We start from the raw sequence: 67,296 nt of genomic DNA on the forward strand, positions 1-67,296 counted from the left end.
TCCACTCCCCCTCCCCTCGATCGTGGGCTTCCTTCTCGCGTCCCCAGGCTCGGGGAGGGGGCGGAGGCCCGGCGCGCTGAGCGGCCCCCAGGCGGGTGGGCGCAGCGCACCTGTTGTTTGCAGGAACCCGCGACCCTTCGTCCCGCCCTCGGCGGGCGGCGACGGCAGCGGCCGCCGCGGAGCCGACCCGGCAGGTGGCCGAGCGCGGGGGCCGCACCACCGCGGCGCGGGGACGCGATGGCGGCGGCCGAGCCCGCGGGCTCCGGGCAGCCGGCGCCGCAGGGCCAGGGGCAGGGCCAGCGGCCGCAGCCGCCGCAGTCCCAGGCGCAGCCCCCGCCGCCGCCGCCTCTTGGGGGCGGCGGGGGCGGCAGCAGCAGGCACGAGAAGAGCCTGGGACTGCTCACCACCAAGTTCGTGTCGCTGCTTCAGGAGGCCAAGGACGGCGTCCTGGATCTCAAAGCGGTGAGTGCGGGAGGCGGGTAGGGGGCGGACTTCCGAGCCCGCGGTCCTGAGAGAAGACCACCCCCTTGTCGCGTGGGTTGGGCGGCGCGGCGTGGACGCGCATCCCGAGGACCGGGAAACCCGCGAGCAGGGGCCACGTGGCCGGCGCCCAGGCCCTGGACGCCGGGATGGGGGAGGGACGCGGGACCAGGATGGCCCGGACCGACCGCGTTAACCAATGGGGCCCGGCGTTGCGCCGGGCTCTCGACAAAGAGCCCAGGAGCTCGGGCACGCCCGCGTGGCTTCAGGCTCTGGGCGTAGGGACCCGAGGGCGACCGAGTGTCCTTGTTGCTCCGCGTCCACCTGTGGCAGAGGCGCAAGGGGTACCCGGGCGCTTTGCCCCGAGGCACCCTTGGGATTGATTTTGCTGTTGGGAATTGATGGTTTTAATAGGCGATGCTTGCTGAGACCGTGTTTCGGTTGTTTAACACGAGCAAGCAAACAAAATCCAATTTTGCCACCTCTTCTGGATGACACACACACAAAAAGGTGAACTCTTAAGTCCTCCCCGTTAAAACAATAATAGTAATTTAAAAAACCTCTTCCTTGTGCACTTCTTTTCATCATCCTGATGATTAAGAGGGATATTTGACTTGTGACTTAATTTGGTATCTGATATAAATTTCTAAAAGCGAGATTTGCCATCACACGAAAAGGGGGTGTTTTATAATTTTCACCCCAAAAGATGTAAGCGCTCAGTAAACTCTTTCCTGTTTCACGAGACCGTGTGCTTCGTCTTTTACTACAGTTTGGAATTTTCAAACAGCAACATGCATCAAAAGCTGTTCCGTTAAACAAAATGACTTAACCGTTCAAGGCAGGACTTGGAAGGATTCCACAGCGCTGAGGAACAGCGCTGTGATCACACTTGAATTAAAATTCAGCCAGCACACGCAGTTTAAGTAAGAAGTAAAGCATTAAGAACAAACAAAAATTACTAACGAGTCAGTAATCACTGCAGAGGATTGGTCCCAGCACCTAGGGTAGGGTCAGGACCACCTTTCGTAGCTTGAGAGTGTGACTGCAATCATCAGGGCTGTGCCTAGAGCAACAGAAGCAGCGTCTGAGCAGGAGAGCATCTTTTAGTTCTCCCTGACTTGAACTCACAAAGGCCAACTTGATGGCCTCTGCTAGGGGCCCTCCTCTCAGTGCAGTGCAGGGGGGGAGGTATTTCTTTGAATGCCATCTCCTTTCCCTGGGTGTTCAGTATGTGATTGTTGAATTATCTGAATTGTTTTAGTTTATACAAACGAGGCACGATGCACATATTTTGCATTTCCGGAAGTAGTTTCTACTCCCTTCTTTTTGAAGTGTTACTTCAAAAAGTGTTACTCCTAGAATTTTCCCACACCCTTGGAAATTCTTGTTCTCTTTTTTTCCCCAACCAGCTCTTTCCTCCCTACCTCCCTCCCTGAAAGTGCTTTACGGCATATATAGTATTTAAATTGTTGTGAACTAAATTGGATTCTGTTTAAAGAATTTCACAGGAAGTCATGAGGTCATCAGTGAAAGCCAGGGATGTTCCAAAGCATAGCTTGCAGACTACTAATTCAAAATCTAGAAGTTCAGTTGTAGCCTGTGACTTCAGTAAGGAATCAGGAAAGTTTGGGATTTTCCAGATGAAACTGAACTCTGAGGGCTGACTGTGAGGGCTTCTGCAACTTGCCTTGGAATATGGTGGAACTTTGCCCTTGCTTTCCCCTAAGTCCTTTGGCTTCTTCCTGCTTCATCTGTGGCCACATTTTGCTGTCCAGAAGTTACAGAGGCAATGAGTGGGAAATGGAGTTTAATATATCATAACAACATTGTTTCATCCATCCTTTCTTAAAAGTTCAAAGGTTTCTGCAGTGACATTAGGTCTCATTATATTAATGACATTTTAGTTTTAGAGAACAGTTTGAGTATCATTCTTTTTCACATATATATGGATATATATCATTTACATATGTTTACTTATATATATGTGTAAAATCTTATATTGTAAAAATCTTATATTGAAATCTTTCCAGTGATGTTTCTTATTGTACACCGTAGTAAAAGATCATAAAGACTTTTTCTGACATGTTGAAGATGGATTAACACTGACAATTATAAAGTTTCTCTAATTTGAAATTATAAAATCACATTTTTTTCTTATATTCTTACTTGGGGGTGGTGTATTCAGCATAAGTTATTGGTACTTTTGCATTATACACTTGATAATTTTTAAGAGGCAATTAATGAAACATCATTTTTGTGAATATCATGAATATAAAAAATAGCAACCATCACATCCAAATATCTTAGATATCCATAAAATATCCAAACCACTTAGATGCTGTTTCTTTTCTAACTTGTGACATGTACTACTGAAGAATAAGAACATAATGCTGTGTCTTAGTGATGCATTTCTTCTTAGTAATTTAACTAATTGAGGACATAGCTTAACAAAACAAATTCTAATAAAGCTGTTCTATTATAATTTAACAGTTAGGAGGGAATGGAAACACCTTGGAGCTGGTTTGAGAAATTTTTATTCAATATCTTTCTCTTACACCGCCATGATATAGCCTCATTTACAACGGTGGAAGTGGGTAGTCACTCTCTCTTTATTCTAGTGAGATGACAAGTTATGTCATGGTCCTTTCCAGTTATGTGGTTTGCCAATTTATGCTGTTAGTAGCTGACATTTATTAAGAGCTTAGTATGTGCCAGGCATTTAACATATATTAACTAATTTTATCAATTTTAACATATATTAACTAATTTTACCATCCCCATTTCACAGATGAGAAAATGATAGGTTAAGTAACTTGCCCAATGTCACACAGTAGAAAGTCACAGCTATGACTTGAAACTAGACCATATTTTCTTATTCTCTGTGCTATACTGACTTTCAGTATTCCTAAAAAAAAATTAATTTCTTAAATTTTTCATCTGTGTAAGGACATGGAATCTTTCTTGTAAAGAAAAATGCATGATTATTTTTATACTTCTACTCATGGTAGAAGAGAAGGTATTGAGCTTCTGCATTGAAAATGAGGATATTGATGACAAATTCATATTGCTTCACAAATTAAGCTAGGGTTCTATTTTTATAGAACTAAAAATTTAAGTAAGTTAGGATAGTCATGACTGTCTATATATGTTGTTTTGAAAATTCCTATTAATTTATAACTGAGTTTCTAGATTTGCCATTTTGATTCCATCTTCAAGTTTTTAAAGTATGCTCAAGATTCCTTATCTTGTTTATTATAATTGTTCAAGTTATCAATTGCCTGAACGATACCTGGATTAAATGATAAAATATTTATGGTGTTTCCTATGTCACAGGTCCCTGACTCATACCCATTTATGATTAGCTGATTAATACACACAGTGGAATAAATAAATAATCTAAGGTCTTAGTTTGTGATGTCACAGAATAAAGCAAGGATTATCCTAAGGAGAGAGATATGGGTAGGAGAACTTTAGTGCATGCTTAAAAATTCTCAGGACAATTTCAGTTCTGAGTATATACTCCAAAGAGTTGAAAACAGGGTCTTGAACAGTTATTTGTATACCTATGTTCATAGCAGCATTATTCACAATAGCTAAAATGTGGACACAACCCAAGGGTCCATCAACAAATGAGTAGATAAGCAAAATGTGATATATACATATAATGGAAGATTATGCAGCCTTAAAAAGGAAGGAATTTCTGATACATACATAGATGAACCTTGAATACATTAAGCTAGTCACAAAAAGACAAATGCTGTATGATTCCACTTTATGAAGTAACTGGAGCAGTCAAGTTCATAGAGACAGAAGGTAGAGGAGTGGTTGCTGGGGGAGGAGGGAATGGGAAGTTGTTGCTTCTTGGACGTTTGGGGCTGAATTGTGTTCCCTCAAAATCCATGTTGAAGTCTTAACCCCCAGTAGTCAGAGTGTGATTGTATTTGGAGATAGAGCCTTCAAAGAGATGATTAAGTTAAAATGAGGCCACTAGGGTAAGCACTAAGCCGATCTGACTGGTGTCCTTGTAAGAAGAGGAAATTCGGACCCACAGACACTAGGGATGCCTGTGCACAGAGGGGAGCCCATGTGAGGACACAATGAGGGAGACCATCTGCAAGCCAAGGAGAGAGGCTTCAGAGGAAATCAAAGTCGCCAACACCTTGATCTTGGACTTCAGGCCTCCAAAACTGTGACAGAATAAATTTCTGTTGTTTGAACCACCCAGTCTGTGGTATTTTTATTATGCAGCCCTAGCAAACTAATATTGTGTGTATAGAGTTTCAGTTTTGCAAGATTAGAAGAGTTCTGGAGATTGGTTGCACAACAATGTGAAGGTACTTAAAACTACTGAATTGTACACTTAGAAAATGGTTATGATGCCAATTTTATATTATGTGTATTTTACTGCAATTAAAATAATAGGTAAAACAATAGTGCAGTACCACTACATACCTAATAGAATGGCAAAAATCCAAAACACTAACAACACCAAATGTTGGCAAGAATGTGGAGCAACAGGAACTGTCTGTCATTCACTATTGGTGGGAATGCAGCATGTTGCAGAAGTTTCTTAAAAAACTGAACATACTTTTACTGTATGATCCAGCTGTCACACTAGTGACTTGGTATTTACCCAAAGGAGTTGAAAACTTATGTTCAGACAAAAACCTGCACATGGATATTTATAGCAGCTTGATTCATAATTGCCAAAACTTGGAAGCAACCAAGATGTCCCTCCGTAGGTGAATGAATGAATAAACTATGGTACATCCAGACAATGGAATAGTATTCAGTGCTGAAAAAAATGAGTCATTACCATGAAAAGACACGGAGGAACCTTAAATGCATATTACTAAGTGAGAGAAGCCAGTCTGAAAAGGCTACATCCTATATAACTCCTACTATATAACATTCTGGAAAACACAAAACAATGGAGACAGTAAAACATCAGGGGTTAGGGGAGTAAGTTGAACAAGTGGAACACTGGATTTTTTAGGGCAGTGAAACTACTCTGTACAATACTATAATGGTGGATACATGTCATAGTACATTTATTAAAACCCACAGAATGTACAACACTAACAGTGAACCCTAATGTAATCTATGGACTTCGGGTGGTTATGATGTGTCAGTGTAGGTTCATCAGTTGTAATGAATGTATCACTCTGATGAGGGATGTTGATAGTGGGGGAGGCTGTGCATGTGTGGGGGCAGGAGATTTATGGAAAATCTCTATTTTTTACTCAGTTTTGCTGTGAACCTCAAGCTACTCTAAAAAATAAAATTTATTAAAGATGCATATATAAAGCTTCTCTGGATACATCTATTCCAGGGTCTAATTATTAAACATCTGTTAAATACAAGATGCATGACCAAATGGGAAAAGAAAATTCTTAGGAGACTAAAGCTCTAAAACACTAATAAAAATGATTACTAGTAGCTAATACTAAGTGACTGGCACTATGCCAGATGCTTTACTTGTATTAGCGCATTTAATCCTTGTAACAAAACACTAAGGGAGATATTACATCTCCATTTTGCTGATTAGGAAATTGAGGCTTAATGAGGTTATCTGGTTATAGCCAATATCCACAGTAAAGGAGATAAGAGCCCAGATAGTCTGATGTCAGAATTGATGCTATGCTAAGCAAAGTGTACCTACCTCTGAAGTTCTGGTATGATGTGAAGAACAACTTTTCTAGAGAACAAGAAAGTAAAAAAAAAAAAAAAAAAAAAAGCCAGCCATCTCGTTTTCCAGTTCTGGACAGGATAAATGGGCATATAGCTAAGACAGTACTAGTGAGTTCTTGGTCTTGATTCTGCCACTTAGCAGCAGTGTGTCTTGGGCCTGTTCCACATCCTTTATATCTTATCATTAAAGTGGAAGGAAGAAGAAGGGGTGAGCCACCGTAAGTGGTGGCAGTAGTTGTGAACCGAGAAGCCCCAGGCAGATTTTATTTTTGTGCTAAGCTGTACAGTCTCTCCACCCTCACACTTCAAGAAAGGTGGTGGCCTGAAAGGGATTCCATCAGCTTTCTCAAAGTGTAAACCAATGGTCAAATATGTCAGCATCTTCTGGATCTTAAAAAAAGAAAAAAAAAAGATTCTAATGTCAGACCTGGGAAATCAGGTTCTGTAGGGCCAGGGAGGAGCCTAGGAATCTGCATTTTAAATACATACCCCGGGTGGTTTTGATACCTACTGACATCTGAGAACCATGGAATGAGCTCTACTGCCTCTTCTTTTTCAATCATATTATTCACGCATCAAAAAGAACTGTTCTGGTAGTAGAAGGAATTAATGTCAAACAGAGTTGACCCTTTAGGAGTTCACTAAGATTGATGAGAGCTACTCTTGGGAAAATGTTGGAGGCTAGGGATGGAAGAAATTCCCCATTTAACTGCTCTGGAATAGTCTCTGCTCATGTTTGAATGGCAGCATTCAAATCTTACATTACTAATTAAGGGACCTAATTTCTAGTGGAAATTAGCTTTGAGAGTCATTTCTATAATGGAATAAAGTAAAATCCACTTTTACAGTAAAATTCTGTTTTACTTACAGAAGAATAGGAAAATTTTTAAATTTTGGTTTTAATTTTTAAAAAAGAGCAAGATCAGTGCAACTGTAGCTGATCTTCATCATTTGTGTTCCAGTGGACTGAGCAGTGAATGAGATGATGCTCAAAATGATGCAAGGGCCTCCATCACTGGGAAAGATTCTTTCCTTGAATGGAGAGTATGTGTAGGCAGGACTGTAGACATTTTAGGAAGATTCTCACAAGGCTAAGAATAAGGAGTGTCTAGTTGAGACCCTCAGGTAACTGAGAGATTTCATTAGTAGAGTGCCCAAGTATTTTAGTTGAGCTTTTGCTGATTTTATGCATCATTTTCTTTTTATAAATATGTTATTAAAATTTTAAAGGTAACTTAATAGACTAGAAATACACTTTGAATTGCTGTCTTACAAAGGGAAAAAAATAACACAGAAAGCGTAACAAATCCATAAAAAAGGATGAAAAGATAAAAGCATTAAAGCATAATATACGGAAAACATCAAATGAGTAATAATTGAAACCTGCTGGTTTCTCCAGTATGTGAATGTATCCGATTCCTTTTTCTTTTTAATAAAGTTGTTTAGATGAAAAAAATTCAGGCATCCATTGTGTACAAGAAAAGCACCAAGAAAGAAGAGGACTCAAAAATTTTAAATTGAGGTATATCAGGCAAAGGGGAAGAGAAAGAAATCAGGAGTGAAAGTACTAATTTCCAGAGAATGTCTACCTTAATATCAAGTGCACTCAATGGTATAAACTGATATTTTTAAGAATGAGATCATAATCTAGGGTTGAATCATAAAAGTTGGTGTTTAAATAGTGCCTCTCAGTGTGAATCACACGTACATTTGTCTGGATGTGTGTATTATGTTATGCCATTTCTTTAGTATGGTATGTATTGACATGGTAAATATTTCTTATAAATACATTTCTTTTAGATTTTGCCATTTAAGACTAACTTTCCCCAATTATTAGTCCATGAGTCTCCCTTTATGTCTTAAACTTAATATGTTTGTACAAGGGAGGGTATTTTTTTCTGATTTACCTTTTATTTTTTGCGGTACGCGGGCCTCTCACTGTTGTGGTCTCTCCCGTTGCGGAGCACAGGCTCCGGACGTGCAGGCTCAGTGGCCATGGCTCACGGGCCCAGCCGCTCCACGGCATGTGGGGTCCCTCCGGACTGAGGCACGAACCCGCATCCCCTGCATCGGCAGGCGGACTCTCAACCACTGCGCCACCAGGGAAGCCCCTGATTTACCTTTTTAAACTTAAAATATATCTGTTGAAATAGCATACAAATAGTAGAAAACTTGGAAAAAATATAGTCCAGAATAAAAAATACCCAGTATGCCACCACCCCAAGAGAGCCACTATTTTCAATTTTCAGTATTTCCCCAATTTGTTACACCTTTTCATAGCTGAGGTCAAACTTTTATTTTCCTAAATTATAAACATAAATTGTGAGGGCCTCAACTTAGATGTATCATATTATCCAGAATTCACCATTCTTTTAGGTTGGTACTGTATTAGTTGTTTCTAGGTTTTGTTCTATCTCATTCAATAAATATAACTTAACCAATGTGTGCCCTAGCCCCTTCCTTTAGTAGCTTACAGCTTATGGTTGTGGGGAAAAGTGAGAAAATGGGAGTTGGACACTTTCACACTGTAAGGGGCTATGGAAGCACCTGCCGAGCCCTGGTGACCGGTGATGTGGGAGCCATTGACGACTCCAGGGAGCAGTGAGAGTGGAGCTGGGACTAAGGGACTCAAAAAGTCAGGTGACATTGATATATGTAAAATTTAAGAATTTAAGGTCGTGTTGCTCCTCTACTTAGAACAACATCCAGTGCCTACAGCACCCTGTCTCTTCTGGGAGTCCCTCCTTCTTCTAGCACACTCGCCCCTTCCATGGCTCCAGTTCTTCTAATGCTTCACACACCCTCTGCTCTCCACCTTATGGCTGCTGCACAGGCCTTTCCTTCTGCCTGGAGCACATTTACACACACACACACACACACACACACACACGCACGCACACACACTCACACACTCTCCCTTACTTGACTGGCCATTTCTCTAAACCCTCTGGTCTCAGTTTAAATGTTTCCTTGTCTTAGATGCTTCGTAGGTAGAATATGACTCCTGAAAGATACCCATGTCCTAATTCCTGGGACCTATGAATCTGTTCAGTTAAGGGGAATTAAGGTTAAAGTTGCTAATCAGCTGACGTTAAGATGGGGAGGTTTTTCTTTTTTGCTTTTTTTTTTTTTTTTTGCGGTACGCGGGCCTCTCACAGCTGTGGTCTCTCCCGTTGCGGAGCACAGGCTCCGGACGCGCAGGCTCAGCGGCCCTGGCTCACGGGCCCAGCCGCTCCGCGGCATGTGGGATCTTCCCGGACCGGGGCACGAACCCGTGTCCCCTGCATCGGCAGGCAGACTCTCAACCACTGCGCCACCAGGGAAGCCCGGGGAGGTTTTTCTGAATTATGAATCTGAGCCCATTGGTAATTATAAGGGTCTTTAAAAGTGGCAGAGGGAAGCAGAAGAGAGAGAGCCAGAGAGATGGCAGTATGGAGGGACTTGGCCCGATCATTGCTGGAGGAACGGAAACACTAGCCAAGGAATGCTGCAGACTCTAGAAGCTGGGGCATCCAGAAGGAACACAGCCTTACCTTGATCCAAACTCAGTGAGACTCGTTTTGGACTTCTGATTTACCGAACTATAAGATAATAAATTTGTGTTGTTTTAAGTCACTACATTTGTGGTAATTTTGACAGCAGCCGTAGGAAACTGATGCAGATGCATCTCCTGACTCTTCCTCTTAATCTAAAGTGGCTGAAGTTGATTCCCATTGATTCTGTTTCTCCGTTACCTGTTCTTTTCCTTAATACCCCTTATCACAAGATGGGATTGTTTCTTCATTTATTTATTTGCCTGTGTTCCCTTCTAGATCAAGTGCTCTGTGAGGTGAGGGACTGTGTCTTGTGTGTTACCAGTACTGATCCAGCCAGTCTGTTGTAAGCTTTCAACAAATAGAGTGGATGTGATCATATTTGAATTAGGTGAAAAGGCATTCCCAGCAAGACAGCAAGTGCCAGAGCCACGAGGCCAGAGAAAGAAATGGTACATTTGCAAAGCTATAAATTAGATGACTGTTGAATTTAGAGAATATGGTTGTAATTTAGGCAAGATTACAGGCTTGAACTAAGGTAGAGCAGTGGAAATATAAAGAAGTGGGGAGATAAGATGTTTCATTGTAGAAGTGACAGAACTTGGATGCTGAGTCTATAGGAAGAGGAATCGTGGATGACTGCCAGGCCATGGCGTGGTCAGCTGAGTGGATGGTGGTGGTTTTCACTTAGAAATTATGAAAAGAGGAAAGGAATTTGGAGGAAAGGGAAGTTCAGTTCTGGGCATGCATGAGATGCCTATAGGCCATCCTTGAGTAGATATTTGGCAACCTGTGGGAATTATGAATCTGGAGCCCAAGAAGAAGACCAGGGCTACCAGTTTAATCTGGAAATGATTGGTTTATTAGGTATGTAAGGGAGAAGGTTTAGAGTGGAAAGAGGACTAAGAATGGAAGTTGGGCAAACACTCATAGTTCAGGAACAGCAGAGAAAAAGGAGACTTGAGAAGAAACAGCCCGAGACTGAGGAGGAAAAACCTATGGGTTTTGGTGACAGCAAGGCCAGGGAACAGTGCTTTAGGAAGGAGAGAACCAGAGTCAAGTGCTGCAGAGGATACAAGACTTTGTAGTGTCCACTGGATTTAGCAACAGAGGTCCGGGAAACATTTTTGGCATTTAGACATTTTTGAGTTATTTCTGCTTCTGATAATCTATACTAAAGAATTACTAGATCAAAGGCTAATAAAAATGTAAAACCTTTGATGGATGTTGCCAAATTGCTTTACAAAAAGATGGTACTTATACTCCACTAGCAGCATATAATCATGACCAGCTACCTCACCACATCAGAAATATCATTTTGCAATGGCTAAAAGTATACAGGGCTTCCCTGGTGGCGCAGTGGTTGAGAGTCCGCCTGCTGATGCAGGGAACACGGGTTCGTGCCCCAGTCCGGGAGGATCCCGCATGCCGCGGAGCGGCTGGGCCCGTGAGCCATGGCCGCTGAGCCTGCGCGTCCGGAGCCTGTGCTCCGCAACGGGAGAGGCCACAACGGTGAGAGGCCCGCGTACCGCAAAACAAAAAGAAAAAAAAAAGTATACACCTTGTGTTCACATCCTGACTTTACCATACCATTTCGGTGGCCTTGGGCAAGTTACTGAGCTTCACTTTCCTCTTTTGCAAAAATGGTGACAATAATAATATCTATCTCATGTGATTATCATTATAGGAATGGCTGAAGTTAGTTTTTACTTTTAAAACACTTAAACAGTACCCGGCACATAGTAAGTGCTGTTTCCAGGTGTTTGTTAGATAAGTGATGGACAGATAGAATGAATCAATATTGGGTATTCTGATGTTTTCATATTCTACAAATTTGAAAGGTGATGAATAATAGTATCTCTGTTTTTTAAGTCAACTTTGTAAAGGTATAATTTCCACCCATTAAATGCTCCCATTTTAAGTGTACAGTTCGGTGAGTTTTGACAAATGCTTGTACCTGTAACCACCACCACAACCAGATGTGTAACATTTCCATCACCCAAAACAGCTCCCTTTTGCCTTCTCCCAGCCAAACTCCAACCTCCCCACCCCGCCAAACAAGCAATGCTCTGTTTTCTTTTCCATGGATTAAAACGACCTTTGCTAAAGTTTCATGGTAACGCACTCATAGAGTATGTGCTCTGGGTTTAGCTTCTTTCACTCAGCATGATGTTTTGGAGATTCACGCCCATTGTTACCTGTACCAATAGTTCATTCCTTTCTGTCCCTGATTGGTATTTCGTTTTGTGGATATAGTACACTTTGCTTATCCATTCACCTGCTGCTCCCAATTTTGGGCTTTTATGAATATTCAGGTACAATTCTCTGTGTAGACGTATATTTTCATTGTTTCAATTTGCATTTCTTATTCTTTTGCTAACTCATTAAAAGTTTGAAAACTTTTTCAAGAATGTTAACAAATTTTTGGTGTGAAATTTATCTTTTGTCCATGTTTTAATTTGTGGTCTTCATGCTTCCTTTTATGTGAGTTTTAATTATTGAGACAGTCAAATCTTTATCTTTCCATTTTTATTTCTTCTATAGATTTGACATTTAGAAGTTCTTGGTGAAGGAAATTTTTGACATTTTGATGTATATACATATGCGTGTCTGTGTGGGTGTGTGTATGTGTGTTTGAGACAGAGATGCCCCAGTTATTTGGGGGGTTTAATCAGTTTTCAGAATAGGCTGCTGGTCACAGTTATGAAGAAGGTTGACATGAAAATTGAGTTTAATTCAGTCATTGGTCACATTCACCGTAATCCCTTTGAGATTTTTGGATTTATTTTAAAATCCACATCTGACTAGTATATTCTTCTTGATAATGACAAGTCCAGGTATTCTGAAACCATTGTTTATCCTTTAGATAATGAGATTTTGTCCATAGCTGAGTTTTCTGATTACCTAAGGGTTTATGTCTATTAATAACATTATTTCTTATAAAAGAACATTTAACCATTTTGGTTTGAAAAATTTTCAAAATGCATTACACATGTCTTTGTGCTTGATTTTATTCTTTTGGTAACTTGGGATAGTCACGATGAATATTATTTTTTGTATCCTTTGGAGGTGATAACCTCAAAGCTTTTCTAAGTTTGTTGGATTACTGCCATGTCCAGTGACCTCAGCTTTGTCTGCTTAGTGAGTTTTTTATCCTTTCTATAATTTCTGCCACATCCCTTGATTGCTGCTTAGGTACCTCGCCAGTGTCCCAGATGGTACTTCCAGTTTTCTTGTGGACATTGAAATTAAATAGCCCCACTGTTAGGAATCATAGAAAAGAAGGAATAAATAGGATCCAAATGGCGTGAACTATTTGAGTAATAAAACATACCTTTTTATATCTATTTTTGCTTCTGCAGAAGCCCTTTTTCCTACTTCATTGTGCTTGACTATGTTCTGAAGTGTTACAGTTAGTGAGTTACACCAGATAAGTAAGTAAATGTGGTCTGTTACGTTCCATGATACACGTTTCAAAGAACAATGTTTTCTTACTATAGGTGATAAATTGGATCTATAATAGTGATAATGGCTAACACGAATGTAATACTCGTGATGTACGAGGCACTCTCCTAAGTGTTTCAAATATACTCATTTAATCTTCACAACAACAATATCTTGACTGTTATCTTACAGGCTAGCCCATGTTCCTAACTTCTATGTCACTTCTTTGGTTCCTAACTTCTAACCATCAGGATGATAGAAAATGTGCAGATACAAATCCCAGTGGTAGAATAGCAGATGCATGCTTAATTTTGCTCCTGTTTTAGAAACTTAACACATATGAGAATTACAAAGCACGTAGTTGGGGACTTAGGCAAGCAATCTCTAGAGCTGAGTTTCAGCAGGCTTTTCCTACTTCAATAGATATTTTATCAAGTATCTTCTTTTTTCTTTGGAGAAATCTTTGGTGATTTGAGTCAGGCAGTACAAATGAAGTTTCTTTTCAAAAGCTTATGCAGAGTTTATTTAAAAAAATTAAGAATTAGAACAAATTTAAAGCTTATGCACTTAAAAATATCATATAGAGTAGTAGTTAGTTTGAGGTAGTGAAAGCACTGCGGATTTTTTTAGGAGAGATATCTTCGGGGGAGGTTTACTCATTAAAACACTTGTGTGCTTAGCGCTGCTTCTGGAGGAAGCCCTTTGTAGCCTTAAAGTAAGTTATTTACTTTTTGGGTATTTAATTTCCTTCCTGATGTAACATCCTCTACAGATGCATTGAAAGCACGCAGCAGCCTCCGGGAACTCTTTCCTTTCTTGCCCCCACCTCCAGTAATCTCTCTTTTTTCAGTCTCTTGTAACACTTTGTCTCTACTTTACAGGACTGTTTCATTTTTTCATCCTCATTCTTCCAGGTGTTAGCCATGGTCCCGAAGACTTAGATATGCTTACAGTTTTTTTGTTACTGGTTGTTATTATTATTATTATTATTATTATTTTTTTTTTTTTTTTGCGGTACGCGGGCCTCTCACTGTTGTGGCCTCTCCCGTTGCGGAGCACAGGCTCCGGACGCGCAGGCTAAGCGGCCATGACTCACGGGCCCAGCAGCTCCGCGGCATGTGGGATCTTCCCGGACCGGGGCACGAACCCGTGTCCCCTGCATCGGCAGGCGGACTCTCAACCACTGCGCCACCAGGGAAGCCCTGGTTATTATTTTTGAATAAATAAATAAGTGGAAATGAAGATCTCTGCCTTTTCAGACCATTTTATACACTCTAGATGGAACCACCTGCAGACTAGTGGTACTCAAATTGCTACTCAGTGCATTTGTATAGCTTGGGAACTTATGACGGTCCACCAGTCTTTTAAAATAATAGAAGCCCCTTTGAAAATGTTTTGCCACAAATTTATTTCATGAATATATAATTAACGCCAGATTCCACCTGATTATCCATTAGCCTTCTGAGTCTGTTTCCTATAAAACAGGGAGAATGATACCTACTTTACAAAGCAGTTGTGAGCATTAAGTTAGATAACATCAGTGAAAGATCCTATTACACAATTATCCAATTACTGGCTTATAAATGGTTCTTCTTAACTGTGGGTTGAAATCAAACATTCTACATCTCAATTCTCTTTAACAGTGTTTGAAATTAGCTAATAATCTTACCATGAGATAAAGCAACATACCATCGAGCACAGTTTTTTTTTAAATTCTCATTAAAATATTTCATAGGCAATCTTGGTGTATTACCTGGGGTCCTTCCACCTTATATTCAGGCTCCCATCACTTGGGCATGTCTGTATGCATGTGTATATAACTAAGTGATGTTTTGTAGTGTTTTGTTTTTTTTTTTTTTGACCGTGCCGTGCAGCATGTGGGATCTTAGTTCCCCGACCAGGGATCAAACCTGTGCCCCCTGCAGTGGAAGCGCAGAGTGTTAACCACTGGACCACCAGGAAAGTCCCTTATAGTGTTTGTATTGCACAGTTTTGATTTTTGGATGTGGCCCTCCTCACTGTAATGTTAGTCTCTGTAGCACAGTAGCTAAGACATTGAGTGCACGTGTGTCAACAGTTGTTGTCCTGGAAGAGAGTAAAGTAACTGCTTTACAGATGGAGAACCTGAAAGACAGGATGTTTCCAGAGTTACTGTGTTTATGTCAGCCCCTTTGAATGAAGCATCAGGCTGCATCGAAGAACATCCTTGAGCAAATGAGCCGCCCAAATAAAGCTACCACATAATCCTAATCCTAACCCAAATAAAGCTACCACATAATCCCTCTCCCTCCCAGAATTAACACTGGTCTTAGTGGACTCATTTGTTCAAGTGAAGGGGTGGGGCCAGAAAATTCTTAAAGCCCTTTTTAGCACTTATATGTGATCCCTCTCAGCTCTTAGGTTTTATTTGACTTGTCCACCTCTTCAAAGCATCACAAGTTTTAATTTTGTTCCACCTGTGGATATCAGTTTGTTCACCACTGGTGACATATTTTTAGAAAAGAGTTTAATATTTGGAGGGGAGATCTGTGTCTTTCAGAGGGTTATGTTTGTTTTTCCTGAAAAAATGAGCATCTAATAGATGCTTCCCTATGGCTCTATAGGTCAGGTCCTAGAATAATAAATGTAAACTTTTAAAGTAAATTTGATGCATACTTATGTGCATTCAACAGCCACAGTGCCAGCATGGGACGAGGATGCACCCATTTTGTTCTCTGCCTGCCCTTGACAACACCCCAGCCTTTCTGCAGGGCCGCAGGAAAACGCACAGTGATTCTGATGGCTCTCACTTTAAATTCAGGACCACTAACTTGAACAGGACCATAGTGGGGTCCAGCACTCCTTCTACACGACTTATTCTCTGGCTTTCCTAGATGAGGATTTCACACGTCTCCTCTCTCAACCACTAAACCCCCCCTTCACTCCTCCACTCTCACCTCCAGTGATGAGAAAAAAAAAGCAACGAGAAGGAAGTGTCTAACCTCTCCCCTTACCTTATCTACTATCGTACCCACAGCTGCACTTGGGCACTCTGAGCTTCAGTTATTAATATGCCCTCTATTATGTAAGGCTGATCCCCAGCTAGTCTGATTCACATCCCCCCTTGCCTACTTACTGCTATTTCTTTAGTGGTTGCCCCTTCTCTCTCCTGCATCATGAATTATCCCTCTTCCCCCTTTACTGGCTCATTCCTATCAGCATACTCGCATGTTGAAATTGCTCCATCTTTAAAAGAAAAGGGAAATGAAGGGGAAAAAAAAGCTTCCTGGGGAAACCCCACAATTCCCTATAGCTACTGCCGCATTTCTGTTCCTCTTTGCAGCAGAAATCTTGAGAAGAGCTGTCCACTCCAGCTTCCCTTCCACTCTTGTCCTGGAATCTCTCCATGAAGGCTTTCTACTCCACCACTCTGTCAAGACGGCGCCGACCAAGGTCACTCGTGATCTTTCCAAAGTCTAATCCATGGATCAGGTCTCAGTGAGTCAGGTCTCCCTGCCAGCGATACTTAACATGGTCACTCTTTCTTACACTCTTCCCTTGGCTTCCAAGACCCCACTCTTCCTACTTCTCTTACTTCAGTGGCAGGTTGCCCCTCATTTCTCAGGTCTTAAATACTGGCAAACCCCAGGGTTGGCCCTTAGACATCTTCTTCTTCTATGCTCACGTCCTAGGTGAATCCAGTAGGTTCCATCCAGTGTCCTAAAATGTCTTCTTTACTGATGGCTTCTGAATCTGTATCTCTAGCTTGGTCTTCTCCCCTAACCCACACACTCCCAATGTCCAGTGGCCTTCTTGATTTCTACCCCCCTGGAAGTCAACATGTCCAAAGCCGAGTTCCTGATTTTCAGTGCCCCAAACCTATTCCTCCTGCAACCTTCCTCATCTCCAGTTGCTCATGTCAAAAACTGAAGAGTTACTCTTGATTCCTTTCTCAGGATCACCTGCTTGCTGTACCTTCAAAATAGATCCTAAATACCGTATATTAACGCATATATATGGAATCTAGAAAAATGGTACTTATGAACCTAGTGGCAGGGCAGGAATAGAGACACTGACGTAGAGAACCGACTTGTGGACACAGTGGGGGAAGGGGAGGCTGGGATGAATTGAGGGAGTAGCATTGACATATTTACACTATCACGTGTAAAACAGGTAGCTAGTGGGAAGCTGCTGTATAGCACAGAGAGATTAGCTCGGTGCTTTGAGACGACCTAGAGGGGTGGGATGGGGGGGAGGGTGGGAGAGAGGCTCAAGAGTGGGGGGGTATGTGTGTACACATAGCTGATTCACTTTGTTGTACAGCAGAAACTAACACAACGTAGTAAAGCAATTATAATCCAATAAAGCTGTAAAAAAATTAAAAAAATTCAGAAAGCTCTAAAAAATATAGATCCTGAATCTCACCGTTTCTCACAATCTCCACAGCTACCCCCTCACCCGAGCCATGGCCATCTCTTGAATGGATTATTGCCGTTGCTTTCTCATTGGCTTCTTTTCTTTCACCCAGAGCAGCCCAAGAGAACCTTTGAAAGTGTGGAGCCAAATCACTGTGTGCTCAAAGCCTTCCAGTGACTTTCTGTTTCACTGGGGGTAAAAGCTGAAGTCCTTACAGTGGCCTGCAAGACCCCAGTGATCTGGCCCCTTGCTACCTCTTCCACGTTATCATCTTCGTCTCCCTGTCTCTGTGTGTCTCTCTTCCCCTTCCCCTTTCTTCCTCCTCTCATTACACACCCCCTTCCCATTCTCCCTCTCAATCTCTATTCTGGCCACACTGGCCTGCCCGCCTTTCCTTGAAGGACCTAAGCATCTCCCACTTCAGAGCCTTTGCACTTACTGCCAGGTGTTCCCAGGGGTCACTTCATTCAGTTCAAATGTCGCCTTATCAGGGAGCTCTTCTCTGAAAATCCTGTTAAATATAGCACCTTCCTACATGCATTCCTCCTAACATAATTATTTGTACATTATTAACTCCCCTCCCTCTTTTGAGGTCAGGGACTTCGTTCTGTCACCACTATATCCTTAAGACCCAGACGAGCCTGGCACCCCGTGGGTGCTGAATGAATGAATGAAGGTGGTGGTGATTCATTGTATGATTTTATTAAGTACAAAGGTCTTGGATTACTTAATAAAACTTTAAGAATTCACACGCAACTTTTAAAAACACTACATAAAATATGATAGGTTCGTATACATGCAAAGTCTAACGTACTCATGATCTCTTGTTTCAACCTGTATTTGATGATGAGGCAGTTACTTACCAATATTTAAATTATGCAGCAGACACTGTGCTGAGATTATCCAGTTTAATCCCCACAATTCAGCATGTGTTGTTATCCCATTTTCCAAAAAGGAAGTGAGGTTTAATGAGTTTGAGGCCAACTGAAGACAGGAAGTGGCAGGGCTGGGGTTGGATCGTGGTGTGCCTAGCTCCAGAACCTGACTTCAGAAGTATGATACGGCTGCTAAAATAAAAGCTTCCTGGAGATCCTTTTTAATGTTGGTCACGTATATGTTTATATATTTAAATAGCAAGATATTTAAGAAATAATGCTTAGTTTTGGAAATCAAGTATTTAATTTTATAATTGTTAAGCAGTAATAAATTATAAATGAGATACTTTTTTACAAATTTTGAGCTAAAAGTGAGATCTCATGGCTCTTTGCCCAGTGACCTAGAATAGCTGTGTGATCTGGTTCATACAAACATGTTAATACCCTACCTGGTGAGCTGTTGCTATGGTTGTGACGGCTTTTGTGTGTGAGTCCGTAGCTACGGATAACACAGAGCTGGCTTGGAGTGCTGTGGGCTACTTCTCAAGAAGGAAGTGAGACATGAATTCACAACTTAAGATTTTACAGTTAGCTTTTCAGTAGATGATTGCTCTTCAGAAAGACAGCCTCACACTCAAGGACAGAAACTCTGCGATGGTAGGTGAAACAGAGAGGAAATTGCTAAGTACAAGGAAGAGGATATCAATGAAACAATGCCTAGTCCTCTTTTTCATTTTCTCGTTTTCTAGAAGAGATGGAGCCAAACTCTAGTCAGAGTTGGGGGTTCAAACAGCCTCACGCTCTGGTTTTTCCTTCTCTCTACCACTTCCTACTTACCCTCCTGGTCCACCGTTTGAGGCATGAATCCCCTTCCCGAAGGCCTGCGTGATTGGACAACAGTAACCTGGTATTTTTGGTAACACAACGACTAGATTGATAGAACCGACATTTCACTTATAGGTTCCACATGTCTGTGAAGCAAGCAGTTGCTGTTGGTTGCACATGCTCCCTGTGGAAGGAAACAAAATGCTGTCCTGGGTTTTTGTAGGAGGTACCTTTTTACAGAATCAAGAAGGTAGTGATGCCCTGGGGTAGTTGGTAACTAACTATATGAAATGAAATCTTGTACATATGTACAGAATGTTGTCAGTAAGGACATAAATGTGTTTTTTCGTTACTACCATGAATCTTAAAATGTGACTCCACATTCAAGATAGTCTGTTGTCTAATCCACTCTGAAAAAAAGAGCTGTAAGGTAACCTCATCTTAGAGGTTCTGTTTGTACTATTGGGGAACAAATGTCAGACATGTGAGTGAGAACTAGTTAGAAGAACTGCCCAGCATTCCTCAATTCATTCATGACATGATAGCATTAATTATTTTCATTGGTCTTACCTAATGTGAGTGAAACTACCAAGCTTTTGTGTTTGCTTGTACCACAACCTGTGCTATAGATTTTGATTTCTTGTAGATTTTATGCTTTGTGTTGGGATGGCATGATCATTCCTCTCTTTTCACTGTGAGTTTACAAAATGCAGATTGTGTATTTCAAGGTGTTACAATGTGTGTATAATTCAGAATTTTCCCCCAAGTATCTTGACTTCATTATTTAAAAGCTGCTGACATATAATTTTTCAAAGTTTTAAAAAGTAATTAAGGCTGATTTTAGACAAGACTGTTTATGAACGGAGAAGTAAGATAGGAAGTGACAATTAGCAGTGCCTTTTCAGGATTAGCCCATAAGGTGATATGAAGTATTCTTATTATGTTCTTTAATTTCTGTGGGCTTCGTGTCACGACCTCTTCAATTTTTTTTTTTTTCCATTCCAACATCTGCTGGCTTTTAAATGGAATAATTTCTTTGGTATTTTCAGTGTTTGAGGGTTGATTTGCACATGCCCAAGCAGCTGACTGGGTCAGATTTAGGATTGGGCTCTCATGCTGTGACCTTAATAACCAAAGCCTTTTTGGCCTTAAAATACGAAATGTAATTTATTTCATTGTTCTTTCCTTTTTTTTTTTCTTTTTTTAAACAGGCTGCAGATACTTTGGCAGTGAGGCAAAAGAGAAGAATTTATGATATCACCAATGTCTTGGAGGGAATTGACCTAATTGAAAAAAAGTCAAAAAATAGTATACAATGGAAGTAAGTTACAAACCAGTACTCTGTTCTAAAACCTTTGTTTTTCTTCTCAGTGCTCTGTAAGATCTGACCTTTCTACCATTTGCCTCTCTGAAGGCCTCTATTTCAGCCATCTACTCTAGTCACACCAGCCCCACCTGTGTCCCTGGACACACCTCTTTGGACTTCTGTATGTGTCACTTCTATGTTGGGATGTCTGCTTGCTCACTCCACTGTTTAATTTACACTCTTAAAATTCAAATCTTAACTTTCTCCCTCAAGCTACTCATTTGGTACACACTGCATACTGCTTTGTATTATTAATTCCTCTCTGCTTAGGTATTTATCTGCCCACCTAATATAAACTCCTTGAAAACAGGAACTGTGTCTTATACACAGGATTATGTACTTTGTAAATAATGGTTAGTTGAAATGCATGTTGTCATTTGTTAACTGTTGTATGTTTGAGTGTGATAAACACTTTCTGTTCCACAGATTTGTCCCCTTTAGCCTTAATTTTTTGGTTTATCTTAGCCAAAAATCCCACCAAAATATATTAAAAGGCTATAATGTGTATTACCAGCATCTCAGTCTATATAGTGAGACTTCCAGTGTGACAATTTGACTTTGGCATCCTCTGGTGCCTCAGTCACCAGCCTGACCTTCTAGAAGACAAAAAGCACACTAGAACATGTTGAGAATTTTGTACTTTGGTTGTTCTTGGCAATAAATTGTCTAAGCAAGCATGTTCAGAGGTATATGGTGCTTAAATTTTCCAAGGATTTTACTGCTTGATTTTTAGAAGAGTGTAAAGATTTTTGTCTTGAATATATTCAGTGAGTTTTACTACTACAAAAATTAAGTGATGTTTACCTGGGTCTGATACTGGGGATATTAATTCTCATATGTTTTTAAGAGGTGTAGGTGCTGGCTGTAATACTAAAGAAGTCATAGATAGATTAAGATACCTTAAAGCTGAAATTGAAGATCTAGAACTGAAAGAAAGAGAACTTGATCAGCAGAAGTTGTGGCTACAGCAAAGCATCAAAAATGTGATGGACGACTCCATTAATAATAGATATCCTTTTAAATAAGCTATACGTATACATAATATCTATATATTCTTTCAGTCTGAAGATCAGTTACTTTATTCTAGTGTTTTTAGAGAGTTCAGTTTTGCAAGTGAATATAACATTTTAATTTTATAATTCTTCTAATGATTTATACTAATATTTTAAAATTTTTACCTTTTTAAGTTATACAGTGCATCAGTTAGCACCATTACTGTGTTGCATTGAGAAAACAAATTCACCTACATTCAGTCTACCCGCTGATAGGATGTAACATGCTAGCTAAAGTGTGCTTAGGGGGTCTACGAATTTGGAAGTCATTGTTAAGTGCATAGACTCACTTAAATCATTGTTCTGTACTTAAATCATTCAGTGTTCTGAAGTAGTAAAAATTCAGCAACTCTCAAAGTTTTGAAAAATTAATTTTGGTTTGAAAATGAAATATTACAGGCCTGCAATCAGTCCAGGATACATTCTGCCTAATATTAACCCAAAGACAGTATTTACTGGAGGGTGGGGTTCCAAGGCTGGAGTGTCTATTGTACTGGGGGGAAACATCATTATTGATATACTCCATGTGTTTCTTACAGTCATTGTGTTCTCTTAGATATCTGTGACTCTCTTGATTTGTGAACTTACCTGTAGTCATATGGAACATTTTAACTACAGTTATCTTGTACCACCTCTTACGAACTTTTGACTAATGTCTACAATTTATTGTTCGTGTTGTCTTATCTTTGGTGAACAAGTCCATGATCTCATTTGTTATTTCCTTTCTATGATCAGAACTCCTTAACAGTTTGATAATAATGGGGTCTTCAACTGTGCCTTGTGGAACCCCAAGATTCAAAAAGCATTGAACTAGTTGATCATGCACTTTGCTGCACTGCTTTCCAAGATTGTGGCCACTCCCAATTCCCCAAACTATGACCCAAGAAGATTCTCGATGCAGAGGCTTGTATAGTTGCTCTTCACTCCCACTGAGAGCATCCTTTTTCCCATCAATATCCTTCCCCCTGAAGCTCCAGTCTCCATGAGGAATGTGTTTTCCATCTCTCTCCCAAGCATTCTCAATGACAGAGAAATCAAAAGTGGCTTCTTCTTAGAGCAAAGGATGGACACTTCTCTTATGGACCTTTATGTGATTGTCTTTGCCTTTTCAGACTAAAGACTTGTGTTCTTTTTCATCTGACCATATGTGACAGTCCCTTCATGCATTTGGTCATTTTATTTTGGTCTTCAGATTTATTATCTTAATTTAAATGTCTAGACCTTGATATAAATGTTTCCTTAACTCTATGACAGTACATTTTCCTATGTAACTCATGAAGACATCTGTAATTGCTTTAATGGTAAGTACTGTTAGTAAATTTTTTCTTACATTCTTCCTTTGATCAACCTATTTAGTGTAAGGTGATTCAAAATTCTCCATGCACTCACCCTAAGTCACTATTTTCAGGACTTGTGGACATTTTTGGGTCTCACTCTACAGTGCCATGTGTTGATAGGCTGCTTTCATTTCTGTTCCCATGACAATAACTGCTTTTCCCGGCTTTCACTTCATTGCCCACATCGGTAGGTATAAACTGTGTGTGGGAGAGGCGCCTAAGTCAGAGAGTGATTAAGCAACAGCCTCAAGGTCACAGAATCACAGAGTCAATGACTAAACTTGAACTAGAACACGGTTCTCATTGGCACTGTTTATGAAAATATATGTAGCAAGTGTGCTGGTCACAAATGGAACCCAAAGAAAGCATGAGGACAGAGTAAGGTTTATCCATTTTATAATCAGGAAAGTTATTCCTCACCCTATTCCATCCCTAGCCTCCATGTTTTCCCCTTAAGATGACAATATATTAGTAACTAAAATGGGGGGTGGGGGCTCATTTCCATAATATATATAAGTAAAATGAAATTTTGCATACAGATTTGTATTTAATTGTGCATGACCTATTAAAAAAGGACAGTCTTGTATCATGCACATACAAAAAATAATCTGCCGAACACCTTGCCAAGTGGAATCTTTCATCTAAGACTACGTTGGTAATATATGTGGGCTTATTGCTCTACTTTGCCACCATATTTCCCAAGTTTTCAAAGAAAGTTTGGGGAAGTATTTTTAATCTTCAACTCAGCAGAGACTGCTGTAGAATTTGGCTTCAAAAGTAAGTTCACTTAAGCTTAAGATTTCACTGTATCATACCTAATCTCTAGTCTAATCTCCAGTCATTTAAGTAGTATAAATACTTCAACTAAACAGTGTTATTTAACTAAGGCTAAAAGGTTTCAGGAATCTCAGACTTGACATAAGATTGGGTGAAAGCAATTTGTTTATGAGAATGGAGCTAACACATTTAACCTGTTCTAAGGTCTAACACATATATTGCCTCATTTAATCCTCAAAAAAAACCCTATGCAGTAAGTTATATTGCCTCCATTTTACAGAATTAAGAACCAAAGCCCAAGGTTACCTAGCTTGGGATTCAAATCCAAGCATTCTGACTCTACAGCCCACATTCTTGGCCACCCCACACTCTTGGCCACTGTATTACAGGATCAGTAGTCGTTTCTAAAATGTAAAAATCTTTATTTCTTAATTTTTTTGACTAGGTGATACACTTTTGGCCATTCAAGCACCTTCTGGTACACAGTTGGAAGTACCTATTCCAGAAATGGTATGTATGTAGGATAACCTTTGTTAAAATGGATCTACTGTTCCAAGAGGGACAAATATATTTTCTTTAGCTGAACATGAGCTAATTGCAAACACTCAAGTTACTGCTTTTAAGGTGTCTGTTTGAAAGTACTGATATCTGAATTTAGATGTCTTCAGTACTTTGGTAAAATTATGGAAGTGACTGAATGAATCACTTAACATTTTACTTTTTTTAAAATTTGATTTTATTTGAGCTAGCAGACATCAAGGAATGAGTAATGATATAGTCAATAATCTTAAAAGATCAGTTTGACTATATCTATAACCAATATAACAATCCTGAGGAAGAAGTTCACTTTAAATATCAACAATAATATATTGCTTTAAATTAGGTCTTTTAAAAAACATTTTCTGGCTTATTGAGTCAGAGATATTTATTGACTCTATGCTAATATAAATTTCATGATTTTAGTTTTCAGATTCAAATTTCCTGAAACAAACTGATTTGAAAACTATAACAATCAAAAAAGAGGTAGAAAAAATTACTGTTATCACCTCCCTCTCTTCTCCCAGCTATTCTAGAACTTTGTATTTAGGCATTTACATTACTGGTTTCTGAAGCCTTGGGATACAAATTACCTTTCTGAAATGGAGGGACTTTACATTTATATCTCTGTAGGAAAACTCAGTTGTCTTTGTGCTTTGCTGAATGAAAAAATGTTTCGACCTGTGAAATAGCTGCCATTTAAGACCGCACACTGAGATGACCACATCCATGGTGGCCGATGCCAGGGGATGGAGTTCCATACATGTGGAGAATGCTTGGAGCGCTGCTGCACACTGACATGTATAATTACACACAAATAGATGGTTTCCAGAATTCTACAACTTGGAGTTTTTGATGCCCAGTATTTAAGAAAAGCTTACTTTTAGGGGCAAGTGGTTTATAGCACTCAATATCCCATTCTACTCTTGGTCTCTATGTTTTGACTTAGCAACTTAATTTTGTCGTAGTTAGTCCCTATAGCTTTGCCTGTCTTATTTTTAATGTTTCATCTTACCTAGAAATGTTGACCTTTATTCATTTGTTTATGCCCACTAACTTCAAAGGGTCAGAATGGACAAAAGAAATACCAGATCAATCTAAAGAGTCATTCAGGACCTATCCACGTGCTGCTTATAAATAAAGAGTCCAGCTCCTCTAAGCCCGTGGTTTTTCCTGTTCCCCCACCTGATGACCTCACACAGCCTTCCTCTCAGCCCTTGACTCCAGTGCCTCCACAGAAATCCAACATGGCAACTCAGAACCTGCCTGAGCAACATGTCTCCGAAAGAAGCCAGAATCTTCAGCAGACTCCAGCCACAGACTTATCCTCAGGTGGGTTCAGAGCCTTTATTTTAAAAAGTAGAGGGGAAAATATGAATACTGTGTTGAACAAGTTGGAGAGCTTTTCTGAATTTCTCAATTGTGATGTTATTCTGTTATCTAGTATAGGAGGCAAAATAGTAAACCTGATCAACAAGTATTAATTTTGTGTCTTCTGTGTGCCCAGCACTGGAATATGTATTATGAGGAAAATTTAAAAAACAGATCCTGTCTTTAATTATACTACTACTAGTTGTTTCATAGACTATGTAAATATATGTATTTGCAGTTTTCCTTAGGATTCCATTTTTGGAATTAAACCAAATTTGTTCCCCCACCCCCCTTTTACTATTTACATCTCAGCTTTTTATCTGAGATTTACTTTGTAAGGTTCTTTTATCTCTTAGTAACTCTAGTATATATAATTGAAATTTGTTCTACATTTAATAAAAATCATACTAGGGACGACTATAGTGACTTATGTCTCCTGTTTCTCTGTATTCTCTATTGTTACACTTTTTATTTGGAAAGCTTAGTTTTATAGAGTTGATAAGTGGTCTCAACTCCAATTATTTAGGACATCTTGCCTTCCTAAGTTGTTTGATCTGTGAAATGATAAATAGCTAAAAACTGGGCATCAGGAATAGGGGCCACATTTCTTAAATTTATAAAATTTCCTCAGCATCCAGTCCTTTCCCTTGGTTATTACATGGCTAGGTATTTACCAACTCCTTAGTGGTTGCAAATAAAGGGCCCATGGTTGCTGAATGAATGACTGCCATGCAATCTAGACGTAGTATTGCAGATAATTTAAAAACTATATTGTATATATTCCAAGTTGTTTATTTTTACCTTTATCCTTTTGGGGTGTGGTCTACTCTTTGAGTTCACAATAGGTAAGAGTGAGATTAAAAAGATCTAACTGGACACAGAATATTTTTCAGCTTCTTGTTGCCCATATCCTTCCCCTATAAGTATTTCCACACCATAGGCGATAGGGATGCACAACAGAAAAGTGTCATCTTTCGAAAGCTTATAATCTAATTGGGAAGAATAAAGTAGGCAGGCTTATGGTTTAGCTCAGACACAATTAGTACATTGGCTTTCACAAAGCATTAAAGAAACTTTTGAGCATTTCATTTCTGTACATGATTTTGTATTTGGAAATAGTAAAGAAAACAATTTGGGGCCAGATTAGAGAGGGCCTTGAATATCAGACTGAGTTAGGACTTTGACCTATAAACCAATGAAGATTTGTGACCACGGAAGTGCCATGTTTAGAACTGTATATTAGTGAACACAGAAGTAACGTCATTAGGAAAGAACAGGCTTTTGGCCCTGGGAAGAAGAGATTAGAGGCAATGAAGACAGAAGGTAAGATGTTTGCAGTTATGCAACTGTGAGAGAACACTGAGGCTAAAATGGGGTGATGACAATGGGACTGGAAAGAGACATAAGGAAGATTTGAGAAATACTCTTTAGGCAAAGTAAGTAACCTTTGATAGCTGAGATCTGAAGATAAAGTTAACAGAACTGTAAAGTGATGTTGCACTTTTAAGGTTGGGTCATAGGGAGAATTATGGTAACACTGACTTTAAAAACTGAGGAGTCAGTTTTGGGAAAACAATGATGAGTTTTTGGGACCACATCTTGAGTTCAGAAGTTTAAAAGTAATGCGAAGTACAGATTAGGTGTCCTGAAAATTCTCTGTTTCCATAAAGTTCTAGTACTTTAATTTCATACTTTTTTTTTTTTTTTTTTTTTTTTTGCGGTAAACGGGCCTCTCACTGGTGTGGCCTCTCTGGTTGCGCAGCACAGGCTCCGGATGCACAGGCCCAGCGGCCATGGCTCACGGGCCCAGCCGCTCCGCGGCATGTGGGATCCTCCCGGACTGGGGCACAAACCCGTGTCCCCTGCATCAGCAGGCGGACTCTCAACCACTGCGCCACCAGGGAAGCCCTAATTTCATACTTTTAATCAAGATGCTGATGTTAAATATAACTGTGCTTAATATCTACTGTGTTTAAATATATGCTGTTTAAATATAACTGCCTTTTTGCTGCTAAAATGTACAAAGAGAAGTGTAAAAAACTCTATATCACATTTCTCTTTCCAGCGGGATCTATTAGTGGAGATATCATTGATGAGTTAATGTCTTCTGATGGTAAGTAGTTAAAAAATTTAATATAACCTTATACATCAATAAGGCTTTTCTAGAATTTATGAGTGGCACATGATTTAAAAGAAATGAAGAACCTATATTTTTTAACTGCTTAATGTACTATGCTGATTCATAGTAAGTTATAGGCATCCTTCAGAATTTTTTGCCTGCATTTTGAGGAAAAAGAATTCATAAGGGGATACTTATCACCTTTACTGAATAAACTTCTGAATTGTTGGCATACTAGCTCTTTTTACACCTGAAGAATTTGGCCAAGAAAAGTAAAACAGTGTATCTGAGTCAAGAGGAAATGTGAAAACATAGTTTTGTAAATACTCCTCCCATGGCCAATTTCAAGCTGCCAATGTGAAGTCAGTATTACTAAGATTAGCCACATCATCGTCTAATCTGAAATAATTCTTAAAAATCAAGTAGCTCTAATATGGTAGTTACTTTAGCAGTTACTCTCTGGGCCTCACCTTTCTAAAAGTTCTTGGATTCAGAGTCCTGGTTCCTAACAAATATGTATAGCTGAGACCTAGGAAGTAGCAGCTGTTAAATTAGTCAATGGCACAGTAACCACTTAGACATTTATCAGACACTTCCGTAAAAGCAGAGAATTTCAGCATAGTTATTAATTTATGTCTAGTTCCTTTCTCTGTTTTCAAAGTGGTAGCTTATTTAGCAGATCAGGGAAAATACTTTGACCAGTGTTTCTGAATCATAAATTTTAGTGACAAGTTCAACCAATAAAAATTAACTTGTTTCTCAAGCTAACACCTATAATCAATGCATAAAATGTCTTTAAAGAAGAATCTATCAAAATATACACAAAATACAAGTCATTAATTTGATCATTACATTTCCTATTACGTATTTTTAAAAAATTGCTGTATAACATGGGAAACATAATTTGGCTTGATTTTTTTTTTTTTTTTTGCGGTACTCGGGCCTCTCACTGTTGTGGCCTCCCCCAGTGTGGAGCACAGGCTCCGGACATGCAGGCCCAGCGGCCATGGCTCACGGGCCCAGCCGCTCCGCGGCATGTGGGATCCTCCCGGACCAGGGCACGAACCCGTGTCCCCTGCATTGGCAGCCGGACTCCCAAGTACTGCGCCACCAGGGAAGCCCTGGCTTGATGTTTTTGATAGTATTTTATGTTAGACATCATTACCTGTATGTAGAAACCATCTTTAACACTGAATTTATTTTTTGCTTGCAGTGTTTCCGCTTTTACGGCTTTCTCCGACCCCGGCAGATGACTACAACTTTAATTTAGATGATAATGAAGGAGTTTGTGATCTGTTTGATGTCCAGATACTAAATTATTAGATTCCATGGAAACTTGGGACTGTTATCTACCTCTAACTGTGTAACATTTTAGACGTCTTAATAACCTAAGTATTTAAAATAATGAATGCAACACCTTTTTAGTTCACTGATTCTGAAATGTTCTTCCCTAATACTTTCTTTTTTACTTCACAAAACTTCAACCATAAGAACAAAGGATTCTGATTGCTTCAGGGGAAAAAGTGATTTCATATCCACCGACTCCCTACCCTCAAGTAATTACATTCTGGAATTTCAACTTTTCCTCCCATTCTGAATCCTTCTGGTTTTTTTTCCTTATACGAGAGGAAAGTTAAAGTAGACTTAAGGTCATCAAAAACAAAAGAAGTTGGCCAAGGGCTCATCATTTGTTTGTCTGACATTTTTACTGCCACGAGACTGTCCATATTTCTGTGTACCCTCTGATCCAGACATTCACTGCCACTTATAAAGTGAAGGGTGTAAACTAGGATATGTTAACTGTTTCAGTGAACAGATTTTGTGAAGTGCCTTCTGTTTTAGCACTTTAAGTTTATCACATTTTGTTGACTTCTGACATTCCACTTTCCTAGGTTATAGGAAAGATCTGTTTATGTAGTTTGTTTTTAAAATGTGCCAATGCCTGTACATTAACAAGATTTTTTAAAATAAAATTGTATAAAGCATTTAATTTATTGGCCTTTTTGGAGAATCTGATGCATCACCAGTGTATTACAACTGAGCCATTAATCTTGTAGCTTCATCAACATCAACTGGTTCGTTTTCATGACACTGCTGAGGAATCTGGAGAGAAAATTACATTTAAAAATTTAGGTAACAATAGCAAACAAAAATGACATAATCTACTGACATATAATCTATTATTCAATATAATTTCTTCTAGTTGTACTTTTGGAAATAGAACAATAAATTCCCATATTTTAGACTCAATGTTTTAAAGTCTGAATAAGCTACACATACTACAGAGCCAAATACTAAAAATTACAATCAATACAGGCTTTGAAAATTTGGAGTTTATTAGCCAGAACGAAAGGAAGTGATTTCCACTCACCAGCTGTTTCTGCACAGGTTCAAGGGAAAGGTCTTTTACGAACCGTGCAACTACCTTTTGCATATATACAAAAGCTTCATTCACGATGTTAACTTTTTCATCATTCACGATGTTCATCTTTTAAAAAAAGAAAAAGAGCATTAATCCATGGTCTCACAACCATTAAGGATAAAAATATAGGCAACCTTAATTTAATCCTGTTACCCCCCAAATCTATAAACTCTTATCAATCCTACCAATTTATGGAGACAATTTACCCTAAAATTCTTACAGTCTTATTGGGACATTTTAGACAAAACGTTCTGTTTTTTTTAAAAATAAGAATTATGTGGATATACCTCATACCTTGACTTTCCTGGAATAAGCGGGCCAAAATATGTGACCACTATGTTTCTAAGCTACGGTGCTATCGTCTCTCATCTGTAAAATGAGGAACCTGGATGGCATGCTTCCAGTGTCCTTCTAACAGTACGTCTCTGAATCCTTCCTTGATGGAAGTGCCTGGCAGTCTCCTGAGGACAGCGGCCCCTGTAGCTGTCCTCGCTTGAATCTGAAAGGTGGGGGTGGTATTCTTGTTTTTCACAGCTGCTCCCCAACCATTTCTCCTTCAAAACTTTTAGCTCTTTTGCATCTTATGCATCAGGACATTCTGACACCCCTCTCCTCATTACTGTCACCTACCAACACCGTGATTACTTGCTCCTTCGTGAAAGATGTCAAACCATGGCTCACTGACCCCTCTCACGCCTGGCGTCGCTGCTTAGTGGCTACAACAAAAACCTATCCTATGGCTTCTTAATCTCTTCAGGTCCTCACCTCCAGGGGTCTTTTCCACGACCTACCTTGCCATCACTCTCATGCATTACCTTAGGCTGCATCATTACCTGTTACCGCACCACCTCCTATCCTTCTATTCACTTATTTTATTAATAGTTCTTAAATCTCACTGAAATCTTTTCCCACCAAGTTCACTATTGTTCACATGTTCATATCCCCGCTTTTTCCTTTAGCCTGCACAGATTCCATGATCACTGATCAGTCGCTCCTTCACACCCTAACTCGACCTCCCTTCTCTCCCTCAATCAGACTTCCCTGCCAACCTAGTTAAACTCAAGTATCAGCCTTTTCTGAGCCCAAAACTGAAGCTCTAGAAAATCATAACTGGCTGACTGGCTTCACTTTAAGTTCGTGGCCACCAACATCAATTTACCATTTATATAGTACCTGGCGATCGTGCGACCTCCCCCTAAGTTAGGCTGCTTTCTCAGAAAAGTGTTCGATACTTTCTCCAACCAGGCTGCCTACCCACAGATCTTTTCCATTAGCATCCGTAGAGCTTCTAGGACTTCCTACCCAAACAAAATAATTTTCCTCAAATACACCAAGCCTTCACCCAGCTGGGGGTCTCTGCACTCACTATTCTTTCTGCCTAGAACATGCTGCTCCCAGCACTTCCCAGCAGTTTGCATCACTGGCTCCTATCAGGCAGGTCTTGGCTTCAATGTCAACCCTGAAGACAATTCTATCTAAAACTGTCACCCCCAAACCCCAGTCATATCACCCAGCTTTATTTCCTTTATAGCATTTCCAAAGTCATGAAATTGCTCCACCAAAAAGTTTAACTCAGCTAATTCATGAAGACTGAAAGATAAAATGTTACATTTCTATGGACCATTATGATAATTACTAAGTCCTCTAGAGGGGACTCCACCTACTACTTAAGCTTGAAAACATTTTCTTGAATAATTTTCTTAAGGAGTCTACTTAATCTTGAAGAACTTTCCCATTCCCCAAATATTTTGAAAAAAAGATAAAGCAACTCCTTTTTTTTCAAATTTTGTATTTTAAGAAACAAAATATTTTATCTTCTATTTTTAGGTTTTTATCTGAGCTATAGATATCTTCAGAGAAATAAGATTTACTGAGAAGAAAAAGAATGGGTGTTGACTGACATTCCATGTCTTGGCTCTGTTGAAAGCTTCTTGAATATATATGAGTTTAGAGATAATTTTTCCATACCATGGTTTTTTATGATTTCTATGCTCTGAGAAAACTATTAAAACTGTTACTTGGAGCCACATACATTTGCAGTTAAAATGCCTTCTTCCTTTTGCACATTTGAATTCAAGAAAGGGAGGTTATTTTTCTGCATCGTTTCTTTTTTGAAACAAATGTTTAACAATCATCTTGCTTTTGTAGGAAAGGCTAAGAACCTGTTTTAAATATTAGCATTCAGTTTTTCAGTAGCTTTACAATTATGCTTTTCTTGTAAACAATAAAGTCAGAGTGCTTAAGTGATACTAACCTTCTTCAGATTAGTGGTAACTGGCTTTGCTTTATTTTTAACCTTAAAGCTTTTTCGGCTGGCTACCTGGAATACATTCCTGGACTTCTGTCCTCTTAGTTTGTTCTTGGCCATTGTCTAGGCAAGAAAGAAAAGGAGCTCAATTCAGTTGCCCATGTTTATGAACTGTAAATCAATTTAAGTTTTGGAAGTAAAGGTACCAATTAAATCTAAGAAGTTCCACCTTCCTCCTGATTATTTTTAAAACTGCTGCTTGTATTAAAATTATCTCCATGTCCTTTTGGTCCTACTAGATTTTTCTGTTTCAGTGCAGAGTGTGTAGCTAATTCTTTTCTGCATCTCCAGCACCTGGCCCATAAGAGGCTCCACATTAATTTCTGCCAGTTAGATTCATTAATTAATATTCTCAACACAACAGTTGTTTTCTTTCAGCTCTCTGCAGCATCTGACAATGCTAACCATCACCATCCATCCTTCTGCTAGTTTACATACTGCTATTCCATTCTGGTTCCTTTCATACTCTACGACTGACTCTCTTCTCCCTCCTTCTGTCATTCCTTTTTACTTGTCCCATTTTCACTCCTGTGTGCACCTCCTCAAAACCAGTACTTAAGCTTACACTTCCTAGCCCCCGCGTTAAATTACTTTCATGACTTCCGCATCACCTCTATGTGAATGGCTCTTGCCTAAAAACTCTAGGTATTATCTCTGTTCTATAGCTAAACACACTAAGCCTATACATTCTACTTGAGAAACATCTCTGAAACCTGTCTTTAACAATGCACGTTAGGAACAATTTAAAAAATATTAATAGTTCGGATTTATTAAGCTTTTACTACATGTACAGCACTATGCTAACATTTTATGTGTTTTGACTAATTTACTCCTTACAACAACACTTTGTAGGACGTACTATTATCATTATACAGATTAAAAAAAAAAAAACTGATGCAAAGAGAAGTTAATCTGCCCATTGTTACACTATTAGTAGTCAGAGAATGCCAAGATTCAAAGCCACGCAGAGTAGATCCTGAGCTCTCATTATGTGATGTGACCTCTCGTATATAAATAAAAATGCAGTACAAAAACATGATTTACTACTGCCTAGTTCAGGACTGTGTTACTGCTTTAGTCCCTAGGACTATTTGGTTAGACTCTGGGTTGGGACAAAGTATACCCATGGACCAAATCAGGTCAGGCACCTGTCTTTGTAAATGATGTTTTATTAGAACGCAGCTACGTCCATTCGATTATGTATGTTTTGTCTGTGGCTGCTTTCCTGCGACAACTGTGGCTCGCAAAGCCTAAAATATTTACTATTTGGTCCTTTACAGAAAGACTGTCAACCCCTGGCTTAAGCCACATGCATTCAAGTCTATCCTGCGTAGTGGTATGAAATGAACCGTCCTAATGTTAAAATCCTTCAGTGGCTCCTCCAACCCACAAGGAGCAATATTCTTTGTCCTGACATATTGCTGCTGGAAACCTGACTCTAGCATAAATCTGTCAAAGGTATCTCCTGCTATTTCTCTATACCTACTCTAGTCTACTAATCACTCTGAAGACACCTTGCACATTCTTCCTTTCTTCCCTTTGCTCACATTGTATCTCTCCTCGTCTAATGTCTAGCCTAAGGAACAAGAGAGACAGCAATGCTTCCGAACCCCAACAGAACTTCTTCTTAAAAAAAAATAAAAATGGGGCTTCCGTGGTGGCGCAGTGGTTGAGAGTCCGCCTGCCGATGCAGGGGACACGGGTTCGTGTCCCGGTCTGGGAATATCCCACATGCCGTGGAGCGGCTGGGCCCGTGAGCCATGGCCATTGAGCCTGCGCGTCCGGAGCCTGTGCTCCGCAACGGGAGAGGCCACAACAGTGAGAGGCCCACATATCGCAAAAAAAAAAAAAAAAAAAAAAAAGAACACAGTAGGAAATACATGATTATTATAGAAGCAGAAAAAACACATAAACCACCCCTAAATTAAATAATCTAAAATCCTTCAAATAAGTAACCAAAATCCAACCATTCATCTAGTATTCATTAATCAATTACTATGTACCAAGTGTGGTACAGAACCTATATACATACATATGAAACATATACAAACACAAGAAACATAAAGATAGGTGCTGTAACTGACAGCACACGAGTGGAGTCACAGAAGGGAAAGATCCAATCGAGTTGGGGACTCGACGAAGTTTCGTGGAGAAGGTGAGAGCCTAGCTGTGGGGGTAGGGGGATAGGGATTTTCTCTAACAACCACGTGGAAACTGGTGACAACAGAACAACCCAAAACTGGTACCCTGCCGTGGGCTGAAGGCCCAGCAGGCATGGGGGTTTTAGGCCTGAGCCAGCAGGCCTGCGGCCGAGTAGGGCTGCCTAAGGCAGCAAGCGACGACGGAACGGAGCCTCCAGACGGCAGCAGCCCGCGGACGGCCAATCCTGTCTCAATCCTCAGAAACTTCTCGCCAGCGCGCCGGAAAAGTTTTTTATTAATCTCTCACCAGTCCTCCGCTACCCTCGAGCAGGGGTATAACCTCCAGGTAACGCCAGCTGTACGCACAGGATCCAGGAAGTTCCGCAATGAGGGAGCCAGCCAACGGTCCTCTCTCAGGTCGTAGTTCCGCCCACCGAGATAAGCTCCGCCCACAGGGCGGAGTCGTGTCCCATGAGCCTTGTCTGCAGACGGAGATAAGCCCCGCCCACCGAGCGTCGTTCCGCTCACCGAGCGTCGTCCCGCCCACCGAGCGTCATTCCGCTCACGGGCTTGTTCCCACCCACCTAAAGTAGTCCTGTCCACAGAATCATCTCAGCCGTGCGGCATCCTTCCCTAAACACAGGACCTTCCCTGTTAACATGCTTTGCCGTTCGCTGGGTTAGGAACCTCTACTCAGCTGAGGCGTCGAAGACGCGGCTAAGTGTGGAGTTGCTCGCAGGGGTATGTGTACAGAAACCACCCGAAGTGTCTGAGTCACCAGAGCCACACGGACCGTAACACAGGTGGTCGGCCCTCAGCCGCTTACTGCTGGCTGGCTCTGTCCGCGCTCCCAGGAGGTGGCGCTGCGCACCTCTGGGTGGCGTCCGGGTTTGGTTGCAGCAACAAAGAACCTAATGTCTGGAACAGATCTAGAACTATAATCTCCCAAGGGAAAATTTGTAGTGAGCCAAAAGTTGAAATGCTTATCTCATTGAAGTTTCCTTGCTTCAAAATGAGACTTTCTGACAGCACGGAAGAGGCACAAGAAAATATCAATATATTGTAAAACAAGAATCAGGGAACTTTAGAAAATCTTAGAAGAAATATTTTTGCCTTCCAGTTTTATTTCTGTGTGTGTATATTTCCCAGTTAAGGTGTTCTAGGTTGAGTTTTCTAGAAAATCGAATCACTTCTTCCAAGAGGATCTTTCCACTAAGGTAACAGTTTTCACATGCTCTCTCCTTATTTTGTTACGGTCTTAGGGAAAGCCAGCTTTTAAACAAATGTACAAGTACTGACATTTTTATATCATTTTGGTAACGGTACATCAGTTCTGCTCTAAGTATCAAAATAAGGCCAAAGTAGCATTCCCCTTTTGCAAGTGAGAATGCTGAGGTTCAGAGTCTAAGCCATTTTCGGTATCCACACAACTAGTAACTGACAAAGCCAAACTAGAATCCACGTGGGCTGGCCGTCGGTCAAGTCCTCTTCCCACCAGATCAGGCACTTGCCTGCTTATAGAAAGATGAACCACTTTTACAGTAAATCATTTTATTATGTCCATCACAAAAAATTAGGGAATACGTTAAGCAATGACGAATAATTACTTGCCAATGTAATTGTATTAAAAATTCTGGGGCTTCCCTGGTGGTGCAGTGGTTGAGAGTCCGCCTGCCAATGCAGGGGACACGGGTTCGTGCCCCAGTCCGGGAAGATCCCACATGCTGTGGAGCAGCTGGGCCCGTGAGCCATGGCCGTTGAGCCTGCGCGTCCGGAGCCTGTGCTCCGCAATGGGAGAGGCCACAACAGTGAGAGGCCCACATACCGCAAAAAAAAAAAAAAAAAAATATTCTGTATTTTTTCTAGTGACTTCTAAAAACACCTTAAAATGCATTATAAAATGCCCATAATGTGTGGCGACAAGACCAAAGTAACTTCACAGTGACAGAAAACCGTTAGATTCTTTCACGAGGCCAGAGTTATCCAGGAATACTGAAGCTAATAAGGTGAATATAATTATGGTTCCTTGAATGTGAAGTTATTGATGTATATGCAGAAGACAAAGAAATAGATGCAATGGAATGATATTATAGTCTTTATGAAGACTTACGGGCCTAGCTTTCATTTGGAAATGGTGAGATAGGGATACTTACAGTACGGAAATAACATGGTTATACAGGCAAGAGCAGAGTCACTGTATGAGGTATGAGTGAGAAGACATGATTTCTGTTTACTTCTGTTACCTACCAACAGTGTGACTGTGGAAAAGTTACTTCATTTCTCTGTGCCTCCCTCTCCCATATGTAGATGGCTGCTCAGTAAATACCCACTTCAGAGGACATTCATTATCTGCTCAGCATCCCTCTCTGGGGAACCACTCTTCTCCTATTAAGTGATCCTGGTTGAATGAATAATTATAGTCCTCGTCTAAAGATTTTCCAGCCAGAGCTAGTGGAGACAATTCTTGCTTATAGTATCCCTGTGCTGGGATGATGTGAAATTGAGGCTGCTAGTTGCCATTTCCTCCAGCAACTTGAGGGAAGCCTGACTGCAGTGGGAGAGAATAAGAGCAATGCAAAAGAACACAGAGCTGAACAACAGAACCCAGGACCTTGGTGATATCATTGGAGTCCTTGGATTCAGCCATAGATGGAAGAAATATCCATCCCTTGTCTTCTCCGTTATCTGAACGAAAACATTGCTTTTTTTTTTTTTTTGGGTTAATTTTTTTCAGTTTTCTTTTTGTGTGTGTGTGTGGACCATTTTTAAAGTCTTTATTGAATTTATTACAATATTGCTTCTGTTTTCTGTTTTGGTTTTTTGGCTGCGAGTCCTGTAGGATCTTAACTCCCCGACCAGGGATCAAACCTACACCCCCTGCATTGGAAGGCGAAGTCCTAACCACTAGATTGCCAGGGAAGTCCCTGTTGGTTTTTTTGTGTTTTGTCTGTTTATTTGTTTGCGGTACGCGGGCCTCTCACTGTTGTGGCCTCTCCCATTGCAGAGCACAGGCTCCGGACGCGCAGGCTCAGCGGCCATGGCTCACGGGCCTAGCCGCTCGGCGGCATGTGGGATCTTCCCGGACCAGGGCACGAACCCGCGTCCCCTGCATCGGCTGGCGGACTCTCAACCACTGCGCCACCAGGGAAGCCCTAATTTCGTACTTTTAATCAAGATGCTGATGTTAAATATAACTGTGCTTAATATCTACTGTGTTTAAATATATGCTGTTTAAATATAACTGCCTTTTTGCTGCTAAAATATATAAAGAGAAGTGTAAAAAAAACTTTATCACATTTCTCTTTCCAGCGGGATCTATTAGTGGAGATATCATTGATGAGTTAATGTCTTCTGATGGTAAGTCGTTAAAAAATTTAATAAATATAACCATATACATCAATAATGCTTTTCTAGAATTTATGAGTGGCACATGATTTAAAAGAAATGAAGAACCTATATTTTTTAACTGCTTAATGTACTATGCTGATTCATAGTAAGTTATAGGCATCCTTCAGAATTTTTTGCCTGCATTTTGAGGAAAAAGAATTCATAAGGGGATACTTATCACCTTTACTGAATAAACTTCTGAATTGTTGGCATACTAGCCTTTTTTACACCTGAAGAATTTGGCCAAGGAGAGTAAAACAGTGTATCTGAGTCAAGAGGAAATGTGAAAACATAGTTTTGTAAATACTCCTCCCATGGCCAATTTCAAGCTGCCAATGTGAAGTCAGTATTACTAAGATTAGCCACATCATCGTCTAATCTGAAATAATTCTTAAAAATCAAGTAGCTCTAATATGGTAGTTACTTTAACAATTACTCTCTGGGCCTCACCTTTCTAAAAGTTCTTGGATTCAGAGTCCTGGTTCCTAACAAATATGTATAGCTGAGACCTAGGAAGTAGCAGCTGTTAAATTAGTCAATGGCACAGTAACCACTTAGACATTTATCAGACACTTCCGTAAAAGCAGAGAATTTCAGCATAGTTACTAATTTATGTCTAGTTCCTTTCTCTGTTTTCAAAGTGGTAGCTTATTTAGCAGATCAGAGAAAATACTTTAACCAGTGTTTCTGAATCATAAATTTTAGTGACAAGTTCAACCAATAAAAATTAACTTCTGTTTCTCAAGCTAACACCTATAATCAATGCATAAAATGTCTTTAAAGAAGAATCTATCAAAATATACACAAAATACAAGTCATTACTTTGATCATTACATTTCCTATTACGTATTTTTAAAAAATTGCTGTATAACATGGGAAACATAATTTGGCTTGATTTTTTTTTTTTTTTTTTGCGGTACTCGGGCCTCTCACTGTTGTGGCCTCCCCCAGTGTGGAGCACAGGCTCCGGACATGCAGGCCCAGCGGCCATGGCTCACGGGCCCAGCCGCTCCGCGGCATGTGGGATCCTCCCGGACCGGGGCACGAACCCGTGTCCCCTGCATTGGCAGCCGGACTCCCAACCACTGCGCCACCAGGGAAGCCCTGGCTTGATGTTTTTGATAGTATTTTATGTTAGACATCATTACCTGTATGTAGAAACCATCTTTAACACTGAATTTATTTTTTGCTTGCAGTGTTTCCGCTTTTACGGCTTTCTCCGACCCCGGCAGATGACTACAACTTTAATTTAGATGATAATGAAGGAGTTTGTGATCTGTTTGATGTCCAGATACTAAATTATTAGATTCCATGGAAACTTGGGACTGTTATCTACCTCTAACTGTGTAACATTTTAGACGTCTTAATAACCTAAGTATTTAAAATAATGAATGCAACACCTTTTTAGTTCACTGATTCTGAAATGTTCTTCCCTAATACTTTCTTTTTTACTTCGCAAAACTTCAACCATAGGAACAAAGGATTGTGATTGCTTCAGAGGAAAATGTGATTTCATATCCACCAACTCCCTTCTCTCAAGTAATTACATTCTGGAATTTCAACTTTTCCTCCCATTCTGAATCCTTCTGGTTTTTTTCCTTATATGAGAGGAAAGATAAAGTAGACTTAACGTCATCAAAAACAAAAAAGTTGGCCAAGGGCTCATCATTTTTTTGTCTTACATTTTTACTGCTATGAGACTGTCCATATTTCTGTGTATCCTCTGATCCAGACATTCACTGCCACTTATAAAGTGAAGGGTGTAAACTAGGATATGTTAACTGTTTCAGTGAACAGATTTTGTGAAGTGCCTTCTGTTTTAGCACTTTAAGTTTATCACATTTTGTTGACTTCTGACATTCCACTTTCCTAGGTTATAGGAAAGATCTGCTTATGTAGTTTGTTTTTAAAATGTGCCAATGCCTGTACATTAACAAGATGTTTTAAAATAAAATTGTATAAAGCATTTAATTTATTGGCCTTTTTGGAGAATCTGACGCATCACCAGTATATTACAACTGAGCCATTAATCTTGTAGCTTCATCAACATTAACTGGTTCGTTTTCATGACACTGCTGAGGAATCTGGAGAGAAAATTACATTTAAAAATTTAGATAACAGTAGCAAACAGAAATGACATAATCTACTGACATATAATCTATTACTCAATATAACTTCTTCTAGTTGTACTTTTGGAAATAGAACAATAAATTCCCATATTTTAGACTCAATGTTTTAAAGTCTGAATAAGCTATAGATACTACAGATCCAAATACTAAAAATTACAATCAATACAGGCTTTGAAAATTTGGAGTTTATTAGCCAGAACGAAAGGAAGTGATTTCCACTCACCAGCTGTTTTTGCAGAGGTTCAAGGGAAAGGCCTTTTACGAACTGTGCAAGTACCTTTTGCATATCTACAAAACCTTTATTCATGCTGTTAACTTTTTCATCATTCACGATGTTTATCTTTTAAAAAAAGAAAAAGAGCATTAATCCATGGTCTCACAACCATTAAGGATAAAAATATAGGCAACCTTAATTTAATCTTGTCACCCCCCCCAAATCTATAAACTCTTATCAATCCTACCAATTTATGGCGACAATTTACCTTAAAATTCTTACAGTCCTATTGGGACATTTTAGACAAAAGGTTCTGCCTTTTTAAAAATAAGAATTATGTGGATATACCTCATACCTTGACTTTCCTGGAATAAGCGGGCCAAAATATGTGACCACTATGTTTCTAAGCTACGGTGCTATCATCTCTCATCTGTAAAATGAGGAACCTGGATGGCATGCTTCCAGTGTCCTTCTAACAGTACGTCTCTGAATCCTTCCTTGATGGAAGTGCCTGGCAGTCTCCTGAGGACAGCGGCCCCTGTAGCCGTCCTCGCTTGAATCTGAAAGGTGGGGGTGGTATTCTTGTTTTTCACGGCTGCTCCCCAACCATTTTTCCTTCAACACTTTTGGCTCTTTTGCATCTTACGCATCAGGACATTCTGACACCCCTCTCCTCATTACTGTCACCTACCAACACCATGATTACTTGCTCCTTCGTGAAAGATCTCAAACCATGGCTCACTGACCCCTCTCATGCCTGGCGTCGCTGCTTAGTGGCTACAACAAAAACCTATCCTATGGCTTCTTAATCTCTTCAGGTCCTCACCTCCAGGGGTCTTTTCCACGACCTACCTTGCCATCACTCTCATGCATTACCTTAGGCTGCATCATTACCTGTTACCGCACCACCTCCTATCCTTCTATTCACTTATTTTATTAATAATTCTTAAATCTCACTGAAATCTTTTCCCACCAAGTTCACTATTCACATGTTCATATCCCCGCTTTTTCCTTTAGCCTGCACAGATTCCATGACCACTGATCAGTCACTCCTTCACATCATAACTCTACCTCCCTTCTCTCCCTCAATCAGACTTCCCTGCCGACCTAGTTAAACTCAAGTATCAGCCTTTTCTGAGCCCAAAACTGAAGCTCTAGAAAATCATAACTGGCTGACTGGCTTCACTTTAAGTTCATGGCCACCAACTTCAATTTACCATTTACATGGTATGTGGCGATCATACGACCTCCCACCTCCCCCTAAGTTAGGCTGCTTTCTCAGGAAAGTGTTCGATACTTTCTCCAACCAGGCTGCCTACCCACAGATCTTTTCCATTAGCATCCGTAGAGCTTCTAGGACTTCCTATCGAAACAAAATAATTTTCCTCACATACACCAAGCCTTCACCCAGCTGGGGGTCTCTGCACTCACTATTCTTTCTGCCTAGAACATGCTGCTCCCAACACTTCCCAGCAGTTTGCATCACTGGCTCCTATCAGGCAGGTCTTGGCTTCAATGTCAACACTGAAGACAATTCTATCTAATACTGTCACCCCCAAACCCCAGTCATATCACCCAGCTTTATTTCCTTTTTAGCATTTCCAAAGTCATGAAATTGCTCCACCAAAAAGTTTGACGCAGCTAGTTCATGAAGACTGAAAGATAAAATGTTACATTTCTATGGACCATTATGATAATTACTAAGTCCTCTAGAGGGGACTCCACCTACTACTTAAGCTTGAAAACATTTTCTTGAATAATCTTCTTAAGGAATCTATTTAATCTTGAAGAAATTTCCCATTCCCCAAATATTTTGAAAAAAAGATAAAGCAACTCCTTTTCAAATTTTGTATTTTAAGAAACAAAATACTTTATCTTCTATTTTTAGGTTTTTATCTGAGCTATAGATATCTTCAGAGAAATAAGAATTACTGAGGAGAAAAAAATGGGTGTTGACTGACATTCCATGTCTTGGCTCTGTTGAAAGCTTCTTGAATATATATGAGTTTAGAGATTACTTTTCCATACCATGTTTTTTTTATGATTTCAATGCTCTGATTTCTATGTATGGAGCCACATACATTAGCAGTTAAAATGCTTTCTTCCTTTTGCATTTGCACATTTGAATTCAAGAAAGGGAGGTTATTTTTCTTCATCTTTTTTTCTTTTTTAAAACAAATGTTTAACAATCATCTTGCTTTTGTAGGAAAGGCTAAGAACCTGTTTTAAATATTAGCATTCAGTTTTTCAGTAGCTTTACAATTATGCTTTTCTTGTAAACAATAAAGTCAGAGTGCTTAAGTGATACTAACCTTCTTCAGATTAGTGGTAACTGGCTTTGCTTTATTTTTAACCTTAAAGCTTTTTCGGCTGGCTACCTGGAATACATTCCTGGACTTCTGTCCTCTTAGTTTGTTCTTGGCCATTGTCTAGGCAAGAAAGAAAAGGAGCTCAATTCAGTTGCCCATGTTTATGAACTGTAAATCAATTTAAGTTTTGGAAGTAAAGGTACCAATTAAATCTAAGAAGTTCCACCTTCCTCCTGATTATTTTTAAAATTGCTGCTTGTATTAAAATTATCTCCATGTCCTTTTGGTCCTACTAGATTTTTCTGTTTCAGTGCAGAGTGTGTAGCTAATTCTTTTCTGCATCTCCAGCACCTGGCCCATAAGAGGCTCCACATTAATTTCTGCCAGTTAGATTCATTAATTAATATTCTCAACACAACAGTTGTTTTCTTTCAGCTCTCTGCAGCATCTGACAATGCTAACCATCACCATCCATCCTTCTGCTAGTTTACATACTGCTATTCCATTCTGGTTCCTTTCATACTCTACGACTGACTCTCTTCTCCCTCCTTCTGTCATTCCTTTTTACTTGTCCCATTTTCACTCCTGTGTGCACCTCCTCAAAACCAGTACTTAAGCTTACACTTCCTAGCCCCCGCGTTAAATTACTTTCATGACTTCCGCATCACCTCTATGTGAATGGCTCTTGCCTAAAAACTCTAGGTATTATCTCTGTTCTATAGCTAAACACACTAAGCCTATACATTCTACTTGAGAAACATCTCTGAAACCTGTCTTTAACAATGCACGTTAGGAACAATTTAAAAAATATTAATAGTTCGGATTTATTAAGCTTTTACTACATGTACAGCACTATGCTAACATTTTATGTGTTTTGACTAATTTACTCCTTACAACAACACTTTGTAGGACGTACTATTATCATTATACAGATTAAAAAAAAAAACTGATGCAAAGAGAATTTAATCTGCCCATTGTTGCACTATTAGTAGTCAGAGAATGCCAAGATTCAAAGCCAAGCAGACTAGATCCTGAGCTCTCATCATGTGATGTGGCCTCTCATATATAAATAAAAATGCAGTAGAAAAACATTATTTAGTACTGTCTAGTTCAGGACTGGGTTACTGCTTTAGTCCCTAGGACTATTTGGTTAGACTCTGGGTTGGGACCAATTATACCCATGGACCAAATCAGGTCGGGCACCCGTCTTTGTAAATGACATTTTATTAGAACGCAGCTTCGTCCATTCGATTATGTATGTTTTGTCTGTGGCTGCTTTCCTGCGACAACTGTGGCTCGCAAAGCCTAAAATATTTACTATTTGGTCCTTTACAGAAAGACTATCAAACCCTGGCTTAAGCCACATGCATTCAAGTCTATCCTGCGTAGTGGTATGAAATGAACCGTCCCAATATTAAAATCCCTCAGTGGCTCCTCCAACCCACAAGGAGCAATATTCTTTGTCCTGACATATTGCTGCTGGAAACCTGACTCTAGCATAAATCTGTCAAAGGTATCTCCTGCTATTTCTCTATACCTACTCTAGTCTACTAATCACTCTCTGAAGACACCTTGCACATTCCTCCTTTCTTCCCTTTGCTCACATTGTATCTCTCCTCCTTCAATGTCTAGCGTCAGGAACAAGAGAGACAGCAATGCTTCCGAACCCCAACAGAACTTCTTCTTAAAAAAAAAAAAATGAACACAGTAGGAAATACATTATTATAGAAGCAGAAAATACACATAAACCACCCCTAAATTAAATAATCTAAAATCCTTCCAATAAGTAACCAAATTCCAACCATTCATCTAGTATTCATTAATCAGTTACTATGTACCAAGTGTGGTACAGAACCTATATACATACATATGAAACATATACAAACACAAGAAACATAAAGATAGGTGCTGTAACTGACAGCACACGAGTGGAGTCACAGAAGGGAAAGATCCAATCGAGTTGGGGACTCGAGGAAGGTTCGTGGAGAAGGTGAGAGCCTAGCTGTGGGGGTAGGGGGATAGGGATTTTCTCTAACAACCACGTGGAAACTGGTGACAACAGAACAACCCAAAACTGGTACCCTGCCGTGGGCTGAAGGCCCAGCAGGCATGGGGGTTTTAGGCCTGAGCCAGCAGGCCTGCGGCCGAGTAGGGCTGCCTAAGGCAGCAAGCGACGACGGAACGGAGCCTCCAGACGGCAGCAGCCCGCGGACAGCCAATCCTGTCTCAACCCTCGGAAACTTCATGCCAGCGCGCCGCAAAATTTTTTTATTAATCTCTCACCAGTCCTCAGATATCCTCGGGCAGGTATTTAAGCTCCAGGTAACGCCAGCTGCACGCACAGGATCCAGGAAGTTCCGGAATGAGGAAGCCAGTCAACGGTCCTCTCTCAGGTCGTAGTTCCGCCCACCGAGATAAGCTCCGCCCACAGGGCGGAGTCGTGTCCCGTGAGCTTGGTTTGCAGACGGAGATAAGCCCCGCCCACCGAGCGTCGTTCCGCCCACCGAGCGTCGTTTCGCTCACGGGTTGGTTCCCACTCACCTAAAGTAGTCCTGTCCACAGAACCATCTCAGCCGTGCAGCATCCTTCCCTAAACACAGGACCCTCCCTGGTAACATACCTTGTTGTTCGCTGTGTTAAGAACCTCTACTCAGCTGAGGCGTCGAAGACGCGGCTAAGTCTGGAGTTGCTCGCAGGGGTATGTGTACAGAAACCACCCGAAGTGTCTGAGTCACCAGAGCCACACGAACCGTAACACAGGTGGTCGGCCCTCAGCCGCTTACTGCTGGCTGGCTCTGTCCGCGCTCCCAGGAGGTGGCGCTGCGCACCTCTGGGTGGCGTCCCGTGTTTGGTTGGAGCAACAAAGAACCTAATGTCTGGAACAGATCTAGAACTATAATCTCCCAAGGGAAAATTTGTAGTGAGCCAAAAGTTGAAATGCTTTTCTCACTGAAGCTTCCTTGCTTCAAAATGAGACTTTCTGACAGCACGGCAGAGGCACAAGAAAATATCAATATGTTGTAAAACAAGAATCAGGGAACTTTAGAAAATCTTAGAAGAAACATTTTTGCCTTCCAGTTTTATTTCTGTGTGTGTATATTTCCCAGTTAAGGTGTTCTAGGATGAGTTTTCTAGAAAATCGAAGCACTTCTTCCAAGAGGATCTTTCCACTAAGGTAACAGTTTTCACATGCTCTCTCCTTATTTTGTTACGGTCTTAGGGAAAGCCAGCTTTTAAACAAATGTAGAACTACTGACATTTTTATATCATTTTGGTAACGGTACATGAGTTCTGCTCTAAGTATCAAAATAAGGCCAAAGTAGCATTCCCCTTTTGCAAGTGAGAATGCTGAGGTTCAGAGTCTAAGCCATTTTCGGTATCCACACAACTAGTAATTGACAAAGCCAAACTAGAATCCACGTGGGCTGGCCGTCGGTCAAGTCCTCTTCCCGCCAAATCAGCCACTTGCCTGCTTATAGAAAGGTGAACCATTTTAACAGTAAATCATTTTATTGTTTATGTCCATCACAAAAAATTAGGGAATACGTTAAGCAATGAGGAATAATTACTTGTCAATGTAATTGTATTAAAATTCTGTATTTTTTCTAAAGAGTGACTTTTAAAAACACCTTAAAATGCATTATAAAATGCCCATAATGTGTGGTGACAAGACCAAAGAAACATCAAAGCGGCAGAAAACCGTTAGATTCTTTCACGAGGCCAGAGTTATCCAGGAATACTGAAGCTAATAAGGTGAGTATAATTATGGTTCCTTGAATGTGAAGTTATTGACGTATATGCAGAAGACAAAGAAATAGATGGAATGGAATGACATTATAGTGTTTATGAAAACTTACGGTCCTAGCTTTCATTTGGAAATGGTGAGATAGGGATACTTACAGCACGGAAATAACATGGTTATACAGGCAAGAGCAGAGGCACTGTATGAGGTATGAGTGAGAAGACATGATTTCTGTTTACTTCTGTTACCTACCAACAGTGTGACTGTGGAAAAGTTACTTTATTTCTCTGTGCCTCCCTCTCCCATATGTAGATGGCTGCTCAGTAAATACCCACTTCAGAGGACATTCATTATCTGCTCAGCATCCCTCTCTGGGGAACCACTCTTCTCCTATTAAGTGATCCTGGTTGAATGAATAATTACAGTCCTCGTCTAAAGATTTTCCAGCCAGAGCTAGTGGAGACACTTCTTTCTCTTAGTATCCTTGTGCTGGGATGATGTTGAGGCTGCTAGTTGCCGTCTCCTCCAGCAACTTGAGGGAAGCCTGACTGCAGTGGGAGAGAATAAGAGCAATGCAAAAGAACACAGAGCTGAACAACAGAACCCAGGACCTTGGTGATATCATTGGAGTCCTTGGATTCAGCCATAGATGTAAGAAAGATCCATCCCTTGTCTTCTCAGTTGTCTGAATGAAAACATTGCTTTTTTTTTTAATTGGGTTATTTACGTTTTTTCAGTTTGTGTGTGTGTGTGTGTGTGTGTGTGTGTGTGGACCATTTTTAAAGTCTTTATTGAATTTATTACAATATTGCTTCTGTTTTATATTTTGGTTTTTTGGCTGCGAGTCCTGTAGGATCTTAACTCCCCGACCAGGGATCAAACCTACACCCCTGCATTGGAAGGTGAAGTCCTAACCACTGGACTGCCAGGGAAGTACCTGTTGGGTTATTTATTATTTATTTATTTTTTTTTTTGGCGGTACGCGGGCCTCTCACTGTTGTGGCCTCTTCCGTTGCGGAGCACAGGCTCCGGACACACAGGCTCAGCGGCCATGGCTCACGGGCCTAGCCGCTCCGCCGCATGTGGGATCTTCCAGGACCGGGGCACGAACCCGCGTCCCCTGCATTGGCCGGCAGACTCTCAACCACTGCGCCACCAGGGAAGCCCCCTGTTGGGTTATTTTTTTAAACCACTTGTACCTTGAAGAGTCTTAGCTCTACTCCTCTTCCGCCTAATTCACAGGATTTTCTACAGAGTTAGTGAAATACAAAACATGAAATCATAAGGTATTACTAAGACAAAAGAAAGAAGCATGTAATTTTCTAAAAGACGTTTTTCTAATTCTCTATGAACCCAATGGCTTCAAGATTTTTAATCTTTAAAAATTCATCCCAGTCTCATACTTCCAGTTTTTCTAAAAACCTTAAAGATGAGGGCTTCCCTGGTGGCGCAGTGGTTGAGAGTCCGCCTGCCAATGCAGGGGACACGGGTTCGTGCCCCGGTCCGGGAAGATCCCACATGCCGCGGAGCGGCTGGGCCCGTGAGCCATGGCCACTGAGCCTGCGCATCCGGAGCCTGTGCTCCGCAATGGGAGAGGCCACAACAGTGAGAGGCCCGCATACCGCAAAAAAAAAAACAAAAACCTTAAAGATGAATAAAATCATAAATAAAGAAATATTTTTTTGGAAACATTAGCTTTCCTTTTGAGACTCAGCAATGCGGAGTCCTTTATACAGCTTCAGTCCTCAAAGAATGGTCTTGGAAGCAATTCAACAAGTTAACAAATATAATTAGGGAGAAGAAAATGAGAGCCCACAGAAATAATTACAAATCATCTGCAACAAAACTCATAGCCCTCTCCCAGAACAAAGCCAGCATTGTGTAGATGATGCTCCATGATAGACCTGTTTCATTCATCAACCTTATTTGCCCCACTACTCAGTTTCATTCAACTGAAATAGTTTGAACACCTAGGCTCTGTGAGGCCTCAAAGGAAGTACTTTCTTGTAAAGAGGACAGTCATTTGAGATAGGTGTATGCATATGAAATGATCATTTTTGACAGAAAGTGGTAAGAATTATGATAAATGCACAAAAATGATCTATTTATGGAAGGAAATAATTCAGAATTCTGGAAACATTCATGTTAAAATTTCTCATCTGATTGTCTTAGAGAAGAAATTGGTAAACTACAAACTACAGGCCAGATTCAGCCCGCTGCTTATTTTTTTACAGCCCGTGAGCTACAAATGGTTTTACATTTTAAAATGGAGGAAGGGCTTCCCTGGTGGCGCAGTGGTTGAGAGTCCGCCTGCCGATGCAGGGGACACGGGTTCGTGCCCCGGTCTGGGAAGATCCCACATGCTGTGGAGTGGCTGGGCCCGTTAGCCATGGCCGCTGAGCCTGCACGTCCGGAGCCTGTGCTCCACAACGGGAGAGGCCACAACAGTGAGAGGCCCACGTACCGCAAAGAAAAAAAAAGAAAAATGGAGGAAAAGGATCAAAATAAGGACAATATGTTGCGACACACGAACATTTTATTAAATTCACATTTCAGTATCAGCACAGTTTCATTGGAACACAGCCACACTCATTTACATACTATTTATGGCTGCTTTCACGCTACAACAGCAGAGTTGAGTAGTTGAGACAGACACCACATAGCCTACAAAACCTAAAATATTTACTACCTGGCCCTTTACCAACTTAATACTTTAAAAAACTTTACCAACTCATCTTAGAGGATGAGCAGCGTGGTGGTATAATTGGTTGAAGTATTCGTGTTTTATACTAAAAGCAATAGGAGGCTTAAAAGAATGAACCCACTTTTCCTCCCAGGGTTCTAAGGTAGCTAAACCTTTACAAAATGAGTTTGAGTTTCCTTGCCTGTAATGGTTGTCTATGATTTTTATGTTTCTAGGCTGAAAATGGAAGTTTCCAGGTATAAAGGCATTCCCACCTGAGTCTTCCTTAGGGAATGGAAAGAGGAAATAACCTAATGCTTGGGGAAAAGATGAGCTTCTGGAGACCAAGGAAATGGTTGGGGAGAAGGTGGTAAGGGTTTTTCTGCAAGTGATTGAGACTTAAGACCCTGTGGCACATGCCACCATGGCCTGGGGAGTAGTAGCATAAGATTCCTACACCAGCAAATGTCACAGAATGGATGGGGCTTTCCGCCTTCAAGTGAAATATGGATTTTGATATTAAGCATCACAGCAGCCATTGTGATGAACTGAAAACCAGAGAAAGTTTTTCTTTTCTGTGTGCGGGGTAAGCCACCCGCTTCCCATATACTTGAGACTGAGATGAAATTTTTATACCAAATTAAAGAGTGAAAATTTGGAGCCAGATTTAATTTGATTAAAAACTTTAAGTTTTATGATATTTCTGTTATGCATACATTCAAGAATATGTGTTATGATATTTCTTACACTGAAGAATTTTAACAGGCAAAAGTGGAGCTATAAAGCCTTATAGGAATAGAGCATGACACGAGCAAGCCAGAGACCCAGAAATGGACATGCTATGCTTGTAGGAGTGGGAGAGGTCCAATGTGGATGGAGGAATGGGGGTGTGGAGATGCTATTGAAGATGAGGCTGGTAAGATGAGCTAATGAAGGACCTTGACAACCAGGAAAGGTTTATTTTTTTTATTTTAGAAGAGTTTCAAACTTTCAGAAAAATCACAAAAATAATACAAGTTTTTTTTTCTGAACCATTTGAGAATAAGTTACTGACAAGAGGTCCCTTTACCCCACATACATTAGTGTGTATTTCCTACAAATAAGGATATTCTCCCACATAACAATACAGCCATCAAAAGTCAGGACATGAACACTGATTCCTTCTTCTTCACATTCACCATTCAAACTGTCAATTATCCCTGTAATGTCTTTTATAGTAAAAGGATCCTATTCAGGATAAAGTGTTACATTTAGTTATCATACCTTTTTTTCCTTTCAGTTTATCCAGATATATGACATTATAGTGCTGTGTAAGTTTGAGGTACAGCAAAGTGATGTTACATACATTATGAAATGATTATCACAATAAGTTTAATGAACATCCATCATCTCATGTAGTCAATGTTTATAAAATAAAAGAAAATGAAAAAAAAAGTTTTTTTCCGTGATGAGAACTCAGGATTTACTCCCTTAATGATGCTCATAGGGGCTTCCCTGGTGGCGCAGTGGTTGAGAGTCCGCCTGCCGATGCAGGGGACACGGGTTCATGCCTCAGTCTGGGAAGATCCCACATGCTGCGGAGAAGTTGGGCCCGTGAGCCATGGCCACTGAGCCTGCGCGTCCAGAGCCTGTGCTCCACAACGGGAGAGGCCACAACAGTGAGAGGCCTGCATGCCGCAAAAAAACAAAACAAAAAACAAAAAAACAATACTCATACATAATGTACAGCAGTGTTAATTATATTAATCGAGTTGTACATGACATCCCTAGTACTTGTTTATTTTATAACTGGAAGTGTGTACCTTTTCATCACATTCATCCAATTCCCCCTTCCCCCACCTTGCCTCTGGTAACCACACATCTGATCTCTTTTTCCATAAGTTGGTTTGTTTACTGAAGTATAGTTGACCTACAACACTATTTATTTCTTGGTGCACAACTTAGTGATTTGATATTTCTATACATTACAGAAATGATCACCACAATAAGTCTAATTACCACCTGTCACCATACAAAGATACTACATTATTATTGACTATATTCTTCATGCTGTACATATCATGCTCATGGCTCATTTATTTGTATGTCTTAATTCTCCCTCATCTATTTTACTCATCCCCCCACAGCCCCCTCTGGCAACCACTTGTTTTTTCTCTACAACTCTGTTTCTGTTTTGTTATGTTTGTTCATTTGTTTTATTTTTTTAGATTCTACATATAAGTGAAATCATATGGTGTCTTTCTCTCTCTGACTTATTTCATGTACTACAATACCCTCTAGGTCCATCCATGTTGTCACAAATGGCAAAATTTCGTTCTTTTTTTATGAAAAAAAAAGTGATATTCCATTGTGTGTGTGTGTGTGTGTGTGTGTGTGTGTGTGTATGCGCCACATCTTCTTTATCCATTCATCTATTGATGGATACTTAGGTTACTTCTATATCTTGGCTATTGTAAATAGTGCTGCTGTGAACATTGGGGTACATATATCTTTTTGAATTACTGTTTTTGTTTTCTTTGGAAAAATACTCAGAATTGCAATGTCTGGATTATATGGTAGTTCTATTTTAAATTTTAATATGGTAGTTCTATTTTAAATACGGAGGAAGCTCCGTATTGTTTTTTATTGTAGCTGCGCCAATTTACATACCCAGAAACTGTCCAAAAAGTTTTCCCTTTCTCCACATTCTCTCCAAAAGGGAGAAACTAACAATAACAAAATAGCAATAGGGGATTTTAACACGCCACTTATATCAATAAGAAAATCAATAAGGGAACACTGACCCTAAATGATACATTAGACCAGATGGACTTAATAGACTATAGAATATTCCATCCCAGAGCAGCAGAAAACACATTTTTTTCAGGTGCACATAGAATATTCTCCAGGGTAGACCACATGCTAGGCCACAAATAAATTTAAGGATGATATCAAGCATCTTTTCTGGCTACAACACTATGAGACTAGAAATCAACCACAAGAAAAAAAATACAAAAAACAAAAACACATGGAGGCTAAACAATATGCTACTAAACAACCAGTGGGTCACTGAAGAAATCAAGAGGAAATCAAAAAATATCTGGAGACAAAAGCAAAAACACATATGATCCAATTTCTATGGGACACAGCAAAAGCAGTTTTAAGAGAGAAGTGTATAGCAATACAAGCCTACCTCAGGAAACAAACAAGTAAAAAATCTCAAAGTTAGTAGAAGAAAACAAATAATAAGAATCAGTAAAAATAATGAAATAGAGACTGAAGAAACAACATTAAAAAATCCATAAAACTAAGAGTTTGTTCTTTAAAAAGATAATCAGAATTGATAAACTAGCCTGATAAAGAAAAAAAGAGAGGTCCCAAATAAATCAGAAATGAAAAAGGAGAAGTTACAATCAACACCACAGAAATTAAAAGGATCATAAAGAATTACTATGAACAATTAAATGCCAATAAAATGAACAACCTAGAAGAAATAAATTCCTAGAAGAGTACAATATCCTAAGACTGAATCAGGAAGAAATAGAAAAATTACCAATAATGAAATTGAATCAGTAATTAAAAAAAAAGAAACCTCCAATACAGACAAAAGTTCAGGAGCAGATGGCTTCACAGGTGAATACTACCAAACATTTAAACAAGAGTTAATGCCTATCCTTAAACTATTTCCAAAAATTGCAGAGGAAAGAGTGTTTCTGAACTCATTCTATGAGGCCAGCATCTCCCTGATACCAAAACCAGACAAAGACACTACAAAAAAAATTAATAGGTCACTATCACTGATGAACAAAGATGCAAAAGTCCTCAACAAAATATTAGCAAACCGAATTCAACAATATAGTAAAAGGATCATTTACCATGATCAAGTGAGACTTATCCCAAGGATGCGGGATGGGTCAATATTCACAAATCAATGTGATACACCACATTAACAAATTGAAAAATAAAAATATCATTTTAGTAGATAAAGAAAAAGCTTTTGACAAAATTTGACATCGATTTATGATAAAAACTCTCAACAAAGTGGGTATAGAGAGACCCTACCTCAACATAATAAAGGCCATATGTGACAAGCCTAAAGCTAACATCATACTCAATGGTGAAAAGCTGAAAGCATTTCCTCTGAGATCAGGAGAAAGACAAGGATGCCCACTCTCTCCACATTTATTCAACATAATATTGGAAGTCCTAGCCACAACAATCAGATAAGAAAAAGAAATAAAATGCATCCAAATTGGAAAAAAAGAGGAAGTAAAACTGTCACTGTTCTCAGATGACATATTATATATAGAAAATCCTAAAAATGCCACCTCACTATTAGAACTCATCAATGAATTCAGTAAAGTTGCAGGATTCAAAATTAATATGCAGAAATCTATTGCATTTCTATACACTGACAATGAACTATAGGTATTCTTTTTGATACAGTGGTAAGTGGAATTTTTTCTTAATTTCTCTTTCTTATCATTAGTTTCTCCCTTTATGTTTATTGATATTTGCTTTATGTATTTAGGTGCTCCTATGTTGGGTGCTTATGTATTTACAATTGTTAAATCTTCTTGTTGGGATTGATCCCTTTATCATTATATGATGTCCTTCTTTGTCTCTTGCTACAGTCTTTGTTTTAAGGTTTGTTTTATCTGTTACAAGTATTGTTACCCCAGCTTTCTTTTTGTTTCCATTTGCATGGAATATATTTTTTCTCTCTCCTCACTTCCAGTCTGTGTGTGTCTTTAGATCTGAAGTGAGTCTCTTGTAGACAGCATATATATTGCTCTTATTTTTGTATCCATTCAGCCACTCTGTGTTCTTTGATTGGAGAATTTAGTCCATTTCCATTTGAAGTAATTATTGATAGGCATGTACTTGTTGCCATTTTGTTAATTGTTTACTGTTTGCTTTTATAGTTTTTTTTGTTCCTTCTTTTTTTTTCCCTTTCCTTGTGATTTGTTGACTGTCTTTAGTGTTGTTTGGATTCCTTTCTCTTTTGTGTGTGTGTGTATCTATCATAGAGTTTTGGTTTCTGGTTATCATGAGGTTTATATGTGGCTATATATATATATATATATATATATATATATATAACATATTTATACATATGTATCATCATATGTATATACATGATTATTTTTAAGTTGATGATCTGTTAAGTTCCAACTCATTTTAACAATCCTGCATTTTTACTCTCGCCACCACCACATTTAACTTTTTTGATATAATATTTTACATCTTTCGTTTTGTGTATCCCTTAAATACCTATTGGGATATAACATGATTTTCTACTTTTGTCTTTTAATCTACCTACTCTCTTTATAAGTGGTTGATCTACTACCTTTACTGTATATTTGCCTTTATCAACTAGATTTTTCCTCTCATAATTTTCATACTTCTAGTTGTGGCTTTTTCTTTTCTGCTCAGAGAAGTCCCTTTAACTTTTCTTGTAAAGCTATTTCAGTGGTGCTGAACTCTTTTAGCTTTTGCTTGTCAGTAAAACCCTTTCTCTTCCCATCAAATCTGAATGATAGCCTTGCCAGGTAGTTACCATGTTTCTTTAGTCAACTCTTATCTGGAACAGCACCTCAATCTTGCCTTGGTTCTCTTGGCTTGACACTTTTGACAATAATAGTCCAGTTATTTGACAGAATTTTTTTTTTTTTTTTTGGCTGCACTGTATGGCTCGCAGGATCCTAGTTCCCCAACCAGGGATCAAAGCCAGGCCCTCTGCAGTGAGAGTGTGGAGTCCTAACCACTGGACTACCAGGAAATTCCCCCAGGTAGAATGTTCTTAATTGGTTTTTTTTGGTTGTTGTTGTTTGTTTATCATAAAATTCAGAATGCATACTTTTTTTTTTTGGTGGGGGAGAAATAGCACAGAAGTGATGCTGTGATCTTCTCATTGCATCCTATAAGGTGGTACATGATTTTGACTTGTCCCATTATAGAGGATGTAACTTCTGATCACTTAATTAAGATGATATCCACCAGCTTTCTTCACTATAAAGTTACTCTTTTCCTCATTTTAATCAATAAGTATTTTGTGAGGAGATATTTGGAATTATGTAAGTATCCCATTCCTCATCAAAATTTTATATGCTGGTTTTGGTACACATTGATGTTTCTTGGATGAATTAATTATTACTATGATGACTGTGAAATCATAACTTTTTTTATTTCCATTATTCCTTCTGCAGTCATCATTTGACATTCCATTGTAAGTAACAACTTTCTCTTTCATTTATTTATTTATTTAAGTATGGGCTCATGAGATGCTATTTTATTCAGTGGATATTATTCAATGGATATTATTTTCATAATTTATTTTGATGTTCACGTTGCCCCATATTTGACCAGTGAGTGCTCCTTCACGTATATCCTTTTTACTTGTCCCCACCATTCCTTGATTACCTCCGTACTTTCTTGCACAACAAAGCATTCCAGGTTAATCTAGGACCCACACTTTTCTAGTCCTAGAATCAGTCAAATCTCCATAGAGCCCTGGTTCCTTTTAGAGGAGATTAATATTTAGAAACCAAAATCTTGGATGTTGATGCTTCCACGTCTTCTCAGTGAGGAGAGCTAGGCAATATATGCATGTATGTTTATACCATTTGTCTGTCTAGCTACCTACCTATATACAGTCACACACTTCACCAACTGTATGTATTTCTGTATGTGCAAACCATGAGTTCATGCCAATATTTCCAGTTTCAATTATTCCAGTTCCAGTTGAATACCATAGGATTTATTTTAGTTTTCTACCTTTCCATATTTGTAATTTCTTTCTCCGTCAATGAGAAACCGGACTCCTATTATTCTAAATATATATACTCATTTGATTCATCTTCCTGCTTGTAACAAATCTTCCATCACTGTTGCCAGTCCCCCCACCTCCACCCTATGCAGGTTCCCTCCTAACTCCTAATGGACTTGCAAAATTTGCTCTGGCTGCTGCCATCTGAAGATATGGCTTCCTCACCCTGCTCAGGCTGTGACCTCCCCTAGCCTGCTGCCACCTTTCCTCCTTTACTAAGACCTAATGTCTTTTAAACTGAATTATGAAAGAAGGAAGGAGGAAGGAAGAGAAAAAAGGAAGACAAATAACAGAGTTTGGGATTTTATTCCATGGGGAATGAAGGAGTCCCTTTCCCTCTGTGTCACCCAACACACACACACACACACACACACGAGTTTTATGGCTTTGTGTATGGAACCAATTCAGTTGGCAGCATGAAAATAGTTTGGAAGAAAGGATGGTTTTAGGCAGGGAGGCAATGGTCCAGGAAATAAATGATGATGAGGGGTAATGAAGAGATGGAGAACCTGGGCTGCTGGTGTCCCTGCTATGGCTCCTTTGAGTATCCAATTCGTGAAGAACAGTCAGTAAAAATGATATACATTCTGCCTTTCTGTATAGATTCTTTGTGGGCCAAATAAATAATAAAGCTACCCTTCAGTGAAATCTGCATTTCTTGTGAGAAGCCAATTATCATCAAAATTTTCATGATTGATTATAGAAATGGAGATTCTTTTCTTCCTTTAACCCTTCAGTGACAGAAGCATTTATTTTCAGACTAAGAATAAACGTCTATAACATATTCTATATAATAAAGTAGAGCAGAGCAGAGCAGACAGGACCTTCAACCTTTCTGTCTAGGTCAAATTCCTGGAAATATCTGGAAAATAAGAACCAGTAAATGAAAAGAGATGATTAACTCTTTGCAGTGTAGGAAAAATGACTCACTTCCTCAGGTTATTATAAAGCTGTAGGAGGTAGATCACAGGCTTTATATTTTTATTATTTATTTTCTATAATTTAAATTCAAATATCATATTACTAGTCTCTCAACTAGTCCATGCACTTTTCAGGGGCTGGGTCCATTACTCATCTTTTTATTTCCATCCAAGAGTCCATATTTCCAGTGCGTGAGAGGTGTGGCATAAACATTTGCTGAATGAAATAAAATTCCTTGAAGTATAAAAAGCAGGAAGAGATTGTAGCCAATACACTAAAAATGACTTTAAAGCTCTATCATCTTTAGCATGACTAAAAAATACCTACAAGAACACTTCTTTTTATCTTCATGTAGTACTGTTCCTTGGAAGTGATAGATGCTTGGCAAATATGTTTTTAATTTAATTAAGCAGATTTTATCCAGAGTAATCTCCTGGCCAAATGCCTAGAAATCCTGAACCTGAACTAATTACAGTCATAAAGGACAGCTTACACATGAAATATCTGAAGGTGAAGGACGGTCAAATCCATATCACAAAGGCAGTAAAAATATTCAAAGAGTACATGAAGTCCTTTTACATTTTTTGTGATGCTAGGTTAAAATGCAAGTAGTGGTTAAAAATTATAGGAATTGGGAAATATTTAGCAGGTGCATGTTTAAAACTCAGAAAATTGGTAATTGCAAAGGAGGCAGTGAGCTATTAAATTACCATTTGACACTCCAAATTTCAGCAGTGTTTAAAGCAAAATGAAAGGCTGCTGTGCTTTGTAATTATCAAGTTTAGCTGATAATGTAAACATTCAAGTTGTCTAAAGCTCAAAAATGATTTTGAGTTGTTTTTCAGTTGATACTATGTTCAGAGTCTATACAGACTAAAGTCGACCGTTTTTGACTCTCTTTTTTTGTGATGTTTTACAGCAACTCCGTTGTATTGAAATCCTACTAAGAATTACATGGGCATCTACATTATGATAAATACAACAGAAAATACTGAGGCCTGTAAGGTATTTCACGAACATTGTTTTCCTTTTGGATTAGAAAAGTCATGAAGAGTCATTGTAGAAATTTGGAAAATTCAGAAAAGTATAAAGAAGTATGTGAACAACTAGCAGTTATTGCATTTTGATTTAACTCATCACCATCTTTCTTTCATTTGTATTTACTGTAATAGCTTCCTAACTTGTTCCCCTGCTTTAATCTCTACTCAACCCAGCAGCCGGAGGACTCCTGCTAAGATGTTAATCAGATCATGTCATTCCTCAGCTCAAAACCTCCAGTGTTTCCCACATGACTCAGAATAAAGCCAAAGTACTTACAACGGCCTGCAAAGCCCTATTTGACAACCCTTGCCACCGCCCCCACTGCTTTCTTACTTTTCTGTAATCATGCCAGTCGTGCTCTTGCTTCTCTACACTTCTTCTGGAGCACTCTCCCCCTAAATAGCTGCAAAGCTCCTCCCTTACCTCTTTCAGGTCTTCTCTCAAATGCCATTTTTTTTTTCAGTGGGGGGCTTCCACGACTACCTCTGTAAAATTCCAAGTCCTCCTACATCCCTGCCCTCCTTATCTGCTATCCCATTTATCACCATATAGCATCCCATATATGTATTTACTTTGCTTATTATCTGTCTCCTCCTGCCAGAATGTAGGCTCCATAAAAGCAGAGCATTTTTATCTGGTTTTGTTTGCTGCTATATTGGTTCTCTAATGCATAACAAATCACCCCCAAATTTATTTGCTCCAAATAACACTCATCATTTATTTTCTCATGATTTCAGTGGGTATGGAATTTGTGAGTGGCTTAGCTTGATGGTTCTGGCTCAGGGTCTTTCATGAGATTCAGTTAAATGTTGACCGAGGCTGCAGTCATCTGAAGGCTTGCCTGGGGCTGGAGGGTTTTCTTGCAAAGCAGCTCATGTGGTTGCAGGTTGGTGCTGGCTATGGCCAGGATACCCCAAATCCTCTCCAGGAGAATCTCTTCACAGGGCTATTTGAGTATCCTCAGCTGTGGAAGCTGGCTACCTCCAGACTGAATGATCCAAGAAATCAAGGGAGAAACTGCAGTGTCTTTTATGCTCTAGACTCAGAAGTTACACACTATCGCTTCCACTGTATTTTAATTTTTTAATTTATTTTTCTAAAAATTTATTTATTTTTGGCTGTGTTGGGTCTTTGTTGCTGCGCGTGGGCTTTCTCTAGTTGTGGTGAGCAGGGGCTACTCGTCGTTGTGTCTGGCACATAGAGGGAACCTGAAAAATATTTTTGAACAATGAATAAATTCCACCACTTAGATTTTTTAAAATATATTTCTTGGCAACCTTTTTTTCTAAGCAAATATACTCTGTTGTTTATTAAAAATTGGAATTTTTCTTTAGATAAAAGTGTATAATCTATAAATGTAAACATATATACTAAGTATATTTAAAAATATGTTTAATATATTCCTAAAGTTACATCTTTTTGATGTTCGATGTTATTTCAACTCTCTTCTTATCATTAGCATTTCCGTTGTTTCTTGATTTCTTCTGTTATAAATACACTGTGATGAACATCCCTCTACATAAACCTTTGAACAATCTCCTAATATTTTCTTGGAAAGGATGACTAGGAATAAGATCTAAGATTACAAATACTTAAAATACTTGATTTAAGTTACCAACTTGTTTCCAGAAATATCATATATTTTACATTTCTACCAACAGAGTATGAACATGTCTATTTCACTGCATCTTAATTAATATGGAATGTTGATACTTCTTAAGAAACTGAAATTTTGATTCGGAAGGAATGGCATAAGAACTTTTAAAAAATTATACATCTTTTGGATTTGGATTTAATGCTTAAAGTATAGTTTTCTTTCTTTTCTGGTTTTGTCATATTAACTGATTGTTTAGGAGTCAAAATCAACAAAATTTAGAGGTGAGGGGAGAAAGAGACAAGCAGGAAGTATGAGTATTAAGCTTCTGACTTGTGCAACCAAGTGTGTGGTGGTGCCATTTAATGAGATAGGAAAACTTTTGAGAAGGAGATTGGGATGGGGAGAGGAATAAATAATTCCATTCTGGTCACCTGAAGTTGCAGAAGTTGAATCAGTTCGGGAGATCTAGAACTGTGCTCCCCAGTGTAGTAGCCACTGACCACATACGGCCATCAGTCACTTGTAAGGGGCTGGCCAGAATTGAGATGTTCTGTAACAGTAAAATACAAACCAGATTTAGAACACTTAGTAGGAAAAAAAGAATGTGAAAGATATATTGTGTCAGTTAAGGCCAACCAAGAGACAGAAATAACACAATAACCTGTACAAGAAAAGTTTACTGTAAAGAATTATTAACTCTAACAGGGAATAAGATGTAAAGGAGAATGCTAAGGAATACCCTTAGGCTAAGGGAGAGTTCTGAAGGAAGGACAAACTTGGTACTTGACCTCTTTTCCAAGGTTAGGATTCATATCTCTGGAGAAGTGTGGTTGCAGCCCACTAGATGGCAGAGGAGTTTAAAGGGTGGCCCAGATAGGAGCTGGTCCAGGGTTGCCAGGCAAGCAGAAAACGCCCCTCCAGGGTACAGTGGGATAAGTCTGGCATGCAGGTTGCAAAGGGACTCCAAGCATGGGGCACCAACTCTCTGGCAGGGTGATGCACAGCCTAGAATGCACAGGTCTGGGTCAAGAGCACCATGGCAGACACCGTCACGGTGCAGGCTGCCTGAGGCTGGTGGGCTGGTGTGCACAGGGAGCTGGGGCATCTGCTTGCCAACAGGGTGGCATGAAAGCTGGGGTATGTGGTGCCTGCTTCAGGAAGTGCAGTGAGACGGTCACTGGGCTGGGGCTGAGGCTGTGAGCTTGCCAAGGGACTGCACACTCTGGGTGTGAGGCTGGACCAGGGTGCCCCTGCAAGTCCACCCACATGTGTTCCTGCCAGCGGCCCAAGAGGAGCAAGAAGAAAACAAAAAATGTGGCACGCCAGAACCAGGAAGCCAGTCTCCCCTCCTGCAATGTCCCTCTACTGAAAAAAAGTTAACATTGTGCTTGCTGCAAAGAAATTCTTGAAGCTCCTTTATCACAGAGCAGTAATTAATGCTGAATTTCATAATGATATTTAATTCAATATTAATCAATTTAATTATAAATTGATAATTGGCACACTCATTCATTTTTTTTCTATTAATTCATGTTGAAACAATATTTTGGATGTATCGGGTTAAATAAGATACATCATTTAACCAAATTTCACTTTTCTTTTTACTTCTTAAGAAAAAAATAATTAATTAATTAATTTTTGGCCACGTTGGGTCTTCGTTGCTGCGTGTGGGCTTCTCATCGCGGTGGCTTCTCTTCTTTGCGGAGCATGGGCTCTAGGTGCGCGGGCTGAAGTAGTTGTGTCTCCGGGGCTCTAGAGCGCAGGCTCAGTAGTTGTGGCACATGGACTTAGTTGCTCTGCGGCATGTGGGATCTTCCTGGACCAGGGCTCGAACCCATGTCCCCTGCATTGGCAGGCAGATTCTTAACCAGTGCGCCACCAGGGCATTCCTACTTTTTTTTTTTTTAATGTAAATCATTGAAATGTAAAACTTGGATAATGCTGGAAGAGATAGCTGAACTATGTAGATTACATCCTAGAAAGTGATAGAAGTACCTAGGAAGAGAGTATAGAGAGAGGAGAGATCCTAGTGGAAAGCCCCAACCCCCCCCCCCCAAATTTAAAGGTTTGTGTGATGGTTAATTTCATGTCTCAACTCGACTGGGCCACAGGATGCCAGGATATTTGGTCAAACGTTATCCTGGGTGTTTCTGCAAGGGTGTTTTTGAATAAAATTGGCATTGAAATCAGTAGACTGAGTGAAACAGATTGTCCTTCTTAATCTGTGTGGGTCTCATCCTTCAACTGAAGACCCGAATAAAACAAAAAGCCTGACCCTTTCCCAAGTAAGACAGAATTCCTCCTGCCCGACTTCCTATGAACTGTGACATTAGCTTTTTATGGCCCTCGGACTGGAACTGAAACATTGGCTCTTTCCAGGTCTCAAGCCTGTTGGCCTTCAGGCTGGATCTGCACCATTGACACTCCAGGGTCCCCAGCTTGTTGGCTCATCCTGCAGATTTTGGGACTTGTCAGCTTCCATAATTGTGTGAGCCAGTTCCTTATAATAAATATCTTTATAACACACACACACACACACACACACACACAAGTGCGTGCGCAGTGTGTGGTCCTGTGTCTCTGGAGAAACCTTACTAATATAGTTGAGTAAAGGAGGGAAAAACTCAAGGAACACCAGAGAGGACAGGTGAGTAGCAAATGGGAGCTGTATGTATGTTCTGCGAGAAACTTTCTTCCTAAATAGAGAAAATTCTAGAACACATTAGTATGCTGATGTCAGTGACAAAGAAGGAGTGGATTTGGTAACGTAGGTTGATAAAGGATATAATGGTCTGTGTTTGGTGGGAGTGGGAGGTTTTGCTAGGTGTCCAAGGCTAGTGAATCAAGCTTTCAGTGGCGGAATGGTGGGATCCAGGTAGAGAACTTATTGGAGTGAGGATGTATCAAGGCTTCCTTGGTGCTGAGATGGGGATATGAGAATCGTTCTTGATAGAATAGGCCGTCCTTTCCTAGAGGACAGAAAAGGATAAATAAACTTTAGAAGAGCTGATGACAGAATGTCTGTCAGCGCCCTAATTTCTCTCTGTCGTTATATTTCAGAGAGTTGGCAGGAATAGAGTGACATTGACTTGTTCATTCCAAACCAAGTAACAATTAACTAAATTCTTTTAGTTAGTTATCTTGAATTATTATTTTGGCATGAATTATCTGGACTTTTCAACACTGTTCTGATGTTTATACAGCTTCATTTTCTTTTACGTAATCTTAGCTCTCTCCTTTTTCACACTTTAGCTACTCTTATAATATGTTCAAATAAGACACAAAGTACTATAAAATAGGGTATGGATACATTTCTGTTACTGTAGAAAACAGTGTGAGATTAAACGAAAGAACAAAAATATAGCAGGCAGGGTTTTAGCAATGTGCTCTTGTCTGACAATATGGGACAAAATGTTTTACTCTAGTTTCTGCAAGTTATAATCTGAGAAGTGACTTAAGAGGTGATTCCTTGTAGTCACCTTTCCAGTTCTAGTATGAGAATTCTCATCCTAGCGTGAAATCTCTGTCCCTTGAGCAAGAGCTTTAGCCCCTTTGGGACTCAGTGTAATCTGGAGAGTTTGCCTTGTGCATTTCTAATCAAATGACAAGTCTTATGGTTAATCAGTCATAGCTGTGCAAATCACAGGACTTGATGAATTAAGGAAATGGGTACAAAGTGAGAGCACCTCGGACTTGGGACTCTGCAGACTGGGGCCGTGTTCCTGACAGTGAGGCTTGCCTCTCTAGGTAACTGAGGAATCAGGAAACTTGCTCATGTCAGTTTCCTTCTGGGTAAAAGTCAGATGAAAACAGCCACTTCATTTCACATGTAGAATTTGTAAAAAGAATCCCTGGGGGGGAAAAAAACTGTATTTCTGAGGAAGAATCTGTGTATGTCCCCTAACAAAAGAATTTTAATTCATACCTTGATATTTCTTTAATATGCTACTATACTTAATTGAATATTTGTATGGCTAGAGTTGTAATTTACAAGTGCCTCTCATACATACAGTATCTGATTCACTGAGGAGAGGTGACCTAAGCATGTTTTTCTGCGAAGGAAGCTTGTACTGGATCTAACTGGTTCAAGAGCTAAGTGGAGTTGATGACCATATCCTGGGTTCTCTGGCCAGTGTTAATCTCACTTTACTTGTTTACACTTGATGGCTGTGATCCCAGAGTCAGAGGCTCCTTGTTAAGGAGAAAGTCCACACAAAGTTATAAAAGTTTACTTAGCAAGTTAATAGGTTCATTGATTTGAGGGTTCATTGATTTGACCCCCCAAATTCTTTTGAAAAAACTAAAACCCACAGAAAAATTCTAAGAATGGCATCATGAGCACCCAAACATGCCTCAACTAGTGTCACCAGTTATTGACTGAGACATCTGAGAATCAGTTGCAGAAATCAAGGTACTTCGGCTTTATAGCTTTAACATTCATCTCCTAAAGTATTCTCAGTACCATCATCGCACCTATGAAAATTAATATCATTTCAATAATACCACATGCTGTCCATGCTTATATTTCTCCAATTGTCCCCAAAGCATCTATTACAGCTTTTCTCCCAATCTAGGATCTAACTGAGGGTCACACATTATGTTTTGTTGTTATGTATCTTTTGTCTCTTAATCCTAGACTGTGTGAATATTTTATTCACCAATAACCAAATATTTCACCCAGAAGTTTTAGCACCCATTACTGATTCTTGCCTGAAATACTGGCCTTGCAAAAATGGTTGTTTAAAATTCTATCATTTCATCTGTATTCTCTCATAAAGAAGTTCACTCTCTCTCACTCTCTCTCTCAATCTGTACCACTATGGACTCATAGATATTTGAGGGAGAGGATTAATGTATTATCATCATTATTCTTTCTGGTGGCCAAATTGTCCCAAATCTGGCAGTGGGACTTCCTGTAAGCTAGCTCCTGTGGGAGGTGTGTGTGTGTATGTGTTTTACATGACCCCATTAGATTTTTATGGGTTTATTTTATGGGTCTGTTTTTTTTTTATAATTTATTTTTGGGTGGCAGTTTTAGGTTCACAGCAAAATTGAGAGGAAGGTACAGAGAGTTTCCAAATACCCCCTACCAGCGCACATGCATAGCCTCAACCATTATCAACATTCTCCCACCAGAGGGTACCTTTGCTACCAGTGATGAACCTACATTGACACATCATAATCACCCAACGTCCATAGTTTACAGTAGGGTCCATTCTTGGTGTTTTACATTCGATGGATTTGAACAAATTTATAATAACATGTATTCATTGTAATAGTATCATACAGAATAGTTTCAGTGCCCTGAAAAATCCTCTGTGCTCTGCCTGTTCATCTCAACACCCCTTCAGCAACCATTGATCTTTTTACTGTCTCCATAGTTTTGTCATTTTCAGAATGTCATATAGTTGGAATCATACAGTATGTAGCCATTTCAGATCGGCTTCTTTCACTTAGAAATATGCAGTTAAGTTACCTCCACGTCTTTTCATGATGATAGCTTATTTCTTTTTAATAATAATAATATTCTGTTGTCTGGGTGTACCACAATTTAATTATCTATTCACCTACTGAAGGAGACATCTTGGTTACTTCCAAGTTTTGGCAATTATAAATCAAACTGCAATAAACATCCATGTGGGGCTTCCCTGGTGGCACAGTGGTTGAGAGTCCACCTGCCGATGCAGGGGACGCGGGTTCGTGCCCCGGTCCAGGAAGATCCCACATGCCGTGGAGTGGCTGGGCCCGTGAGCCATGGCCGCTGAGCCTGCGCGTCCGGAGCCTGTGCTCCGCAATGGGAGAGGCCACAACAGTGAGGGGCCCGCATACCGCAAAAAAAAAAAAAAAAAAAAAAAAAAAAAAAAAAAAAAAAATCCACGTGCAGGTTTTTGTGTGGACAAAGTTTTCCACTCATTTGGGTAAATCCCAAGTAGAGTGATAGCTGGATCGTACAGTAAGAGTATGCTAAGTTTTGTAAGAAATTGGCAAACTGTCTTCTTACCATTTCGCATCCCCACCACAGTAAATGAGAGTTCTTATTGCTCTAGATTGTTGCCAGCATTTGGTGTTGTCAGTGTTCTCGATTTTCACCAATTCTGAATAGGTGGTATCTCATTTTAATCTGCATTGCCCTGATGACATATGATGTGGAACATCTTTTGTATGCTTATTTGCCATCTGTATATCTTCTTTAGTGAGATGCCTGTTAAGCTCTTTGGCACATTTAAAAAAATCAAGTTATTTTCTTCTTGTTAATAGTATTTTGTATATCTTGGATAACAGCCCTTTATTATATGTGTCTTTTGAAAGCATTTTCTCCCATTCTGTGGCTTGTGTCTCATTCTCTTCACTCATTAGTTTTTGATCACTTTCTAGCTTTCTGGCATGAAAAATATGTTCTAGGCTCTCACCTTGATCTTTCCTTGTTCCATTTCTGAAACCAGCCACTTCTCCAAGGGGCTCTGATTCCTTGTAAAGGGTAAAGGAGTTCCAAAATCAAAATCTGGGGGCCAGGTGTCCCATAGCAAGAGGTAGATGCAGATTTGTGGAGCCTGAAGCTAATATAATTTTGGAATTGTCTTATTTTTAAAAAAGAGGTATACAAAACTAAAAATATAAAATTAGGTATAGAGCCTTATAAGAAGTCCATAAGTGAGGAGCCATAAAGTTTGTTTTTTTGGTTCACTGGCATTGGAGTGTTAGTGCTTTTAGCATCTTTCAGTGAACAGAATATTCAAATCTAGTACGACAGTGTTCATCTTAGCTTTTGCCATTTCATATTTGTATAAACCAGAGTGAAAATCATTGTTTCCAGAGGTTATCAATATATTTACTCATTGTTCTTTCTTAATATAAGAAGTATACACAAAAATGGTTTCACAATAACAACACTGATATTACTACCAAAATTAAATCTAGCAGTAAAGTTCAAGATTGTTTTGCAGTTCTTCTTAATATGTAATATACTCTATTAAGGATATATAGCCAGAGTACTCTATTCAAAGCATTTTTTTTTCTGTGTGGTTATATTATCACATTAATATACAGTTAAGTTCATTTGTTTCTGTCTAAACTAAATTTTAGTGTTTTTTAAATCCTCTTTAATTTTTTTGAAAATATAAAACATTTATGATTAGAAAATTAAAAAGATATACTGAGAAATCTCACTTTCATCCCTATAGACCCCATCCCCAACCATCCTCTATAAGGAACCATTTTTGTTAACTTGTGGTTTAAACTCCATAATTTTTTGGAGAAAATCTGCAAGTATGTATACAAATTCTTATATCTCTTTTTTTAAATTATAAAAAATGTAGCATATTATATACACTCTTTTGCACCTTTGCTTTTTTTTCCTCTTTTTTTCCACCAAATCTGTCCCAGAACTCACCCCATCTCTGTTCATGGAGATCTTCATTCTTTTCAAATCTTGATAGTAGCCCATTGTGTGGATGCTCTACAGATTATCTAACCAGTTTCTATAAATGGTTATTTGATTGTCTCCAATAGTTAGGTTGCTCTTTTGGAAAATTGGATAGACTACACAATACATTCAAGCCAGAGGAAATTGTGTACCCAAGTAGTAAAAGTAACAATTTGGGAAGGATTTGAAGCCCACTAATTGGAACTTCTTTAACAGTTTTGGTCCATTCATTCATTTATTCATTCATTCAAGAGCTATTCTTGAGCATTAGGAACTGACATTTACTTAGAGCATTATTCACCTTGATGTGCTAATCATCTGACTTACTGAAAATGGGTATACTAAGCTCCTTACAGAGAGGTTCCTTGG

The 67,296-nt window shown here is 39.5% G+C and overlaps 3 protein-coding genes across 4 annotated transcripts; 1 reads left to right on the forward strand and 2 right to left on the reverse strand.

Annotated features, from left to right (window-relative positions):
- Positions 1-237: 237 nt before the first annotated feature.
- Positions 238-29,194, forward strand: E2F5 (E2F transcription factor 5; the record flags this gene model as incomplete). Its single annotated transcript, XM_079722241.1, has 8 exons — positions 238-462; positions 20,455-20,564; positions 21,457-21,618; positions 22,916-22,962; positions 24,221-24,285; positions 25,377-25,644; positions 27,749-27,796; positions 29,016-29,194. 8 exons carry the CDS (start codon positions 238-240, stop codon positions 29,123-29,125), a joined length of 1,035 nt encoding a protein of 344 aa, XP_079578367.1. The 3' UTR covers positions 29,126-29,194.
- Positions 29,195-29,760: 566 nt separating this feature from the next.
- LOC307065427 (ribosomal biogenesis factor-like) lies at positions 29,761-35,076 on the reverse strand. The gene is made up of 4 exons (XM_079722246.1): positions 34,981-35,076; positions 32,479-32,595; positions 30,174-30,290; positions 29,761-29,905 (listed from the first exon to the last, which is right to left on the reverse strand). Exons 2-4 carry the CDS (start codon positions 32,590-32,592, stop codon positions 29,834-29,836), a joined length of 303 nt encoding a protein of 100 aa, XP_079578372.1. The 5' UTR covers positions 32,593-32,595; positions 34,981-35,076; the 3' UTR covers positions 29,761-29,833.
- A 4,938-nt stretch (positions 35,077-40,014) lies between these two features.
- LOC307065428 (ribosomal biogenesis factor-like) lies at positions 40,015-45,071 on the reverse strand. 2 transcript variants are annotated; one of them, XM_079722247.1, is made up of 4 exons: positions 44,996-45,071; positions 42,716-42,832; positions 40,413-40,529; positions 40,015-40,144 (listed from the first exon to the last, which is right to left on the reverse strand). In XM_079722247.1, exons 2-4 carry the CDS (start codon positions 42,827-42,829, stop codon positions 40,073-40,075), a joined length of 303 nt encoding a protein of 100 aa, XP_079578373.1. In that variant the 5' UTR covers positions 42,830-42,832; positions 44,996-45,071; the 3' UTR covers positions 40,015-40,072. The 2 variants fall into 2 exon arrangements, with proteins under 2 accessions (XP_079578373.1, XP_079578374.1); XM_079722248.1 differs by lacking the exon at positions 44,996-45,071 and adding an exon at positions 44,317-44,322.
- Between the last annotated feature and the right edge of the window lie 22,225 nt (positions 45,072-67,296).

This window comes from Hyperoodon ampullatus (assembly GCF_949752795.1).
Source record: "Hyperoodon ampullatus genome assembly, chromosome: 17".
Classification (NCBI taxonomy): domain Eukaryota; kingdom Metazoa; phylum Chordata; class Mammalia; order Artiodactyla; family Ziphiidae; genus Hyperoodon; species Hyperoodon ampullatus.

Bases quoted from the DNA above. Each gene is read 5' to 3' on its own strand.
- LOC307065427 (XM_079722246.1), bottom strand. From the start codon at position 32,592: ATGGCCAAGAACAAACTAAGAGGACAGAAGTCCAGGAATGTATTCCAG. The intron at 30,291-32,478 runs GTTAGTATCACT...TTTTTTTAAAAG, and splicing joins TTACCACTAATCTGAAGAAG to ATGAACATCGTGAATGATGA. The intron at 29,906-30,173 runs GTGAGTGGAAAT...TTTTCTCTCCAG, and splicing joins AACCTGTGCAGAAACAGCTG to ATTCCTCAGCAGTGTCATGA.
- LOC307065428 (XM_079722247.1), bottom strand. From the start codon at position 42,829: ATGGCCAAGAACAAACTAAGAGGACAGAAGTCCAGGAATGTATTCCAG. The intron at 40,530-42,715 runs GTTAGTATCACT...TTTTTTTAAAAG, and splicing joins TTACCACTAATCTGAAGAAG to ATAAACATCGTGAATGATGA. The intron at 40,145-40,412 runs GTGAGTGGAAAT...TTTTCTCTCCAG, and splicing joins AACCTCTGCAAAAACAGCTG to ATTCCTCAGCAGTGTCATGA.